General features: G+C 43.1%; 1 protein-coding gene across 5 annotated transcripts; it reads left to right on the forward strand.

Annotated features, from left to right (window-relative positions):
• Positions 1-6,285: 6,285 nt before the first annotated feature.
• ugt8 (UDP glycosyltransferase 8) lies at positions 6,286-50,448 on the forward strand. Of its 5 annotated transcripts, XM_079499701.1 has the most exons (7): positions 6,286-6,327; positions 6,478-6,547; positions 21,926-22,758; positions 30,873-31,015; positions 43,948-44,024; positions 47,438-47,657; positions 49,985-50,448. In XM_079499701.1, exons 3-7 carry the CDS (start codon positions 21,928-21,930, stop codon positions 50,421-50,423), a joined length of 1,710 nt encoding a protein of 569 aa, XP_079355827.1. In that variant the 5' UTR covers positions 6,286-6,327; positions 6,478-6,547; positions 21,926-21,927; the 3' UTR covers positions 50,424-50,448. The 5 variants fall into 5 exon arrangements, with proteins under 5 accessions (XP_079355827.1, XP_079355829.1, XP_079355826.1 ...); XM_079499703.1 differs by lacking the exon at positions 6,478-6,547 and having other exon boundaries at positions 6,297-6,327; XM_079499700.1 differs by lacking the exon at positions 6,286-6,327 and having other exon boundaries at positions 6,382-6,547.
• The last annotated feature ends 21,641 nt before the right edge of the window (positions 50,449-72,089 follow it).

The following is a 72,089-nucleotide window of genomic DNA, read 5'->3' on the forward strand; positions in this document are numbered from 1 at the left end:
TGCATTTGTGCCACTCACAACCTGTAAGGATGCATTTGGTTCCCAGTGGTGGAAAGTAACATTTACTTGAGTATACTGTACTGTACTTATTAAGTACAATTTTGCGATATTTGTACTTTACTTGAGTGTTTCCATTTTCCAATACTGTTACTTCTACTCCACTACATCTCAGAGGTAAATATTGTACTTTTACTCCACTACAATTACTTTAGTTACTTTAGTTACTTAAGTGTAAGGGTGCACTCACACCTTTAATGCAATTCTCGTGCTCGTTGGATCAATGCTGTGTAGTATCATGGCCGCCCAATGCATTTCCAATGGAGGTCACATGGTTTGACACAACATTGTGTTGTGTGAGGGGGAGGGGCGCAGTCGAATGCGCCCCTCCCCCTCACACAACATTGTGTTGTGTGAGGGGGAGGGGCGCATTCGACTGCGCCCCTCCCCATACAACACAATGTTGTGTCAAACCATGTGACCTCCATTGGAAATACATTGGGCGGCCATGACACAACACAGCATTGATCCAACGAGCACGAGAATTGCATTAAAGGTGTGAGCTCAGCCTAAGGCTGAGCTCACACGGTCGCTGCACTGCATTGCTTGTGAGTGTCATGGCCGCCCCAATGCATTTCCAATGGAGGTCACATGGTCTGTTGTATGGCTTTCAGCTGTGTTTCGACTGCCCCCCTCCCCCTCACACAACACAATGTTGTGTCAAACCATGTGACCTCCATTGGAAATGCATTGGGGCGGCCATGACACTACACAACATTCATCCAACAAGCGCAGTAAAGGTCTGAGCTCAGCCTAAGGCTGTTTGCAAAAAACAAACAAACATGTTTATATTACTCCTAAACATTTTGCCAAACATATCACACAGTCCTATCCTCCTGGTGGAGACCTGTGCCTAGTTGTTTAACTTGTTAATGGCGTTGAATGTTTGTGTTTGCACCGTTTGTTATACATCACCTTTACATCACCTAATCAACACAAGTTAGACTTTAAATTAATATATTAGTGCCCCTCACTTCACATGGGTGTGATTTTTTTACTAGTAAAAACTAATAGTTGGAATGGATTCAGGACCCCCAAAAACCCATGATTAGACACCCCACAAGTTCATATTGTTCAATTTTAATTTCTCCAGTTTTTTTACCCATGCAGGCCAGGTACCCCAGATTTGATTGGCTCCCGCAAATGTTCCCAGGTGTTAGAAGACACCTTTATGAACAGTTTTGTGAAGAAAGTTATTGGTAAGCATTTATTCTGCTGATTGGTCAAAAACTTTCCCTAACTATGAGCACTTTGACTGATCCAAAACACAGCCCATGAGGCTGTGTTCATACAGTCAAGGAGTTTCTCCTCACCTTTGAGAAAGGAAATCGCAGCGAGGCAGACCCATGGCCCTATCTTGGCCACGCCAAGCCCGGTCTCACCAAAACGCGGTGAATTTGCACAGTTTGGCAATTCCGTACGCCTACAAAACCCCCCAAACCATACATATCATACTACTACTGTTTTGACCGCGACGGAGGCGTGGCTTTCACTAGTTAGGCTTATTGTACGTACGGAATTGCCAATCTGTGCTATTTCTGGATGAGATTGGGTTTGACACTATTTACGATTCTGTGCTATTGGGTTAAAACTCGGACGGGGCAGAGTCGGTCGGCTCCACCGAACTTCGCAACGTTCGACACGGCAACGTGCGCGCTTTAGTGCGCTCGTGGTGTCTCTCAAGGTTCAAGTTCGGTATAGACGGTGCCCCTCTGTCACAGTCTATGGGGAGGAGTTCAGTGTCATAAATACGGATTTGGGGTTTTTCTAGGCGTCGTGTATGTATATGGAATTGCCAATCTGTGCTATTTCACCGTGTTTGGGTGAGACCGGGTTGCAGCAGCACGCACCTCACCCCTCTATCCCTAAACGTATTTACCATATTTTACTATCTTGAAAAAATATTTTAAAATAGTTCAACTAGCCAATCTACATCGAGACATTGTGAGCTTCTCAGCTTGTAGATCGGCTATTTGAACTATTTTAAAATGTTTTTCAAAAAGGTAAATAAGTTTAGGCATAATGCCAGGGCGGGGTAAGGGCTAAGGGGCAGCGGACACAAAATGAGGTGGAAACTGAGGTGCACTTTCTAATAACCTGCCCACTGTCCCAAGACATCAGATGCATAGCTACTTACCACAGATTACCCCAAAGGAGTTTGAAAACATGAGTAACTAAAGAATTCATAATTTTGGGAAATTGCAAGTGTGGTTATACCGAGCGACCACACTGAAGAAACAGTGTGGTCACTACAAGTACAGTATGATGATACAGTATGATGATGTATTAACCCACATGGCGTCACAGAGGGTGGAATAATACACAATTGATTGATTGAAGTTATTTATTAACAGTTTGCACAATAGGTACATTTCAAGCACAACTCAATACAAAAACTGTTAACTGTGGACGACACCATAAAGCATTACACTTGTTTACAATAGGGTCCCACCCTTTTCAATTCATCAGAACATTTAGAGACGTACAAACATACACTTTAAACAAAAAACACGAAATCATGAAAAGGGAAAAGAAAAATATACAGTGAGGGAAAAAAGGGGGTGAGACTCAGACTCTTTTACGGGGGCCAGTTTCGAATTGCAGTCGTCCGTATATAGGTGCCCTTTGAGAGTGGTTTTGAAGGAGTCAAGTGATTTGCATGTCTTAATGACTGTTGGTAGGGCGTACGTTCCACATTTTGCTGGCATAGGAGCGAAATTAATTTAATGTTTTAATTTAATTTAGTCCCCCTTGTCGGGCAATTACTATAGTGTGGTTGCCCTTAAAGGCGAATTTCTCCCTAAACCTTTTTTTTACAAAAGTAAGTTGATAATTATGTATATTGACCAAAACAATAAATAAATAAAGATATAGGGGAGCTGAAGCAGCAGAAGGAGCTGGAGCTGCTGCTGGAAGGGTCTAACGCTAGAACTCCTATTCAATCGCGCAATTGGTTTTTGTTTTAGATGTGTTGCTGTCACATCATTGTTCTAGATGATGTGACAGCAACACTCCATGCATTGTTGACACTGCACTCTTCCTGGTCTACGTGAGCTGACGTTAGACCCCCCGAGCAGCAGCCCCAGCTCCTTCTGCTGCTTCAGGAGATTGCATTGTCTGTGTATATGTCTACACGTGTGTGTGTACTGTGCGTGCGTGCGTGTGTGTGTGCGTGTGTTTACAAAATAGTTAATTTTCTAGCGTCAGCATGATCACATTGAACTCACGAGTGAACTCTCCCCCTCCTTAGTCTTACTACTACGTTTATCCAGATAACCATCTTTCCCGTATATATATATTGCCCCAACAAGGAGATCTAAGCCAACCCCCCTCTCTTTCCCACCCTGCCCTGCAGGTGCACTGCTCTCCAACAATAGGTGCTTCAAGACAAGTAATGTGATATGGGCCAGTATTCTTGGATCTCCTTTGTTTTTTTCTTTCTTCAAGAAATAAAACCCTCGAAGGCGATAACTTTAATCTTATAACAGTATGGATTTTGGATTTTGTTTTTGCGTCCGGATATACCCCAGTCCAGGAGAGGCTTCAGACGCCTCCTCAGGTGTGAACTATAGGGATGTGCCGATGAGACATTTTGGCCGATATCGAATTTCCGATATAATTAATTGCTGTTATGGCCGATTACTGATGTCGATATGATCTCATTCTTTTTTTTTTTTTATCACTTACACACAATTTTTTAACACACAATAGTAAAGAACAAACACAGCACGAACAAACATGAAAAACAAAAAATAAAAATACAATAAAATCGACAATGCGTATCAAACCTTGCTCATTACATCACATATTCCTAGACATATTCTGGTGTTCCTCATTCCCCCATGCCCTCATTGTTCATGATCAGGTCATTGAATATTGTCCATTTGGACCATTTGTCCTCCATTTGTTCCTCCTGTAGTCTCAGGCGATGTGCCAGTTTCTCCATGAGCTGTATCTCCTGAATCAACTCCTCCCATTGTCCCTGTGTTGGAGGCTCCTTCTGTCCCCATTTCCTTGTGATAGCCTTCTTTCCTGCTGCCAATAAAATGTTTACCAGATACCTATCCTCTCCTCGTATCTTTCCCCCCATCAAGTTTCCTAAATACAGAACATCACACTTCATAGGCACCTCATAACCCAACACCTTTTGTATCTGTATGATCTCATTCTGTATTGAAAAATTATAATCATTTTGTCCATTCTGACAAATACATGTAACAGGGTATCTGCACTGCAGGCTTAGGCAAGTCAGATTTAACTTTAATACCTTTTATATTTAATATTGTGAGCTTGTAGATCTGTTCAAGCTGTTACTTAGGGCTTGTTTATCTGTAAAGACAGACCGATTAATCGGAGAGATTGATTAATCGGACCGATTAATCTAAAAACAACTAAAATCAGCCGATAACGCTGTGTTTGCAGATTAATCTCCCATCACTAATCTGAACCGATTTGATATTAGGAACCCGTTGTGACCGCATGCCCTTGCTGACATCAACCCCAGGCAGGGTTTGAACTATATGTCCCGATACTGTATCGGTATCGGGAAAAGTATCGGATCGGCGCTTATTTGTCATATCGGGTCATATCGGTGAATATTCCAGTCTAACCACCGATCCGACACAGGGGTAAGGGGTTGACACTATGGCAGGTAAATAAAATGTTGGAGCATGTGGATTTTGCTTTGGAGTTGCCCAAACTGCAAGTGCACATTTGAGTGAGGAGTCTGCTATGAACACAACACGAGATATATAGCTAGATGGCTATAAACACAACATGAGATCACGACACTGGTATCGGTATTCGGTATCGGTATCGGCCAACACAGAAATTGAGGTATCGGGATCGGAAGTGAAAAAAGTGTATCGGGACATCCCTAGTTTGAACCCTAAGTAACACTAAGTTACTGAGCATATTATGTTAGCTTTGTCAGGAATGCAACGTGGCCAGTTATTTTGTCAAAATGACATATTTCACATGTATAGGCCTGATGCATGCATGTGTTCACAAACACACACGCACGCACACACACACACACACACACACACACACACACACACACACACACACTGCAGATGGCGTCGGTGATATGTGTTGCTCAGCACAATAGTGATGGGAAAGCAATTATCCGTCACATTCTAGAGAGATATTACCAAGCATTTTCTCCAATATGGTTTTAATTGCACTCTGAGGTGAATTCTAGCATCGACAGAGGAACTTTATCTTGCAGACCTGTTTCATCAATGTTTTATGAACACAGTACTCTACTCGCACCCAGAGAGAGAGAGGGAGAGAGACACACACGCACACACACACACGCACACGCACACGCACACACACACACACACACACACACACACACACACACACACACACACACACACACACACACACACACACACACACACACAGAGAGAGAGATATTCACACCACATAAGTTTACCGGGTACCTCAAGTTTATAGGGCTTTCAAACTCAGCTTGCACAATTATTTAGGCGGCAGGCCTACAGTATAGCTGCCTGCCTACTATTCATTCTGAAATGCAACAGGACATGCAACAGAGATATATTATATTTGGGCTATGTAGCAGTGGCTCAGAGCCTCTGCCTGATAGCCTCAAAAGTGTAATATCTCCCCCCAGTCCAGTCCTAGTGGTTAAGATAACTTTCACGTGGTGAGACCCGAGTTCAAATCCTGGGCGTTGCACACCTATATACGTCACCAAGTTCCATTAAGGGGTAATATAAGGCCCAATTAAACCACATCAAAGGGTCGGGTCACTTAGGTCAAAACGACCACTCTGTGAGTTGCATTGGTGTGGTTTAATTACCTTAATTAAAAACAGTTTAATGTCCCAACCCCGACCCTTTATTGGTGCTGTCTGGGCTTTACAGCACACCTGTGAGTCATTGAGTCAATATATCATTAATTATATTTATTAGGCCTATAGATTAGGTCGGACAGTATAAAGGTGAACGATAGATGCATGGCACCACCACCTGTCACAGCCAGGGCTTAACGATCCTCCCTTTCGTCACGTCCTATACGGCCAACCACTGTGTCCCATTTGCTGTGACACGCCTCCTCCTCTCCTCCCTGTGACAACACGCACGCACACGCACGCACGCACACACACACACACACACACACACACACACACACACACACACACACACACACACACACACGCACACACACACACCCACACACACAGTGCACTGGGTGCAGGTCCGTGCGGCCCAATAGTCCCACCCCCCTGACAAAGATACAGTGAGTCTCATGTCCTCTTTTTTTTACTCGTCTTCGACCACATTTATGCGTTGCTCCAAGCAGCCCCCCTTCCCTTTTTTTCCCCCTTTCTTTTATTTATTTTTATACTCTTCTCTCTCTCTGCACTTTTTTTTATTTATTTTTTTACAGTAATGTTCTAGGGCCCCGGACTACTACTTCTTCTTGTCTCACACAGGATCTAAAAATCCAAGTAAACGAGGTAAGATCTAAAAAAAAATCCTACAGGTGTTTTTCTTTTTTCGTGCTGGTTTTGCTGCGCTTGTCTCGTCTCGTCGCAACAGGTGCACGGTGCCATGCATATGGGCTTTTTATGTGGCAGAACTCGTTGTTGCGGTTGGTATAAGGTTGTTGTTGGGTTTTTTTGCGCAAAATAGAGCCGGATTCCATCGGGACGGAGTTGTCTTTTGTCTAAAAGTAGAGAAAGAAAAAAATGACCCGAGGGGTGATGATAGAGAGCCCCGCTGCAGTGCATGATGGGGGTGATCTCAGGTGAGGGAGGTATTCGAAACCTGTTGTGCAACAAGTGTGAGAAGTTTTTCCATACGAACTATATAATCCAGTCTGTCTGTCTGTCTGTCCGTCCGTCCGCGACACACAGCTATAGGGCGAGGCGATCGCCCACCTGATATTGATATCAAGGCTTTTCGGTATTTAATAAACAACCGAATAGTCAAACATTCATCTTTTTATCTCTTATCTTTTGTTGACTTGGAGAACATGATGATATACTGTATGATAGCCTATCATATATATGACTCACTCAGAACTAGCCCGGGCAGGTCGACTGTGCATGAATTAATTGGATAGTTAACTTATTATGAAACATCATGTTAACTTTCTGCTATAGCTATAATACTATAGACTCATTAGAATATCAAATATAGCAGTGGTGGACCCCTGCATGGTCCGGTCCGGGGACCACCAGTGGTCCTTGAGGGGGTTCCATGTGGTCCCCCAGCTAAATGATGGACAGGTTTTAACCAAATGGACCATTATAGGCTATAGATCTTTAACTCTTGAGAGTGTAACATGAAACCAAATGGACCCGTACGGGTCCATTTGGTTTCATGTTACACTCTCAAGAGTTAAATTACTGTTAAACATCTGCATTACTTAATAAAGAATAATAAAGAAGTCTACACACAATTAGAGAATGTAGAAGAATTGCTATTTTGATCAAAGTGTGCCTGTTATCTCCCCCAATGGTACCAACATCAACACAGCATGGAATTGTGGACAAAATCTTATCCAACGACAGCAATATAGAATTCTTTAGTCTTGGGTCTGAGAGGCTAGATCTAATTGAATGGTGGTCCGCGTGGCTCAAATGGCAATTGAATAGTGGTGGGCCTTGACATGAAAAAGGTTGGGAAAAAAAGCACTGATATATATAGACTCATTCGAATATCAAATATAGAATCATTGGGTAAATGTTCAGTTGAGAGGGCCTGGCCTGCATGCCTGCAGAAAACTTGACAGAAAGAACACGACTTGCTCCCTGTATAACACAATGAAGTAAAGACTTCTAATAGAAGTTTTTACTTTAGTTTGTACAGTGAGCGAGTCGTGTTGTGTCAAGTTTTCCTCTATGTTTTTGAGACCACCGCTCCTGTATACAGTAGTTAAGTTTGAAAAAAATCACACCCGTGTGAACTGAGTGGTGCAGCTACACATTTATTGTTATAGTTACTGTACATTAACTACGTCACATACTAACCATAGCAACCATGCTAGTTTTTTTGGTTGCTAACCATAGCAACCATGCTCGTTTTTTTGGTACGAACAAACACGGGTACACGGGTACAAAGCCAGTTGTTGGAGTGGTTTGCACCACTCAAAAAAGGACGAAGAAATAAGGCTCAACAGTTTTCTCAGTGATGCATGCCTGCATGCCAGGTGAGGGAGTGAGTGACCATTCAAAGCTGCTCAAACATTCTGAAAGCTTAATTCCCATGCAGGCTGCAGGCGTTTACTTGTTTATGCTGGCTGCCATCTCGTCTTACCTTACTTTATCTGCCTTATTTAGTGGCAAGTAGCAACACTTAGAGCCAGTCTGACTCGTTTCTGTGGACGGGATAACAAAACAAAACAAAACTCAGGAAAAATATATAGGCTACAGAGACAATAGCCCTGGAACATGACATATCATGATAATCATCATGAGTACGAGCGTCATGTGAACCACATGGCTACAGAGACAAGTGCTGTATGGTCCAGAAAAATAGCAAGGGAAGACAAATACAATTTGTGGAGTAGTGGATGAAGGGAAGGGAAACAAAGGAGTCGGACAGAGTATAAAGGGGATACTGGACGTACAATTAATTTATAGAGATTAACTTTTGGGAAGGGAACTGCAAAACAAAGTATCGAGGCCCTTTTCTTCCTAACGAGGAACCACCTGTATCAGCATGCAAGTGATGTGGTAAACCATAGAATGGTTGCGACATCAGATATGGTGGAGCTACAATTAAAAGTGGATGACCGCAGGCTTCTTCTCCGGATGAATTATAAGGCCTCACTCACACAATTCAATTCAATTAAATTCAAAAGGGCTTTATTGTCATGAGAAATCATACGTTGCCAAAGCAAATAGCACAATACAGCAATTACTCACACACTAGTGTGCATCTCTGTTGTACCTTGCCTGTGGTGACTCCTAATGTGTGGGATATTTATCCCATTTTGACCTGAGATCAGATTCTAAAAATGTCTTCTACATCCTGACAGTTTTCTGAAAAAGCTGTTTCTATGTCAGTCGTTCTTCGATTTTTCAAAAATAGCAGACCTACAAGCTCGTAGCGCGCCACTCGGTGGCGCGCTATGAGCTTGTAGATCTGCTATTTTTCAATAGCTAAAGCATAACATAATGCTAACACCAAAAGGGGTTCCCGCACAAAATGTGTTAAGAATGGGATATTATAACTTAATATCTTATTACATCTCTTAGGAACATAATTGACAGTTTTCACAGAGTTGTGTCATGGTGTAACTTCACCAGTCAGTGGCATATACACTATGCCAGTGGTTTTCAACCAGTGGTCCTTGAGAAGGTTCCTCCAGGTGGTCCTTGGCTAAATGATGGAGAGTTGGTAACCAAATGGACCCTTGTAGATCTTTAACTCTTGAGCGCGTAAAATGAAACCAAAAGGACCCGCATGGGTCCATTTTGGTTTCATTTTGAATGAAAACATTTGGTTTCATTTTGAATGAAACCAAATGGACCCGCATGGGTCCATTTTGGTTTCATTTTGAATGGTTTCATTTTGAATTAAACCATTTGGTTTCATTTTTAATTAAACCAAATGGACCTGCATGGGTCCATTTTGGTTTCATTTTGAATGAAACCAAATGGACCTGCATGGGTCCATTTTGGTTTCATTTTGAATGAAACCAAATGGACCTGCATGGGTCCATTTGGTTTCATTTTGAATGAAACCATTTGGTTTCATTTTGAATGAAACCAAATGGACCTGCATGGGTCCATTTTGGTTTCATTTTGAATGAAACCATTTGGTTTCATTTTGAATGAAACCAAATGGACCTGCATGGGTCCATTTTGGTTTCATTTTGAATGAAACCAAATGGACCCGCATGGGTCCATTTTGGTTTCATTTTACGCTCGCAAGAGTTAACATTATTGTTAAAACATCTGCATTACGTAGTCTCCACAATTATTATACAAAATATTCAAAGTTTTATGTTCTGAGAGGCTAAATGTCATCAAATGGTGGTTCCGTGGCCCCAATACCGAATAAATAATGGGCCTTGATGTGAAAACGGTTGAAAACCACTCCTATGCACTATGCTATAATGCTATAATGTCCTTATCACCATACATTGCCATGATCACAGTTGTGGTTGAGTTAGTGAGGTTGTACAGTCAATGTTGGCGGCGGTGGCTCAGGGGTAGAGTGGCTGGATGGTAACCGCGAGGTCGCCAGTTCAAACCCTGTGGGCTCCCCAGAGTTAGTGTCGAAGTGTCCTTGAGCAAGACTCTGAACCCCTAATTGCTCCTGGTGTGCTGATTGGTGCCTTGCATGGTTTCCGCCGCCATCGGTGTGTGAATGTGTGTGTGAATGGGTGAATATAATGCACCATTTTTATTTTATTTTATCATTCGTAATGGTTAAACCTATAATATAACTGTAAAAAGTGTGTGCAAGAGAGAGTGTTAGTGATGGATCTGTACATATTATTAGCTTATTATTAATAATAGTAATTGACTTTTTAAAGCACCGCTCGTATCAGAATTGCAAGGGGATTTAACTAACGGACCAAATAAGAGCAATAGCTAAAAGCAGCGCAAGGAATCAAAAATCACACCCGTGTGAAGTGAGGGGCGCTAATATATTAAAGTCTAACTCGTGTTGCTGTGATTGGGTGATGTAATGGTGATGCAAAACAAACACGGACAAAACAAAGATTAAACTCTCTTTATTGTTAATGGCATTTAATGTCTGTTTTGGGGACAAGATGACGTAATATTCCCTTCATTGTCAATGGCGTTTTTTTTATGTTTGTTTATCTGAAAACAAACATTAAACCTGTATATAGGAGGGGCTAGCGCCCCTCAAAAATAAACACACATAGAAATGTATGCTAGAGTGTACATGGACAAAAGTCACTGAAGGGCTAGAACAGAAGCCATATGTTGCCATTATAAACAGTTCAGTTTTGATATTTCCTCATTCTCTTGTCATGTCATTCAAAGCATGAAGAATGCCTTCGAGGAATACAGACAGTATGCATTTGGATGTTGTAAATATGTAAATGCAAGCATGTAAGGATGTTAAATATGTAAATGCAAGTATGTTGTGAATAGGCTATGTAAATGCCAGATTCAAGTAACTATCTAAAGATATCTGTAAAGCACAGAGAGACAAATGCGTACGCTTGTCTATAATGGCGGTCTAAAGCATGGTGTAGTACTATAGGCCACTCTGCTGTACAAAGGTGCCGCGCGATGCAAATAACCCAACTGCTATTTTCGGCACACGAGTCAACAACACACCGCTGTACGATGTGGTATAGTACTATAGTACACTGATGCTTAACCCCTCAAGGGAGGCAAATGTAGGTTACTAATCACAGAGAGAGCCGCAGAGATTGGCTTTATCTCGCAGACTTGCACCACCATGTGATTATGAAGTTGTAACTTGACTTGGACAAATGCCTAAACCGACTAACTTAATCAGTGCATGTATGGTCAGAAAGTCGCATCTCTCTCTCTCTCCGCTCTCAGCAGCAGGACAGATTAGGCTAATTAACTGGCATTGTTGAATGCAGCCTTGTGGCTTAATTCTCACTCAACTAAACGGATGGAGAGAATGTCGATCGAGAGAGAGAGAGAGAGAGAGAGAGAGAGAGAGAGAGAGAGAGACTGCCAATAAATCCGCCTAAGTGGATGATTTACAATATTAGGCCTATGGCTGTTTAATTGTAGATGTGTGTGTTATGTTTAATCAATTCCGAGATGTCTAATCTGACGCATACGCGTATTTATTTAAATATCTGTGTGGTAGATCTCCTCTTCTGGTGTTAAGACATGACAGACCATCAATGTTGATACTTTCAGCACTCATGGTGTACTGGTTGAACTTAATGTAAATGTAGGTTATTTTGTCCTGTAAGTAAGAGTTGAGCCGTGTTCAGTGTAGGCCTGTAGGGCCAACTTCAAAGATGGAGACTTCCACTATAGTTCGTTCCACACTCACTCCAGAGGGCCACATTGCATATAGTGTCATATAAAAAATAGCAGATCTACAAAGTGTGTCGCAGTGCGGCGTGAGCTTGTAGGTCTGCTATTTTTGCTATACCTATTTGAATTGAAATCTTTTTTTTTTTCTTCTTTTTTTTTGTTGCTATTTTTGAAATGGAATCCTGAAAAGTAACATTTTTTATTTAATGTCAATGCCTTTCAGATACCTTTTTAATTATAGTTAGGCCTATGTTAACTTTGTGAACTAAATACAAATACATTGGACATAAAAAAGACAACAATTTTAATACTACTCATTAAGCTACTAATTTAGACTGAAGTAATTATTGGGAATTGTAACAAATTGAAGCAATCATCTCACAGTATTCTGATATTAACCTGAGGGCCCAATTCCAATTACAGGTCCACAGGCGACCGTGCTTTTTCAGTGGCCGGCCCCAAACTCTGGAACTGTCTGCTCCTTAGAGGCCTTTAAATCTTTACTTAAAACCCATCTCTTCTCCCTGGCTTTCAATGTTGTTTGACCTACGGTAATTCCCCTCTTGAGCTCAATAAATCAATAGAGACCTAATCAATCTGCAATTTCAATGTTGATTCTGCGGATTTTCCCCCTGGACCCACCTGGGGCTTAACAGGTTTTAACCTGTGTGTAAGAGCCACTTTATGAGGTCATGTCATGATGACCTTAATTAACTGTTGCTTTGATGTTGTTTTACTATGCTATTTGTGTTGATTGTAGGCTTGTTTTATGATCGTGTACAGCGATCATTTGGTTGACCTTCTGGTCTTTTGTAAATGTGCTCTAGAAATAAAGTTTGATTTGATTTGATTTGAAGTAATGGTGGGGGCCGCCGGTTGCCCATGTATGACGTCTAGGGCGTAGGTTATTGAAGAAAGGAATTTATCTCATAGCTCTCAGACTATATGGCAGTTTATCACATGGCGGTCATCATGTTATATTATCCATTGACTTTTTACAGACTCTGGTCACACTTTGGATTTGGCGTGAACACACTGGTGCAGAGGTCAGATAGCGGTGTTTCTCAAGCCTTTTCACGTCCAGGACCCCCAGATAGTATGTATTTGGCCGCGGACCCCCAAATGTCTTCTAAATTCTGACAGTTTTCTGAAATACCTCATGTTTCTGTATCAGTGGTGCTCAATATTTCATGTCAAGGACCCCAAAAATTATATGTAATTGGCCACCGAGCCCCATCTGAAAATATGTCGTTCCAGGGACCCCTCAGAAGCAAAGAAAACGTTCACTCTGAAAGAATATATATTCAAAGGTTTGTGCCACATTTTCACGATTTTTCAAAAATAGCAGACCTACAAGCTCGTAGCGCGCCACTCGGTGGCGCGCTATGAGCTTGTAGATCTGCTATTTTTCAATAGCTAAATTATGACATAATGTTTAAAACACCAAATGGGGTTCCCGCCCAAAATGGGTTAAAAAAAGAAAGAAAATCCAAATTATTCAAAATTTGCATCGATTATTTTTCCGATATATTTTCAGAAATAAGTAAATAACAGATGTACAAGGCATGAGCTTGCCTTGTAGATCTGCTATTTTTCTGAATAGCCAACATATAAATGTCTAAAGAGGTACATTTAGGATGCTATGCTATACCTTTGCTGGGGACCCCCCCTGGAAAACCAATGACCTACAGAGCCCAGGGCCCAGGAAATGATTCCACGTTCATTTTCCTCATAGACATTTCAAAAAGTATTTATTTAAAGACGTTTACGCCGCGGACAAAGCCAACTCGAGTCGTGACAAATCATGACAACAAACACAATTTTTTGGGCCGAACAAATAATTAGAAAGAAGAAAAAAACGGCAGGTTACAACACTTTTTTTGTTGTTTTTCTTCTTTGTAATTATTTGTTCGGCCCAAAATATTGTGTTTGTTGTCATGAGTTGTCACGACTCGAGTTGGCTTTGTCCGCGGCGTAACGGTCTTTAAATAAATACTTTTTGAAATGTCTATGGGAAAAATGCATTGGGAATCATTTCCTGGGCCTGGCGTCGTCATGAAAGAGGGCGGGACTGCGACGCTCTATAGGCTATTATTAAAAAAGATCAAGCTAGCCCAAAGGCACTGCATGTTCAGTGTTGTGTACCGTAGACGTTTGTAAAAGAACAGAGTCCCATTCAATCGGCATTCGATGTAGACGTCGGCTTTCTGCAAAATGTCATTTTGGTTTTGTCAGTTATTTTCCACCTCTGCTTTTGTCTTCTAATTAATAGATCATTGTTTTGTCCTTTTTAACCTGTTCCTGACCGGGAACCCTGTTCTGTGTTTTGTGTTATGTTATACTTTAGCTGTTGAAAAATAGCAGATCTACAAGCTCATAGCGCGCGCTATGAGCTTGTAGATCTTCTATTTTTTAAAATGTGGCGCAAATCTTTGAATATTATATTCTTTCAGAGCAAAAACGGAACTTCAGATGGGGGGTCCGCACGGCCAAATAATTCTGGGGGAGTGGGGGTCCTTGACATGAAAAAGGTTGAGCACCACTGTCACAGAAACAGCTAGTTTTTCAGAAAACTGCCCAATTTCTTTTAGAATCAGCCTCGGGTCTGAATGACTTTAATTCTCGTTAGCAATATGATTTCCTCAGCCCTCCGTGTGTGGTGCATGGTGGGGGTAACCAGACTCTTGTCATTAGTAACTTAAGTCATGACGCATCACACTAGTCCTCAGTATAGATGGTGGCTGGTCTCCGTGGTTACCGTCAACAGTCTGGACAGAGAAGTGTTTGTAATGCTATCCTCAGAACAATGCTAAAAAAACAAAATGGCCGACAACAGTAAAGTCCCCCGCCCCACCGACTTAAGCCCCAGCAGCTGTTTGTGGAGAGAAACCCCATATAGTGGCTAAACAGATGGTTGATACACTACTGTATAATCTAGTTCAGATGAGAAAGGTGTCAGTCAGGCGGAAGTCATATGGACTATATGACTGCCACTTGATATGTGTCGTAATGCTAACAGGACGTTTCACTCTTTTCTGAAGTTAATCCTTTGACTTATTTGCAGCAGAATAAAAAAAGTGGTTTAATTCAAATGTAATGAAACCGAGATACAGTTTTAAACTGAAAAGGTATGTTTTGTTTTCACTCAAAAAAAGGGGTGAATGTTAGGGATGCTCCGATCAGGTCCTTTGGGACCGATACCGATCACCGATTGTTTTTCTCATGATCGTCCGATACCGATAGGCCCGATACTGATGTTGTGAAATGTTGCAAATTTTAATATTTCCAAAATGATATTATGTCAAAACCCACGTCAAAACGGTTCCTGTGTGTGGGGAGGAAGGGGAGCATGTTTAGACCTGTTATACTATATATCTGATTGACATTTATACCACTTAATCCATTGAGACCTGGAACGCATCCATGTCACGTTAGCGTTTAACCACATTAACCATTAACCCATTTTGGGGCGGGAACCCCTTTTGGTGTTTTAAACATTGTTATAATTTAGCTATTGAAAAATAGCAGATCTACAAGCTCATAGCGCGCCACCGAGTGGCGCGCTATGAACTTGTAGGTCTGCTATTTTTGAAAAATCGTTAAAATGTGCCTCAAATCTTTCCGAAAATTGTCATGATTTAGAAAACTTTTTTTTTTAAATTTCGACGTCAGGCCTGAATGGGTTAAATGGTGTAAAAGATCAGTTTCTCCAGATAGGGTAAATTGCCGATCACAGATAGGGTAAATGCCGCTTACCGATCAGAGTGAATATTGGCAGATATGGCCGATCACCGGCCGATTATCGGAGTATCTCTGGCGAATATCTTGCAGTAGCATATATCATCTCATCAATCCTGCATTCTAGGCATTACAACAACAGTGTAGGGAATGAAAGAGTAGTACTATAAGTGGCACAGCTCACATTTGTCCCCAAGGCATGTCTGACTGTGACGCACCGCTTTGAGCAGAAGCCAAACACAGGCCTATACAGCCAGGTGTCACACCCCATGAGATAATAGATCCCTATACAGTTAGTTATTATCATAAACTCGACAAAAGATGTTTGATTTCTGGGTCTCTTCACAAATCATCTTTCAAGTGTAGACGGTGGAACAGACTAGGGGCAGAGTGAGTGAGTGAGTGAGCGAGCGTGGGCATGTAGAAAGAACATGGTGAAACGACTATAATGGCTCTTTTGTATTTTGTCGAGAGTGTGTCCGTCCGGAGGTTTAGAATGACGCTGGTGCTACCCACGCCATGTCAGCGGTGACCGTGTGCACACAGTCAGGGTAAGAGGAGGGACGGAGGTGGGGCGAGACGAAGCGACGAGGACGAGGGCAAAAGGTCAAGAAGTGAGACGCGCGCATTTCATGAAAGTCACCCTCACAACAGTGTTTTGTTCGTCGACTACCTTTTTTCACTGAGGAAAACTAAATGAAAACGAAGCTATGATGACAAAAACTAAGGCTAAATGTATTGACAATTTCGTCAACAGATTAAAAACTAGACTAAAATGTTTAGGAAGTGACTAGTGGACAAGAGATCCAGTATAAGTCATTTAACACTTGGTTGCATGCTGAAAATAGGCGATCTACAAGCTCACAACGTGTCACAGCGCGACGCGTTGTGAGCTTGTAGATCGGCTATCTTCAGCAAGTGTAAAACCAGTCATTACAACGGCATCAAGGCCCGCCAAAATACATTTTATTCGACTAAATCAACTGTAGATTTAGTGGACTAAAATCTTATGACATTTAGTCGACTGAAACTAGACTAACACTAAAACATTCCAGGTGACTAAAATGTGACAACTATTCAAGAGATGACATTGAGATTTTGAGTTTTGACAGAAAGAGTATTCCACGGACGGTTTAAATGATATAATATTTCGTACGAAAAAGCACAAAAGCAGTGGTTTTGAAACATTTTCATATCAACGATCTCCAGATTTATTTGTCCGCGGACCCCCTGTTGAAAAGGTTTTGCGCCAGGGAGCCCCAAAAGAGAAGATTTGTCAAGATTATTTTCAAAAATAGCCAATCTCCACGCTCACAACTCATCGCGATGTGACGTGTTGTAAGCTTTTAGGGTTTAAGTGGTTTAACTAGGGGTTTTTTTTGTTGCTCCTGATCCGATTCCGATCATTCGATTTTGATCGATTTTTCCTAATCCGATATTTATATTTTTATAAGACACGTATGCCATATCACAATAGTACAATATCCAAATTCACAGACAACAATATCCTGTCTAATATGCTGGAAGCCCTACTACCCCCAGACGAGACACCATGAGGTGTTAGTCACCCAGACCACGCTGCTCTCCTATTCTCTACATCTGCATATCCTCTTATTTATTGCCTCCACCAGGCCGAAGGCATGGGGAGAGAGTATGTTTTACACTCCGTCCTTCCGTCCGTCCTTCCGTCCGTCCGTTATCAGCTAATCTCCGGCACCGTTGGCCCGATCCATGCCAAATTGTGCACACACACTCCCTGGATGCCAACGACGAACCTCTGCCCCAAATATTCCTCAACGGTCTGTTATAGCGCCACCATGAGGCCGTTTTAGGCAAAACACATTTCTGTAGATAACTCGTACACATTTTATCCATACATCACACAATTCGGTATACACTATCTCCATAGTCATGTGATCAACACGGATCTGCACAATTTCCCATCTTCCATCCTGATTGCCTAAGATTGGCTTCCAAAGCTCACATGATGGGTCCGTTTCGAACAAAATGCCACAAATCACAAACACAGTGTCCAATTTCCATGAAATTATACACACATATTTCCACTAGGCCGAGGACGACATACCACTATTTTTTCCCCAAATCAGCCTCACGGTGGCGCTATAACAGGCCAATTCCTGTTTTTACCTATAACTGCATCAATCTGTATACAACTTATGTATGCACACTCCCTAGAGGCCATGGAAAAACATTTTCCCTGCATCCCTCCACATCTGCCGGTTATAGCGCCACCATGAGGCCGATTTCTGTAAAACTGTTGCAAAACATTCTTTATGTTAGTCACACAGATTTCATCCAAATCTCACGCAAATCGGTACACATGATCTCTGTAGTCATGTGATCAAGACGAGCCTGTTGGATTTCTCTGATTCTACACTGATTAGCTAAGATTGCCTTCCAAAGTTTTCAGGAGTAGCTCGTTTTGTACAAAATGCTGCACATGTCCTGCTCATTCAGAATTCTATCCTCAGAGATGCTATGAGTGATCTGGCTCTGCATTTCCTCAACAAAATGAAGAAAATTGTTGCAAGAAACAAACAAACAAAAGAACATGTTTATATATTACTCCTAAACATTTTGCAAAACATCACACACACTCCTATCCTCCTGGTGGAGACCTGTGCCCAGAAGGGCACTTTTTCTAGTTCCTTTCTCTTCCCCCCCCCCCCCCCCCCTTTCTCTAACACTCACTGCTTAGTGTTCACCCACTGACTGCAGGTTGAGGTGAAAATATCATGCATATAGGCCTGTGCTCGGAGGCAGTTTTGGTCATGCGCATGCAGTGTAGGCGGGTGGAGGCTGTAGGTAGGGTGTACTGGAAGGAGTGCCGATGAAGAACAGAGCTAACTCTATTCTCATATTTGTACTTATTTTTTGTAAATTATTTTCATTTTTTGTATGTTTTTGTTCCAATAAGTGTCACTGTCGGGCGGAGGGGGGTGGGGGGGTGGTAGGAGGTTGTAGGGAAAAAACAAAACATTTTTGTACCCCCTCATTTTTCTTTTCTCCCTGTATATACGGTAGGTGATCTGTATGTTGTGACCAACTGCTGCTGGTATGAACATTAAAAAACTATAAATAAATTAAAAAAATATGCTGGAAGCCCCTTGAACCTCCACCCCAGGGACTCCGTGGGGGTCCCCAGATCCCACTTTGCCAAACAGTGTGGTAAAGATTATGAAGCATAATAATCCCTTCTGATGAGCCTATTTAATATGATTTATGAGAGGTAGACCAGGAGGGTCAAATAAGGTAAATGCTTCAAAGTTAATGATCCGGCTCGCCCCTTAACCCATTTAGACCTGAGGACGATTCTACAAAATGTCTTCTAAATCCTGACAGTTTTCAGAAAAATCCATGTTTCCATGTCAGTCGTTCTCATACATTTTCATGTCAAGGACCCCCAACAATATATGTAATCGGCCACCGACCACCCATCTGTAATATGTTGTTCCAGGGACCCCCCCCCAGAAGCAAAGATTTGAGATAAAAACGTTCACTCTGAAAGAATATATATACATTTTTCAAATATTGCTCGGTAGCTTGTAGATCTGCTAAAGCTAAAGCATAACATAATGCTTAAAACACCAAAGCAAAGCAAAGTTACTATATTTACCCAGGGTATCTGGGCTAAGCTCAAGAACTTGTTTCCAGCCAGGCCCTGCTCATAGAACATTTCATGGTAGTGGTTCAATGCCTTGCTCAAGGGCACTTCAGCGGTGGTAATTTTAACGTGTCGGACCGCTGATTCGAACTGGCGACCTTCCGGTATCAAGACCGCTCCGCAATCCGTTCGGCCACCGCTGCCACAAAAAGGGGTTCCTGTTCATAATGGGTTGATAAGTTCAGCTATTCCTTTACATGTTATGGTTTATGCTCATGGTCTGTTTGCATATAGATTATAGTAAGTTAGTAACCCTTGAAGATTTGATGGGTGGGGACGAACTCATTCACCAAAGGCGAGCAGAGTTTTCACAGTAAAGTCTCTTGTCATGAGAGGCAGTAAATATAAAAGATTATAAATCACAGTTTCTTAATAATTTACTCTTGCCACACAAGATAATGATATTTAGCCTCTACATAATGTATAAATAAAACCTAACCACTTAAGCTCTATATACTTTGTGTGACAAATATGCTATTTAGATACTAGATATTATTATCTTTTTTTTAATAGACATTTGATGGTAAATGTGCTTAGTGTTGGTGACATGTTTTCATTTTGTCATTGGCTTTGACAGAATTATTAGCCTGGTTGTTTTTAGGATTGATTTTAAAATAATTTTACTTGTTTATAAATCTTTAAAATGGTCTTGCACCCACCTACCTCCATGACTGCCTGTCCAGGTACAGCATGTCCCAAACCGCCCCCCTTAGGTCCGCCACTGCTGGCGTACTTGCAAAGCCTAAAAAAAAAAAGTCTTCTAAGAAATATGGTGAAGCAGCTTTCTGCTTCTATGGGCCGACGGCCTGGAATAAACTCCAAATGCACCTTAGACTGGCACCCTCTCTAGACATTTTAAATACACAGCTTTGACCTACTTTTTCACGCTTGCATTTGATGAGTTTCTTTTTACCTTTTATGTTTCTGTTAAACTCACTGTTCTGCCTATTTCAATGCCTTTTTATGCCTTTTTAATTTTGTATGCCTCTGTCTTGTGCTTTTCACTGACCTTGCTCTGATTTTGATGTTGTGTGCTGTTTTTAGCATTTCTTTTGTACTTTGACTGTGCTTCCATTTTTATGTTGTTTGATATGTTTTAGTTTTTTGTAATTTATTTGTTTTGTAAAGCCCTTTGCGCTGCACTCGTGTCATGAAAGGTGCTCTATAAATAAAGCTTATTATTATTATATAATTTTATTATTATTATTATTAGTGTGGTTGCCCAAAGGACACGTTACAGGGGTAACGTGACATTGTAATTGGCTGACAATATTAGTGGGAGGGGCCTATGTAAGCGACTGCAGCAACCACACTTTGCAATTTTTTTAAATTGCGACTTTTCCAGTTATTATTATCATTATTATGTTATTATGAGTGTTCTTCAGTACTGTAGTACCACCTGGTATGGATGTTTGTCTGCAGCCCTAAAGTCACAAATGAACAACAACAACTGAACATTTGTTCAAAGATTGTTGGACAACAACTTCAGAAACTTTATACATCCACGTATGATAACAGCATCCTAAGGTTAGCAAGGAATATCACCTCTAATACTAAGCATGTGTTGTATGGAGAATATAGGTTGCTACCTTCAGGAAGGAGATATGGTGTACCAGCATACAATAAAGTCAGACTAAAGAGGTCCTTTGTCCACCAGTCGACCTTGAGGCTTAATCAGGAGTCGTAGTAGCCACAGGATAATCTAAGCGGTGGATATTGCTCTTGTCTTCATGTCTTTATGTATGTAAATTGTCTTGTTCTTTGTGTTATGTCAAATGTGTGTACGTATATGTGTTCTGCATACTTGGCTGCTGTGTCGCAAGAACATTTTCAGTGTGAACTGACAATAAAGTACTATATCATATCATATCATATCATATCATTATGGGAAGTTGTATTTATACAACGCAGTTTCGGGAAAAGAGACCTCCTTCCGCTTGACCTTAACCACTCCTCCCTCATTATCAACCACTCCTCCCTCCTTATCAAACTCACCTGCCTTTCATTATCACCCGGCCAATCCCTGGTGCAATCACCACAGTATTAATACACCTGCGATCTCTCAACCAAGTTGTTTGGTCTACTTCACGACAGACCAAACATGGGTTGTGAGTACTGCACTTGTAGATCGGCTATTTTCACTATTCTTCAAATTCGCCAACCTCCTCCTTCCGCCTCGATTCTCTAGGAATCCAGGGGGGGGCAGTGGCGACCAACCGCTCATTCCGAGTAGCGCAAAGTTGACCAGTCAGCTCCAGAGACTACGCCCCCACCCTGAGTCTCGCCCTACCTTGGGTTCCTCACTCCATTCCGCATTGATCTCATTCTGTTTCAATAAACTGTTAATCTTGAGTGAAGGTGTGGTCTCTTACTAGTGAATACCCTTATTATTATTATCTTCATTTGTCATTCACACACACAGTTTTAACATTGCTCCCGTCTCTCTGTCCTTGCAGCCATGCACCTACCTCCTTTACTCCTCCTCCCCCTCGGCCTACTCTGCTGGAGCCCCGGGGCCTCGTGGGCCGCCAAGGTGATCGTGGTGCCGCCCATCATGTTCGAGTCCCACCTGTACATCTTCAAGACGCTGGCCACGGCGCTGCACCAGGAGGGCCACGAGACGCACTTCCTGGTGTCGGAGGGGCGCGAGGTGCCGCCGTCCCCCCACTACCACTTCCAGCGCTACCCGGGCATCTTCAACAGCACCACGGCGGACAACTTCCTCCAGTCCAAGGTCAGCAACATCTTCTCGGGCCGGCTGACGTTCCTGGAGCTGTTCGACATCCTCGACCACTACTCGCAGAACTGCGACGCGGTGGTGGGCAGCGCCGAGACCATGGCCCGGCTCAAGGAGGCCCAGTTCGACCTGCTGCTGGTGGACCCCAACGAGATGTGCGGCTTCGTGCTCGCCCACATCCTGGGCGTCCAGTACGCCGTGTTCAGCACGGGGCTGTGGTACCCCGCCGAGGTGGGCGCCCCGGCGCCGCTCTCCTACGTCCCCGAGTTCAACTCGCTGCTGACGGACCGCATGTCGCTGTTTGAGCGCGTAGCCAACACGGCCGTCTACCTGGTGTCGCGCTTCGGGGTCCACTATATCGCGCTGCCCAAGTACGACCGGATCATGAGGAAGTACGGGGTGAAGCCCCAGGTGGCCATGGCCGACCTGGTGCAAGGCAGCCGGCTGTGGATGCTGTGCACCGACTTGGCCCTGGAGTTCCCCCGGCCCACCCTGCCTCACGTCGTCTACATAGGGGGCATCCTGACCAAGCCCCCCAACCCTCTTCCACAGGTCAGTACCGTATACTCGGGACAGAGAACGCAATGCATTGAAAAATATAAACGGATGGAGACACGGGGTTCATGTTGATTTGACTTTTCTTCATTATTATCCGTCATTTGTGTTTCTTTGCCATTGCCGAGTGCCGACATCACAAGTGTTGTCTAATAAGAAGTATAATGCCATTTTAGGAGACTAATATGTCATAACTGGGTACTTGGCAGGTTTGACTTTCACATTATTCAAATCTGTAGTTGTGTGTGTGGGATTCAAAGCTTCATTTATGTTCCATGGGGAGTTTTCGGAGAAACCTACCCTCTTTTCTTCTTAAAAGCAAATTGCAGTCAAATGTCCCTCTCATTGACAAATGGCAATTCATTATTCAGAACTTGTCATGAATGAATCCATTGCAGGCAAAGCTGGTGGTAGCCCTGCTAGAGCTAGAGCTCAGGAGAATGGTGCTTTTTCATGGATGGAATCAATCCGCCGCTTGTCTCATTCACAATGCCTTGGCTACCACATGTCTGTCGGACCTCATTGTCCGCACGAACGCACGCACGCACGCATTTATCCATTGACGTATCCCTCCTATGTTCTTGCTTCCTCAACATCTACCCCCTCCTCCACAAACCTATACCTCATTTAAATATTTTTTTTTCCCAAAGTGTTGATTTTTTTGCATGCGATTCTTTGCTCTCCCTTTCTTTATCCAATGTGTTCTTGCTTGTCTTCTCTGTCTAGCTCTCTCTATGGCTGTGTTCAAAGTCATCCACTCGTTCACTACTAGTTATAGTTGGTTATAAAAGTGTGTTATAAAACACATTTTTGCATGCCATAATAAATGTCTGCATTTGTCTTTCAGCGTAATCAATGCATGATGGCAGGCTTTGTGATGTTGAATTGTATTTTGAGATAAGACGAGTCCACTAGTGCAGGGGTTCTCAACGTTTTTGGCCGGGGACCCCCGGAAATGCTTTGGCAATGTCTCGGGACCCCCGCCCCGCCCCCTCCCGACCCCCAATATAAATTGACTGCTACAATAACCTTAAACCATTTTGGGCGGGAACCCCTTTTGGTGTTTTAAGCATTGTTATAATTTAGCTATTGAAAAATAGCAGATCTACAAGCTCATAGCGCGCCACCGAGTGGCGCGCTATGAGCTTGTAGGTCTGCTATTTTAGAAAAATCGTGAAAAAATATATATATATATATACATTTTTTTTTGTAATAATTTGGGGACCCCCTAAAATAATTTGGCGACCCCCCGAGGGGTCGCGACCCACGGGTTGAGAACCCCTGCACTAGTGCATAAGCAGGGTATATTAATAATAATCCCTATATATTCGGACACAACTACAAAATGGCATAATCACTAATGCCCTATATAGAGCGTCACAGTCCCGCCCCCTGCGAGGGCACCGGAAGATAATTTATAGGCCTTCGCTAAATCCCACCCCAAAAAGTTGTTGTCCAATGCCAATGCAAATAGTTTAGCAACTGTTGCTATGCAGGTCAAGCTTTCGCCACCTCATGGCTGTAGGTGTTATTTTTGCATGGCTGTGTTGTTGAACACATAGTATCACATACGCAGCTTAACGTCGGGAAAGTTAACACGAATGACCCACCCAGGTGATGGCAATAACACTAATGACCGTAGTCTTTACCGTGCAACATGAAAACTCCTGTCGTTAAAAGTTGATTTCTCCCACTGTAATTTCCTCGTATTTCTATTTAAATGTCATGCAAATGTGTCCAGTGCACAGCCTACTGCAGGCCTGGGTTGACTGGATTTAGAAGACATACTGAACTGATTGATTGTTTATATGGAGAAATCCCGTCATTTAACATGCATCTCTATGGGGGAGAAGGACAGCTTGCCCTGTCTTCTCGATGCTAACGTGCCTATTGGACGGGTTGGGGAGGGACTTAGCGAAGAAGGGCTAATTCCCCATACATTTTCCCCATAGACTTTTCAAAACATATTTATTTAAAGACCTGTAAGCCTCGGACAAAGCCAACAGCCGAGTTGACAAATCGTGACAATAAACAAACATTTGTTTGGGCCGAGCAAATAATTAGAAGAAAAAACCTTTTTTGTACCGTTTTTTCTTCTTTCTAATTATTTGTTCGGCCCCCAATTCTTTTTGTGTTTATTGTCATGATTTGTCAACTCGGCTGTTGGCTTTGTACGAGGCTTAGACACTCTATAGCAGCGGTTCTCAACCAGTGGTCCTTGAGGGGGATCCAGGTGGTCCCCATGCAGCTAAATGATTCAACCAGTGGTCCTTGAGGGGGTTCCAGGTGGTCCCCATGCAGCTAAATGATTCAACCAGTGGTCCTTGAGGGGGTTCCAGGTGGTCCCCATGCAGCTAAATGATTCAACCAGTGGTCCTTGAGGGGGTTCAGGTGGTCCCCATGCAGCTAAATGATTCAACCGGTGGTCCTTGAGGGGGTTCCAGGTGGTCCCCATGCAGCTAAATGATGGAGAGTTGAGAACCAAATGGACCCTTATTAGATCTTAAATGAAAATGAAACCAAATGGACCCGTACGGGTCCATTTTGTTTCATTTTTAAGCTCTCAACAGTTAAATTATTGTTAACCCATTTTGACCTGAGATCAGATTCTAAAAATGTCGTCTACATCCTGACAGTTTTCTGAAAAAGCTATGTTTCCATGTCGTTCTTTGATTTTCCGAAAAATAGCAGGCCTACAAGCTCATAGCGCGCCACTCGGTGGCGCGCTATGAGCTTGTAGATCTGCTATTTTTCAATAGCTAAAGCATAACATAATGCTAACACCAAAAGGGGTTCCCGCCCAAAATGTGTTAAACATCCGCATTACTAAATTTACAAGACGTCGATAGACTACACAATTAGAGAATGTAGAATAGTTGTTACTTTCATCAACCTTTGTTATCTCTCCTAACGGTACCAACATCAATACATACAGCATGGAATTGTGGACAAAATCCTATCCAAAAACAACAAAATAATCGTAGTCTTTGGTCTGAGAGTCTAAGGGCAGTATTATGCGTGTCTTAAGTACCAGGTCTTATGTCTTAACTTAAGACCTGGAGGCGTGGTCAATGCCATTTGGCTATTCTGAGTGGCCAAATGGCATTGATCACGCCTCCAGGTCTTAAGTTAAGTAATAAGACCTGGTACTTAAGACACGCATAATACTATGTCATACAACGGTGGCTCCGTGGCTTCAAATGCCGAATAAATGATGGTCCTTGACATGAAAAGGGTTGAAAACCACTGCTCTGTAGTGTGTAGGGGAGTGATTTCAGGACACTCGGTCTCTCTCTTTCTCTACTGTGTGTTCTCGAGTCGCATCAACAGGAAGCACTGTAATTATGGATGATGCGCTGGGCTTTTGACTCGTCCTGTCTGGGGGTCAGTCAGGCTGGCTGGCCTGGGTCTCGGGGTTGAATGGAGGCAAAGCATATAGGGGGGGAGGAGGAGGGAGGTCGAGTCACGAACAAGAAGAAGAAGGGACAGAGGCGTGTGGCGAGAAGAGGGGGGGGGGGTTAAGTCCGTTTGTTTGGACGGTCGGAGACGAGGGCCCGCGGTATCTACTGCGGGGGGGCTTTGGAATGCCACTCCGGCCAATGGGCAGCATTGTGTCGCATGGGGGGGGGGGGGCGGAGGGGGTCATAATGGAAGTGGAAGGAGAACGAGGCCATTGTTTCCCCCCCCGTCGGGCTCCGGGGACACTGAGACTCCTTTATGGGGACACTGAGGCTGCGTTGTGGGGACAGTATAGGGCCGCGCTGCATGCGGCCTCAGGGACACAGGGGAGCCAGTGTGTCCACTGAGGCCGCTCTGTGCCAGGGCTCAGGGCCTGATTTGCCGCAGCTGGACCATTCTCCCCCCCCCCCCCCCCCCCCCCCGCTCCTCCTCCTCCTTGTCCTCAGTCTATCCATCACTCAAATATGGCGGCTCCCCCTCCCGTCGCCCTTCATCAAATGCTGCATTCACATGGGATCAGGCAAGCGGTATTATAGACGGCAAACGGCAAAAAACCTGCTGGACGGCACGGAACTGCAAAAAAAAGATTAAATATTTTAACATTGATATGCCGTCTGCCGTTACCGTCGCCGGTTCTGGCTGCTGTTCCGTTTACGCGTCCTGCTCCCCGACCACTAAAATGACTTCCGGTTTGCCGTCTATACCAGGGGTATAGACGTTTTTGGCCGGGGACCCCCGGAAATGCTTTGGCAATGTCTCGCAAAAATAACCTTAATATTAGAGAAAATATATCATAAATGAATACTGAAACCAGATATAACCATTAAGGAAAGTTTATGCATTGACTGTGTACTCTTAATTTCCATTCAGCCATTCAGTTTCGTTTTTTTTTTTACTGACAAAATAATTTGGCGACCCCCCCCCCCCCCCCCCCCTAGGGGTCGCGACCCACGGGTTGAGAACCCCTGGTCTATACCGCTTGCCTGATCCCATAAGAATGCAGCATTAGTGAGTGTTCCTTCTCCCACTGTTCTAAAATGAGACTTTTTTTTTTTACGTTTAATAACAATATTCCTTGCACACAAGACATGTATGTATCATGTACAGTACGCCCGCACATGTACACAGTCTAGTACGTATGCATTGCATGCATCGCACACCCAGAAATGGTTTGTGTCAGAAACATGAACGTATACTCTGTAGCGCATTCCGCACGTACGCGCACGCACGCACGCACGCTCGCACGCACACCAACAGTGAGTCCTCTGTTTCTCAGGATGTTTGGAATCATGCCCCCCCATCAGCTAAGTGAGCAAGGCTTTTTGCTGACCGACATCGACATGCTGGGTTAACATGCTCAACATTCCTTCAGGAGGAGGAGACTATTAGGAGAGGAGACTCGAATAGTTCACTATTGTCATACCTTTCCAAGGCTTGAAATATTCCCTGGCATTCCTTAATTTTCCACTGCCTCAGTGTTGGGCAGTGAAGCCGACGTGACACTCGGCAAAAACAACGTCTAAATTTGGCTCAAGGAGTTTTCTTTGTGCTGATACACTAGATTCTGTTGTGCTACGATGGAGTGCTACCGTATTTGACTCCAAATCAAATTGGCATATTTTCTATTGTATGCCATAAGGTATAGATTAAGATATTGCAAAGGATAAAACACCTTCAAATTACACACAATACAAATTAATCTATAGTAATCAGTGATCACAATAAACAATATAATAAGACTGATAATGATAATAATACTAATAATAATAACGATAATAATGATAATAAATATAGCTGCAAAACACGAAAGTTGTTCGGCATGTGTGGCAGCGGTGGCCGAACGGATTGCGGAGCGGTCTTGATACCGGAAGGTCGCCAGTTCGAATCAGCGGTCTGACACGTTAAAATTACCACCGCTGAAGTGCCCTTGAGCAAGGCATTGAACCACTACCATGAAATGTTCTATGAGCAGGGCCTGGCTGGAAACAAGTTCTTGAGCTTAGCCCAGATACCCTGGGTAAATATAGTAACTTTGCTTTGCATATGCGTATCGACGTTTTATTGCGGGCGGTTCGTGAGCTAAGCCTGTTCAAAGTTTGCATTTTCAATGTGTTATTTATTTGTATTTATACTTTGTCATCTCTGCTGGATAGGCCTATAATTATAACACAATTGGCATTTGGCTATATTTAGAAGTAAGAATAAGTAGAATTAGACACACATCAAACATTCATTAAAATGTGGTATTTCTTATCACACTGATATAGACATTATGTTGTCCATGGTGCAGTTATGCAGTATATATGCGTCTACGTCTTCAACACAATTTATTTTGATATAAAGTCAGTCTGTTGACGAAGATGTTACCAGTGAGTCATTTTTTACAAAAAGCACTCACTGAAGTTTACAGTTTAATTAAAGTTTACAGCTGATTGGATTTCAACAGAGCAACGGAGAAGGTGCACAATCTGCACACGTCGCATCATTTGGAGCAATAAGACTTTCAGAACATTTCAGTGTTAAAACCTTTTTGGCTCAAGCTCAAGTTAACTTTTTTATTGTTGTCATGAGCAAATCTTTTCTATTGAAAGAGTTTCGCTTGAGTTTTCCCCTCTTGTTCAAAGTCATTGGGGTGTTTGTTCAAGGAGTTTTATGGAGCAGTCAAGGTTCATTTTTGAAACCAAACGCAGCGCAGCAGTCCAAAGGTTGAGCACAACAACAGCTGAGGGCAATATTATGCTGATTGTGAATGTATATGAGGAGCAGTTGCTTTGAATTGGAAATGACCTCTGGTCACCTCGCAGCGTGGTTGCATTGAAAGCTGGTAGACTTCATTTTAATTTGCTTTTTGTTTTTTGTTAGTCAACACGATACATTCGCTTACTTTTTTTTATTTGCTCATTTGTTTACTTCTATCACTCTACAGACGGAACATGCATTTTCCATCTGTAGAGTGATCGGTAGAGTTGATGCAATGATTGATTCATTTGCTCTAATAATTAATAAAAGACCAAATTATGAGATGAGATGATGAGATATACTTTATTGTCCCACGAGGGGAAATTTGTCTTGGGCAAAAGTGCAGTAGTACAGACAGACAATACACATTAGACAATACACAGTAGCAGCAATGTACAAGTACAGTATCACAAGAAAGGTGCAAAATTGCAGTCAGAGGAGGTATATAAATGTAAAGTACTATAGTATTCACAGTTTATAGTATCACAGGTATAAGTGCATTAACTAACTGATGAAGGTCAAAGTCCCTTCCCCACTAAGAACTATGAACTATGTGGCGGTTGTTTAGTAGGACAATTGAAGTGGGAAGAAAAGAAAGTTTAAAGCGGTTGCTCTTGCAATGACACGCTCCGTAGCGTCTACCAGAGGGTAACAGCTCATACTCTGAAGATAATACATTACATGTGAAGGGTCAGACAACACTCTCTTTGACAGACTGAGCACCGTTTTCTCTCAGTCTGTCAAAGAGAGTGTTGTCTGACCCTTCACATGTATTATCTTCAGAGTATTATAATGTACATTGTGTCCCTGAGTACATTGTGTAATTTGCTCTGTGCACGATTTTTGCCGCCCGGTTACTGTTAGTGTACCATTGTTGGAGATTTGTTGTATACGTACATTCTTGAGGTATTGTCATGGAGGATGTATTATTTGGCTGTAATTTGACATGTACGATGTAAGCATTGAAGTGTAGTTTTGCTTCTGCCGCTTGGCCAGTTCCCGCTCGCAAAAGAGACTCGGTCTCAATGTGTTTTTTTTTTTTTACTGGATAAAGGTTAAATAAAGTCAATTAAAGTAAAACAGTTATACAAAATGAATCATATAAGTGCTTTATACCGTTGTGCAACATGTCAGCCGCCCATTTGTTTTGTAAAGACACTGGTTGGTTATGAGCTGGATGGATGTTCTCATGTTTATCCAACCTATATTTATTTATGGCGTGTGATGAATCATCGCAGAGAGACGGAGATAAGCCTATGCCGTTGTCTTTAATACTGGCTGTAAACCTTTATGATGCATTGGCTATGAGGGCAGATAACAAACCATGACAACCCCACCGTAGGTTCACATGAACCTGTGATAGACAGAGCCTTAGATATAGACAAGAGTTACGCAAACTGCGTTCACTTCATGGGGCTTCAGTCCAATGGAGGCTCTCCTACATAGACTATATACGCATTGAGCGTGGGGACAACCAACTGGGCCAATTAAGCCCTGGACCGGAAGTAGGCAGAAATGCATTGGGACTCAGGCAACAGCCCAGCTTTAATGATCTTAAATACCTTTTTTTTTTTTAATTGTTTTGTAGTAATGGTACAACATAAACATTAAAGAGACTTTAGTTGTTACTGTACAATACTTTAAAACAGTTGTCATGTTGCACACATGCTTAAAATAGCTCTTATTTGTGTCGCCAATACTTATTGACTTTATGCAGAACGCTGCCATCGGGGCTCCGGGTTGGTCACACATGGTCGCTCCGATTTGCTTGCTCATGAAGCAACCGGAAAGTTGGTGACGACACTGAGGCAAATTTCGGTCGGATATGCATTCAGAGAGGGTCAAAGTTTGCTGTGTTTTTGTTTGAAAAGCTTGAAACATATCTCTCTTTTTTTCCCCTCCGTTCCCGACAGGAATTTGACACGTGGGTCAACGACACGGCGGAGCACGGCTTCGTGGTGGTGTCATTCGGAGCCGGGGTCAAGTACCTGTCGCACGACATCGCTCACAAGCTGGCCGGGGCCTTGGCCAGACTCCCCCAGCACGTGGTCTGGAGGTACGGTATTCACACTGGCACTGTCTGTCACTCATTCATAGTCACTTAGCCCCTTTTTGACCTGAGATCAGATGCTGAAAATGTCTTTTACATCCTGACAGTTTTCTGAAAAAGCTATGTTTCTATGTCAGTCGTTCTTCGATTTTTCAAAAATAGCAGCTTGTAGATCTGCTATTTTTCAATAGCTAAAGCATAACATAATGCTAACACCAAAAGGCGTTCCCGCCCAAAATGGGTTAGTCACAGACAACGTTCCCTGTAATGTGCGGACACGCACGTGCCCGGAATGTGCATTATTATGTGCCACGCACGCACGCACGCACGCACGCACGCACACACACTGTTGCTGAAGCACCGCTCGGGGGGTTTTGGGTGCTCGCTCAGCCCCGATGAAATATTAGAGAGAACGTTGGTCACATGGTTTGCTTCCATAATGATCATGCAAATGTGCAGATTTTCATAATGATTCTTTTGTACATATCACTACCCGTAAGTCAAGGTTGAACTTCAATGACTTTTCCAACAATGGCATTTGTTTTTTTATCAGTTAATAGCCCTTTCACTAGTACAGACCACGCATTCAATCAAACATCGTTTATCATGCTAGAAGGCTTTCTTAGTTTCTTACCTTTATTTGTAGTTGTTACAGTACGTCCCCACCAAAGAGGTCCAGGTGTTATTTTGTGGAAAAAGTGCATTATTGGCTATATTTCCCCTAATATAAGCCCTCAATGAATTGAATTGAATTGAATTGAATTGAATGGGGCATTGGGGTGTTGTGCTAATTTGCTTATTTCCATCGCTCAAAACTCTTTTTTTTTTGTATATATCCTCTCTTCATAATTACCCCAAGCGGAACACTTTACTACTTATTTCGCTGGAAATAAGCGAATTAGCACAAAAACCCAACCGCCATTGAGGGCTTATATTAGGGGGAAATAGCCAATAATGCACTTTTGCACAAAATAACACCTGGACCTCTTTTGGTGGGGACGTAACAACTACAAATAAAGGTAAGAAAGCCTTCTAGCATGGAATTCTCCTTTAACCCATTCTGGGCGGGAACCCCTTTTGGTGTTTTAACTAAGCATTATGTTATACTTTAGCTATTGAAAAATAGCAGATCTACAAGATCTACGAGCTTGTAGGTCTGCTATTCATGAAAAATCGTGAAAATGCGGCACAAATCTTATATATATATTCTTTCAGAAGACTTTTTTTTTTATTTCGACGTCGGGCCTAAATGGGTTTAACATTTTATTTAGAAAAGAACAAAGGAACATGAAAAGGGAGTGATAGAGATTAGATGCGTATGAATGATAGGTAGAAGGCCGAGGCTCCAGGGGGGTTAGGATACCGTGAGTGTTTGGCCTGGGGTCTGAGTAGTGAGGCGTCCTTCTGGTCGTATGAGGACACGCCTCCAATCCGAGACCCCCCCCCCCCCCCCCCCCTCTGGAACCTGAAACTAGAAAACAAATGTGAGTACAAGAAATTGGAGGGAGGAGTATGAGATACAATGCACGAGTGACGGGTGAAACAAACGGGCATATATACTGTACATACTCTCCCCTTATTGGAGCGAGGGCAGAGATAGGGCGGAAAGCTTGACAGTTGCCATGGCAGCGAGGCCTTCGGTGAGTGGCGAGGGTGGAGCCGAGATCAGTTACCATGACAGGTTAAATGGTGGAGTTAACTTGTGACTATGGTGGAGTTGCTTTGTGCTTGATAGCTGAGGAAGGCCTAGGAATGGAATTAGCATGACATAGGTGGTGGAAGTATAACCAACGATCTTATCTTGAAACTATAAGCGTATTTCTTTCTCCTAAACATATGTTGTACCAACTCCATAAAATGTCTGTGACCTTACATACATTTCGGGTATTCCAAATAGACATCAGTCCCATCCATAATAATGTCAGACAATATTGTTGCATTGTGTATACATACTCTGTATACATGATGTCATTGCCTAGTCATCTCACTTATACTTGAAAAATACTTAATAGTTAAAACGTCGTATGTCGTGCGCTGCAGTGTCGCTGAATACACGTTTTCTGGAGCATCAAAGTGAGTTGCGAGCCCTTGCTTTCTTCTACGTTATCTGTCTTTACAGTTTGGCAGACCTACAAGCTCATAGCGCGCCACTCGGTGGCGCACTATGAGCTTTTGTAGATCTGCTATTTTTCAATAGCTAAAGCATAACATAATACTAACACCAAAAGGGGTTCCCGCCCAAAATGGGTTAATGTCAAGCTCTGTAGGGTATGTGATATGACGTGTTTAATAGCTCCATATTCTGATGTTACTCATTGACATATAACGTTTGTTCAGTGTCAAATAGCTCGGTGTAACCACCGACGCGGAGCGGCACAGAGCTTGTAGATCTGCTATTTTTTCAATAGCTAAAGTATAACATAATGACGGGAACACCAAAAGGGTGTTCCCGTCCTGAATGGGTTAATTAATGCAATCAGATAGGACTGTTCTGTTTGGATGTACAGTATTGCTATGGGCTATCAAGGCCAGGAAGTAATGTAGGTTTTTTTTGCCACTCAGTAGGCGTTCCCGGACTTCCCGCCTAACTTCGAGGTATGATGATGATGTCACATGCATATACCCTCTATAGAGCGTCGCAGTCCCGCCCCCTTTCATGACGACGCCAGGCCCAGGAAATTAATCCCAATGCATTTTTCCCATAGACATTTCAAAACGTATTTATTTAAAGACCTTATAAGCGTCGTACAAAGCCAACTCTTGTCGTGACAAATCATGACAACAAACACAATATTTTGGACCAAACAAATAATTACAAAGAAGAAAAGCAACAAAAAAAAGTGTTGTAACCTGCCGTTTTCTTCTTCTTTCTAATTATTTGTTCAGCCCGAAAAATTGTGTTTGTTGTCATGATTTGTCACGACAAGAGTTGGCTTTGTCCGCGGCCTAAACGTCTTTAAATAAATACTTTCTGAAAAGTCTATGAGGAAAATGAACGGGGATTTCTTTTCCGGGTCTCTCGAGGGGGCGGGACTAGCCTGGCTAATAAGCCAGACTCAAATCACACTGTCGTGTGGTATTTGAGTCTGGAGATGCTGTGTATGGATCTTGTTTCCCGGGCGAGTTCAAACATTTTCTCTTTGACGCAATTGGTCAGAGCTACTGTCAGTCAAAGGTCTCAAGCATTGAACGTCACTGTACCAAAGCCCGCCCATATTGCATACCGTGTCCCGATTGGCCACACCAGTTCTCTGGTGTAGGAAATGGGCGTACAATTGAGCCTCTCCAGACCGTAATCCGCCGGCAGGCAATTTTTTTTTTGCCAACGGCTGATTCGGTCTGGCTTATTAGCCAGGCTAGGGCGGGACTGCGACGCTCTATAACCGGACGATTTAAAAAGGGCGGCATTTCTTCCTCGGCCTAGTACTAAGGCCACGACTTTGGCCTGGCGGAGACAATAATTAACTCCGATAGCATGTGGTTAACCTTTCACTATACAACCCCACCTGACCACGGCAATAAACAATGCAGAGGTTAAAAAAAACCAATAATAAAAAGAGGGAGAGAGAGAGAGAGAGAGAGAGAGAGAGAGAGAGAGAGAGAGAGAGAGACCAGTGTCTCGTTGGGAATGTTGGGAATCCCTCGCACTGTTTCCACTGATCTGTTATTCATTAACCCTTATCGTGTGTGTGTGTGTGTGTGTGTGTGTGTGTGTGTGTGTGTGTGTGTGTGTGTGTGTGTGTGTGTGTGTGTGTGTGTGTGTGTGTGTGTGTGTGTGTGTGTGTGTGTGTGTGTGTGTGTGTGTGTGTGTGTGTGTGTGTGTGTGCGTGTGTGTGCGCGTGTGCGCGCGCGAGATCCATTTGACAACATTTGCAAGGATGTCATCACTATGTGTGTGTGCGTGCGTGCGTGCGTGCGCGCGCGCACGACTACCAATGACATCATCGTTGGGGGGGGATTCTAAGCCAATAGAAACTACAGCCTTTCTCTCACAGTAGAGGGTGACAGGAAACGGGGAGAGACAGAGAGTGACACGCAGCAACGGGCGTCGGGCTCGGGAATCGAACCTGCGACTCGCTGTCAGGTTCAATTAGGCCATAATCTTGTTTTGAAATGACCAAACCTGACCATCGATGATGTCACTGGTAGGCAGGTTTCCTCTAATCTGTGACAGAAATGGATCCATAAGGATCATTAGTGAGGTGAAGAGACTGTACTTTATGTTGAAAATGGGTGGAGGGTTCCTTAAATTGTCATGTTTGACCTTTGAAGACGAGCTGAGATGAAGGGTGTGCTTTTCACACTTTGGGGACATACAGGTATCTATGGTCATATTGGAGACATTCAGGTATCTATGGTCATATTGGGGACATACAGGTATCTATGGTCATATTGGGGACATACAGGTATCTATGGTCATATTGGGGACATACAGGTATCTATGGTCATATTGGCGACATACAGGTATCTATGGTCATATTGGGGACATACAGGTATCTATGGTCATATTGGGGACATACAGGTATCTATGGTCATATTGGGGACATTCAGGTATCTATGGTCATATTGGGGACATACGGGTATCTATGGTCATATTGGGGACATACGGGTATCTATGGTCATATTGGGGACATACGGGTATCTATGGTCATATTGGGGACATACGGGTATCTATGGTCATATTGGGGACATACGGGTATCTATGGTCATATTGGGGACATACGGGTATCTATGGTCATATTGGGGACATACGGGTACCTATGGTCATATTGGGGACATACGGGTATCTATGGTCATATTGGAGACATACAGGTATCTATGGTCATATTGGGGACATACAGGTACCTATGGTCATATTGGGGACATACAGGTACCTATGGTCATATTGGGGACATACAGGTATCTATGGTCATATTGGGGACATACAGGTATCTATGGTCATATTGGGGACATACAGGTATCTATGGTCATATTGGGGACATACAGGTACCTATGGTCATATTGGGGACATACAGGTACCTATGGTCATATTGGGGACATTCAGGTATCTATGGTCATATTGGGGACATTCGGGTATCTATGGTCATATTGGGGACATACGGGTATCTATGGTCATATTGGGGACATACGGGTATCTATGGTCATATTGGGGACATACGGGTATCTATGGTCATATTGGGGACATACGGGTATCTATGGTCATATTGGGGACATACGGGTATCTATGGTCATATTGGGGACATACGGGTACCTATGGTCATATTGGGGACATACGGGTACCTATGGTCATATTGGGGACATACGGGTACCTATGGTCATATTGGGGACATACGGGTACCTATGGTCATATTGGGGACATACGGGTACCTATGGTCATATTGGGGACATACAGGTACCTATGGTCATATTGGGGACATACAGGTATCTATGGTCATATTGGGGACATACAGGTATCTATGGTCATATTGGGGACATACAGGTACCTATGGTCATATTGGGGACATACAGGTACCTATGGTCATATTGGGGACATTCAGGTATCTATGGTCATATTGGGGACATTCAGGTATCTATGGTCATATTGGGGACATTCAGGTATCTATGGTCATATTGGGGACATACAGGTATCTATGGTCATATTGGGGACATACAGGTATCTATGGTCATATTGGGGACATACAGGTATCTATGGTCATATTGGGGACATACAGGTACCTATGGTCATATTGGGGACATACAGGTATCTATGGTCATATTGGGGACATACAGGTACCTATGGTCATATTGGGGACATACAGGTACCTATGGTCATATTGGGGACATACAGGTATCTATGGTCATATTGGGGACATACAGGTACCTATGGTCATATTGGGGACATACAGGTATCTATGGTCATATTGGGGACATACAGGTATCTATGGTCATATTGGGGACATACGGGTATCTATGGTCATATTGGGGACATACAGGTATCTATGGTCATATTGGGGACATACAGGTATCTATGGTCATATTGGGGACATACAGGTATCTATGGTCATATTGGGGACATAGAAATATACCAAAACAAGAAGAAATTCCAATCGTCCTGTCAGCAATGCATCTTGGAATGTAAACAAGCATGTTTGTTTACATTACAAAATATCTCTTTTCGAAGCTATATAAACGGCACACTAAAATGTTTCCGAAGATATTTGAGGAATGGAACGAGCAATGCAGTGACATTCATCCATTTTGAGCGGGACCCCCCCCTTTGGTGTTTCAAGCATTATGTTATGCTTTAGCTATTGGAAAATAGCAGATCTACAAGCTCATAGCGCGCCACCGAGTGGCGCGCTACGAGCTTGTAGGTCTGCTATTTTTGAAGAATCGTAAAAAACGCGGCACAAATCTTTGAATATATATTCTTTCAGAGCGAACGTTTTTTTTTATTTCGACGTCGGGCCTAAATGGGTTAAGTTGATTCAGCACTTTTTACTTGATATTCATCTTGTCGTCTGGCTGCTGCAAGACTATCCTTGCACTAACGCAGTGGTTACACCTAATCTGGCTACAGTATATCATCATTGACAACATAAGGCCAAGGTATGTGGCCCATGAATGGAAGGACGAAGACAAGGTAAACAACATGGTAACAAAAGCATTCCTTTTGCTTTGTCCTTAAATTACACCTAGTATAGGCTGTCAGCAGAAATGCTCAATGTGGGGATCCTACAGATACAAGATGCAGGCAGAGGGTTTATAGTGAGAGCATAAGGTGAGAATTTTATCCAGTCAGGAGGACGGGAACCCCTTTTCGTGTTTTAAGCATTACTTTAGCCATTGAAAAATAGCAGATCTATAAGCTCATAGAGCGGCACCGAGTGCCACGCTACGAGCTTGTATTTCTGCTAATTTTTTTTTATCTTGAAAAAGTGGGGCAAATCTTATGAATATATATATATATTCTTTCAGAGCGAACATTTTTAACTCAAATCTTTGCTTCTGGGGGGATCCCTGGAACAACATATTATGTTTTATAACATAATCATAAGTCTGTGGGTCCTTGACATGGAAAAAGGTTGAGAACCACTGATATAGAAACATAGAAAACACAGAAAACCTATGAAGACTTTTTTTTTTGAGTGGTGCAACCACTCCAAGGAACAGCAATGTCCGTGTTCACTCACCTATGTGACTCGTGTTCACCTATGTGACTCGTGTTCACCTATGTGACTCGTGTTAATGTGTGTGACTCATGTGTGACTCATGAGTACCAGTAGGGGCGCTGTCGTGCCAGAAACAGAGAGAGAGAGATAGTGTTGCACTGTTGCCTGCTAATGAGAGAGAGAGGGAGAGAGGGGGGGGGTGTGTAAGGGGGGGAGTTGCACCACTCAGTTCACACGGGTGTGATTTTTTTTAAATCGACCTCAGTCCTAAACGGGTTAAAACATGCAATCACAGTCCTGCAGCCCATCACCCTAAAAAGGAAGGTCTGCTCAAATTGCCCGCGTGTTCAGTCGGGTTGGTTGGCTCTCGCAGGTCTCGGAGCCCGGCTAAAGAGAGCGAGAGAGACTGAAAGCGAAGAGAATCGTGTCATTGATTATCAGTGAGTCAATGTTGGCTTTGACTGGACACACAGTGAATAGTTGCTTTGTTGAAGAGAACGGGAGATAAGAGATTTTTGGTCAAAAGGAGGAGAAACGGTCAGAGGGATGGATGGGGGAAGTAATGTATGCATACAGATGTATTGTGTGGTGCCGCCTGCACTGGAAAAAAGCTTTGAGTCTCTCTCTCTCTCTCTCTTGCCTGTGTGCACTTTTGCACGTGCTAAAAAGGGTAAGGTCGCGTGCACGCATCCGCCTGGGTGACGGCAGACTGCTGGGCGAGCGCTGGCGCTTTGGCATGGGCATCAACATATGGAATGAATTCTGTACTGGCCACATATGGAGCGTGTCTTGAGTGTACAGGGTTTGATGAGGTCAGATCAACATAACAGGTCAGCTCCATATATGCAGATCTAAGGGTTTGAGGTCAGATGTAGAGTTGATTGGCCGGCTCCATATATGCAGATCTATAGGTGATGATCCAGTCTTCTCCATGTGTGGTTATCCAGGGTTTAGATGAGGCGTGACCATATATGGAGGCGTGGGGTGACTAACTAACTGACTGGCGGACGGACGGACGGGAGATCCAGTTTTTCATAGTAAATTGCGACATACGGTCGCAAACAAAATGCATTGTATAAATGTAACTATTGAGGGTATAGAAATGAATCAATCCTCTGACCACAGGTCCGTTTTTACATTTTCAGAGTTCAAATAACACTGGATTTGAAAACGGCTTTGAAACCGGATTGTCCTTGTTGGGATCAGTACACGACTACAGTGTACATGTACCTTAGAGTATATATGAATAGAGACGGCACCGGATATCTCCTCCCATCCACTTGCATTAAGTTGCTCAAAAGCGCATGAGGCGATTTCACTCAGGAACAGAGTGCATTCTGGGATGGATTTGCCCCAAACTCATGAACGCGCTGGCCGTTGACTATCATTGCACACGTTCACGTATGAAACAGCGGCGTTCACGTATGAAACAGCGTTCACGTGTCATCGTGAACGTGCACAATGATAGTCAACGGACCAGCGTGTTCATGAGTTTGGCCCAGCGCTGCAATACCAAATTCGGCCACTATGTCCATTTCGCCTCAGGGTTTCCTCCGGGTGCCGTCTCTATTCATATATACTCTAAGACATGTACTGACACTATTTAGGCTTTGAGATTTATCTTCTTGTGTGCGTGGTCTGTTTTATCCACCACAACATACCGGAGAAACTACAAGGGGATCATCCTGTGGAGAAATTAAAAGGGCTACTTGTTGGATTTTCGTACCGGATCTGGAGCACACAGTGACACGTGTGTGTGTGTGTGTTGTTGTTGGGGCAGCAGACCAGTGATCTGCTTGGTGCGTTCATGTTGAACAGTGTGTTAATTCAGGCCTGACGTCGGAAAAAATAAATAAAAAAAGAAAAGTTTTCTAAATCATGACAATTTTCTGAAAGATTTGAGGCACATTTTAACGATTTTTCAAAAATAGCAGACCTACAAGCTCATAGCGCGCCACCGAGTGGCGCGCTATGAGCTTGTAGATCTGCTATTTTTCAATAGCTAAAGTTTAACATAACGCTTAAAACACCAAAAGGGGTTCCCGCCCAAAATGGGTTAACAACGGCTAGTTCTACCCCGAGTGGAATAGTAAGCTTTGATCTCTAGCCCATTTAGGCCTGACGTCGGAATTTAAAAAATGTCTTCTAAATCCTGACAGTTTTCTGAAATACCTATGTTTCTGTATCAGTGGTGCTCAATATTTCATGTCAAGGACCCCAAAAGTGATATGTAATCCACCGACCCCCCCCATCTGAAAATATGTTGTTCCATGGACCCCCCCCCCATATATGGGAATAAAAGGGACACAGACAGATTTGTGGAACGGGTACTCTGACACGGGTTCAACGGGTATTGCATAGCCTGGTGAGGCATAGATCTCCAACTTCCATCGTTACCGACTCGGTGCGCTACAGCCGGAACCCGGTCTAGTATAAGAAAGGCTGGCCAATGGGAGACTGGCTTTGTACCCGTGTACCCGTGTTCGTACCAAAAAAATGAGCATGGTTACTATGGTCACTCAGTTCACACGGGTGTGATTTAAAAAAAAATGAGCATGGTTACTATGGTCACTGACATTACGTCAGACCACAGCTGATCAGGCTATATAAGACCTTGCACCACTCAGTTCACACGGGTGTGATTTTTAAATAACCATAACTTGCTCACTTTTCAACCGATTTTCAGACGGTTTGGATTGTTATAAACGTCAGAGGTGTCCATGGATGGCTCAACTGTCGAATAAATAGTGGACCTTGATTGAAAACCACCGATGTATGACATTGTGGGCAGTATTATGCGTGTCTTAAGTACCAGGTCTTATTACTTAACTTAAGACATGGAGGCGTGGTCAATGCTGTTTGGCCACTCGGAATAGCCAAATGGCATTGATCACGCCTCCAGGTCTTAAGTTAAGTAATAAGACCTGGTACTTAAGACACGCATAATACTGCCCTGTATGTCATACAAATTGTACCCATTGCCTCCTCCCTGCTTGGCATTCAGCAACAAGGGTTGAAATTGCGGGGGGGTATAAGTACCTAATGACATACTAACGTCATTCATGTGCAGGGGGTGTACTTGTACATCAATCCGCCTCACGCCAAGGAAATAGGAGATCGTCTCCTGACCTATTGGCCTCATGCCTCGGGAACAGGTTGTTCTCAAGGCCACTTCTACAACCACATATCCTACTGGTGCTAATATTACACCTACAGGCTTTAGTTTAGACATTGGTGCGACTGTCATTAGACCGACAACCTACCTCAAACCCTAACCTAACCCTAACCGCAAGCCTCTAAATTGCTCTTAATTAGAGCAGAGCCAGGACAATAGAGCGTCGCAGTCCCGCCCCTTACCAGGGCCCAGGAAATGATTCTCCGTTCATTTTCCTCATAGACATTTCAAAAAGTATTTTAAAGACGTTAAAGACGTTTACGCCGCGGACAAAGCCAACTCTTGTCGTGACAAATCATGACAACAAACAAATAATTAGAAAGAAGAAAAAAACGGCAGGCAATATTATGTTTGTTGTCATGAGTTGTCAAGACTCGAGTTGGCTTTGTCCGCGGCGTAACCGTCTTTAAATAAATACTTTTTGAAATGTCTATGGGAAAAATGCATTGGGAATCATTTCCTGGGCCTGGCGTCGTCATGAAAGGGGGCGGGACTGCGACGCTGTATAGCAGAAATACAAAGCCATTTAGATTCAAAATCAGACCATGATCTGATGGTCTGAGGTTGACACTAATGGGCTTGATGGGTGGACTTGATCCCCTCAAAGGTAATCACACTTTAATCATTGACCTCCAGAAACCTACCTCAGAGGTGACTAGATTAAACCAGACTAAATCTAAATATAAGATTGAGAAACTTTTAGTACTTCTAGTAAGACTAGTAAACCTTAATTGCCCAGACTCTTCTTCAACAAAGATGGCGAAAGCAAACATTCTTTGTTCGGTACTCATACAATAGTATGGTACAAAACACTGAAGTCCTTAAACCAGAAACCTAACCGCAATCATGGGAGCAGCGTATGTTCCACCGTTGTTTCCGCATGTCGGTCTCTTGGTGTGTCTAATCTGCGTGTGCATCCCAATATTACGGCTTTATAGTCTTAACCCATTTTGACCTGAGATCAGATTCTAAAAATGTCTTCTACATCCTGACAGTTTTCAGTCGTTCTTTGATTTTTCAAAAATAGCAGACCTACAAGCTCGTAGATCTGCTCGTAGATCTGCTATTTTTCAATAGCTAAAGCACAACATAATGCTAACACCAAAAGGGGTTCCCGCCCAAAATGGGTTAATACGGTGGTTTTCAACCAGCGGTCCGGAGACCACCACCACCACCAAGGGGTCCTTGGGGTGGTTCCGGGTGGTCCTGATCCTGAATGATGGAGAGTTGATAACAAAATGGACCTTTATAGATCTTTAACTCTTGAGAGTGTCAAATGAAACTAAATGAACCCCAACAGATCAATTTGGTTTCATTTTATGCTCCCCAGGAGTTACATTATTGTTGAACTATTGTTAATTACTTCTTGTTAACTACATCTGCATAACTTAATTCTAGAAGTCTACACAATTAGAGAATGTGGGAGAATTGTTGTTTTGTTTCTCATACGGTACAGCATCAATACAGCGTGGAATTGTGGGCAAAATATTATCCAACGACAACACAATATTACAAGTTTTGGGTCTGCGAGGCTAAATCTCATCAAATGGTGGTTCCGTGGCTCAAATGGGTCTGAGAGGCTAAATGTCATCAAATGGTGGTCCGTGGCTCAAATGGGTCTGAGAGGCTAAATGTCATCAAATGGTGGTCCGTGGCTCAAATGGGTCTGAGAGGCTAAATGTCATCAAATGGTGGTCCGTGGCTCAAATGGGTCTGAGAGGCTAAATGTCATCAAACGGTGGTCCGTGGCTCAAATGGGTCTGAGAGGCTAAATGTCATCAAATGGTGGTCCGTGGCTCAAATGGGTCTGAGAGGCTAAACGTCATCAGATGGTGGTCCGTGGCTCAAATGGGTCTGAGAGGCTAAATGTCATCAAATGGTGGTCCGTGGCTCAAATGCCGAATAAATAATGGACCTTGACCTTGACATGAAAAGGGTTGAAAACCACTGCTCTAATACAGGGGTTCTCAACCTTTTTGGTTGCGGACCCCCGGAAATGCTTTGGCCATGTCTCGCGGAAATATTTGGGGACCCCCTAAAATAATTTGGCAACCCCCCCTAGGGGTCGCGACCCACGGGTTGAGAACCCCTGCTCTAATATGTAATAAAATGAAACTGAAAAACCCTAGGATGTGGTGATGATGATGATGATGATGATGCTTAAAGGCACTATATACATGTGCTTTTTACCATTTGTGATGATGATCATTGTGGTTGGTGATACTCATAAGAGCATACAGCAATGTATGTGACAAATAGCATAACTTTAACTATGACATCAACTACCACGTGTACAAACTTCAGCTGTCCGTGCTGTTGGCCAGGACCAGTAGGAGAGAATACAATACACCTGGATTAATGGTTACTGATCCACATGAAGCCAGGCCATTGGTAGACCACGTATTGTTGCGTTCAACACTTGGAGCTGCATCTGATGTCTTGTTCTATAGAAATAGTTGGATTGATTCAGAAATAAACGATTTTTAACCTTGGTCTTTCCATCTGTCTTTGTCTGTCTGTACCCTCTTTCCCTCTCTCTCTCTCTCTCTCTCTCTCTCTCTCTCTCTCTCTCTCTCTCTCTCTCTCTCTCTCCCTCCATCTCTGTGTTGTAGGTTCTCTGGAGTTCGTCCTAGTAACCTGGGCAATAACACCAAGCTTGTTGAATGGATGCCTCAGAATGACCTGTTGGGTAAGTCCTGACAGAAACACAATGGCCGTCTTGCAAACTGTCATACCGGCTTATATTACTGGTTACTGAAATAGCTAAAAGCATAATTGACCCGTTGCACGGCTTCGTTGCGTTAAAGTCACGTTGGTGGTGGTGGTGGGGGTAAAATCGTTTTTACCGAAAGCCGCTGAGGTCCTTGACATGTCTGTCTGTCGGTCTCTCCTGCTACACACGACATCACTGACCACTTTCTTAAAAGGATCCCTGGCTAATAAGACAAATATGCCTTAAGACATTATACTTGCCCTCTACAACTAAAATGAAAACACCTTCAATATTGTATTTTTTTCATAAATGGAGAACTCAGTAGGAGCTGCTCCTGTCGCAAGTTGATGATGTCATATGTCATATGTGGTCCAGCCCTATGGAAACCCAACGCTATGCTTCCTAAGGATAATATGAGCATCAAAGCAATATTCTAAATACTTTTTATTAGCATGTGCATTCCAAATATTCCATAGGGATGGACCACACATAGACATATGACATCATCAACTTGTTCACCCCCAAAATAATGCTCATTTTCTATCAAGTACATGTGCCACGAAGCCTTGGATTCATGTTGTTTTTGTCACATTCCAAAAGCCCATAGTTGTGATGACCAGCGACGATGACCTGATCATAGTCTCCTACCGTATAGTTTCAAAGGAGACTCATCAGATTAGTGGCTAGGAATGTGACAATAAAAAATTAAAGAATCTCCATGAATTAAAGGCTTCATGGCGTGTGTAATAAGTGGACATATTGTTTTTTTTTGGGGGAGGAATTACTTCTAAATAAAACAACAACAACACCAGCAACCTGCTGTGGTTTGAGCTAATGAACTAACCGTTCTATTTGACACTCGCAGCAGCTGTAGTAGTAAATGCGTTGGGCATTTTGTGTAGATGAAGGGATTCTCTGTGACCAAGAAGAACATGTAATACATCACTTATTGAACGAGTCAATGATTCACAGACACCTACACACACTGAGGACACACACCGAGGCAGTCCCCGGGTTTTCACCACAGTCTGAAAAGTGAAAACTCACCTTTCTTTCAGACTCTTCCTGAATCCTCACCCCGTAACACTCCTCGTATTGTTCTTTCCATTCACTTCTTGTCGCCCGTTTTTGATAGATTCGGTACATGTGGGTTAATACTTGGTCACAAACTTCACATGTTGTTATTTAGATCGTCTAGTATGTTATTCCTAGCTACTTTGTAGATCTTGTTTTATGTGTCATTTTGTTCACTAAGGAAAGGGTCATGCCATTTACTCTGATCTTGCACTTTGTAAGTTGCTCATAAAATGCCTACAGGTAGGCTATATAATTGTAAATTGTACACACATAGATTTTGTTTGCCTAGCTAGCAGGTGTAAAGACATTTTTGAGAGGTGCTAGCCCCTCCTATGTCCAGCTTTAAGGGTCTGTGTAAACACAAACATCGAAGACAAAAGTGAGGACACACATTGTCCTCCACATTGGCCAGAGACTTATGACGATAAGAGCGCCCCTCACTTCAAACGGGTGTGATTTTTGAGGGGCGCTAGCCCATTGACAATGAATGGAGAATTTACGCCATATGTGTCTGAGCAAATCAGTATTTTTGTCCTACACAAAGAATTCGCTGTCAATTCCCATTGACAGCGAATTTTATGTCATAGTGTCTGAGAAAATTGGCATAATGCCTATTTTACGCCCTGATGATGTACGATGATAAGAGCACCCCTCACTTCACACGGGTGTGATTTAAGGGTTTGGCTTTTCGGCATATCCACGTGAGGTTTGTTAATGGCTAGTAGGAAGTATGCTAAGTACAGAGTCAGGAGATATACTGTGGGGCATTGTCGTTGTTATTAGCTGGTTCATAGCCGGCAAAACCTTTCTGATCCGTTGCCCTGTAATTCTTAACGAAAACCATTAGGAGTTCGAATTATGGTATAACATTGTATGAACTGTGGGTGAATTGATTTCACTCATGGGACCCAGCTGTGATCTGTCGCCTTCGCTATAGCCTATATATATCTCACCTTTTGTCAGACATACTCTAGTTTGAAACGCTGAGGAAGGCCGACGTGCCGAAACGCGTCCGACCGTTTCCCTAGGTACACCTGCTGTGTGCTCATTAAAAACATAAATAGGATCATAAGAGACTATACTCAAGAGTGCGGATATTCCTTTTTTGAGTGAACAGCAATGTCCGTGTCTGTGTGACACCTATGTGACTCGTGTTAACCTATGTTTGTGTGTGACTCATGTGTGACTCATGAGTACCAGTAGGGGCGCTGTCGTGCCAGAAGAAGAGAGAGAGAAATAGTGCTGCACTGTTGCCTGCTAAGAGCGAGAGAGAGAGGGGGGGGGGGGGGGGGGGAGTTGCACCACTCAGTTCACACGGGTGTGATTTTTTTTTCATTACCCTGTGTTGTTTTTTAGTTTTAGTCATAGTCTCTTCGATAGTTTTCATTTAGTTTCAGTCACATTTTAGTCACCTGGAATGTTTTAGTGTTTAGTCTAGTTTTAGTCGACTAAATGTCATAAGACTTTAGTCGACTAAATCTACAGTTGATTTAGTCGACTAAAATGTATTTTGCTGGGCCTTGATGCCGTCATAAATGACTGTTTTTACACTTGCTGAAAATAGCCGATCTACAAGCTCACAATGTGACGCGTTGTGAGCTTGTAGATCAGCATGCAACCAAGTGTAAAATGACTTATACTGGACCTCTTGTCCACTATAGTCCCTTCCTAACATTTTAGTCTAGTTTTTATTTGTCGTCGAAATTGTCAGTACATTTAGTCTTAGTTTTGGTCATAATAGCTTAGCTTTCATTTAGTTTCCATTTAGTTTTCGTCAGTGAAAAAAGGTAGTCAGTGAAAAAAGGTAGTACCTGGCTTAGTTCCACCTATTTATGCATACTGCAGGAACTTGGCTGTTCCTGCAGGCTTAGTTTTAGTCGACGAAAACAACACTTCCCTGTAATAATAATGTAATAATAATTGTTTGCAGGAACTTGGCTGTTCCTGCAGGCTTAGTTTTAGTCGACGAAAACAACACTTCCCTGTAATAATAATTGTCAGTGGCGTGCACAGATATACACTAGAAGGTGCTAGAGCACCCCCTGCCCTTTTGGCAATGTACCCTTTTTTTAAAAAAATGAAAAAAAGTTTTTCTTTCTTTTTTTCCTTTTTTTTGTACAGTGTACACTGTACAGTATGTGGACCATGGTGACATGCTTCTAATATATTATTTAGGCCCCACAATCTATAAATCTCACACTATTAAGGCAACCGGACGGTTCCACGCGCTGCACAAGGTGCCCTTTTTTTCACTTGAGCACCTGCCCCTCTAAATGTCTGTGCACGCCACTGATAATTGTTCTCCCATACAGGCCACGCCAACACCCGGGCCTTCCTGAGCCACGGTGGCCTGAACAGCATCTACGAGGCCATGTACCACGGCGTGCCGGTGGTGGGCGTGCCCCTCTTCGGAGACCACTACGACACCATGACCCGCGTGGCCGCCAAGGGCATGGGCATCATGCTGCACTGGAAGACCATGACGGAGGAAGACCTCTACACTGCCTTGACCAGCGTCATCCAGGAGAGCAGGTTGGACTTCTTATTTTTTTTATCCCACGATTTTGTAACCCACTTTTCACCCCTGTGTCAATTATCTACGACAGGGGTTCTCAACCCGTGGGTCGCGACCCCTCGGGGGGTCGCCAAATTATTTTAGGGGGTCCCCAAATTATTTTCAAAAAAATAAATTAAAAAAAAGATTTTTTTTTAATTTTATTTTCACGATTTTTCAAAAATAGCAGACCTACAAGCTCGTAGCGCGCCACTCGGTGGCGCGCTATGAGCTTGTAGATCTGCTATTTTTCAATAGCTAAATTATAACAATGCTTAAAACACCAAAAGGGGTTCCCGCCCAAAATGGTTTAAGGTTATTGTAGCAGTCAATTTATATTGGGGGTCGGGAGGGGGCGGGGCGGGGGTCCCGAGACATTGCCAAAGCATTTCCGGGGGTCCCCGGCCAAAAACGTTGAGAACCCCTGATCTACGATACGATACGATACGATACAACTTTATTGTCAGCTTTCACTGCAATTTGCTTTGTGTCCATGACGTCACCGTTCAAGATACAGACAGGACATACACAATACATTACACAAGGTACATTACAGGACACACATCACAGAAGCAGACAGGAACAAGAACAATAGAACATAATCCTCTAATGTTATCCTGGGCCCTCCGCCAACCTGGGGATGAGCAACGGACTTGACCTCATGCTTCCTTCATGCGTGAGTGTCCAAGTCGCTCCTTTACACCTGACAGGGGGGGAGTTTCCCTGGTTGGACGTAGCGTGTGGAAGGAACACGTTATTCCAACCAGTTCCTTTCCCCTCCATCAGGCGCCCCGGCTGGCCAGGGGGAGGCAGTTTAGAGACCAGGATTACATTATTTATTGGGCATTTGAGCCCATGGACCACCATTTGATGACATTTTGCCTCTCAGACCTTGAACTTTGAATATTTCGTTGGCAAACGATCAAAATAACAATTCTTCTGCATTCCCTAATTGTGTAGACTTCTTGTAAATTAAGGAATGCAGATGTTTAACAATAATGTAAGTCTTGAGAGCGTAACATGAAACATCTCATTTTACACTCTCAAGAGTTCAGGATCTCTAGGGGTCCATTTGGTTACCAACTCTCCATAATTTGGCCAGGGACCACCTGAAACCCCCTCAAGGACCACAGGTGGTCCCCGGACCACTGATTAAAAAAGAAAACCACTGATTTACAACACACACACACACACACACACACACACACAGTGCACATGCACACGCGTGCACATGCATAGAATTGGACAGGTTCACACTTCCAACTGTTCCGAGTTTGTTCTGTTTTGGATATCAGTGCCATCTAGTGACGACTTGTGGCATCACATGCTGGAGTTTCCCCAAAACAGGGACACCAGGGTTAAAGTGGTTAAAGTTTCCATCAAATCCATAAATGATGTCAAATTAATTACTATGGATGTGTGTAATGTTTGATGTTAAAAAACAGCAAGCCACACGCACACACACACACACACACACACACACACACACACACACACACACACACACACACACACACACACACACACACACACACTACTACTACTTTTTCACTTGAGAGCTACTTTCAAAATGACGGGCTCAACAAGATCTACTCACCCAAAAAAATAATATTATCCCATTGCTGAAAATAGTTATTTAATTTGACCTGAAGGGGCATTGGAATTACATATAAGAGCTGGCATTACATAATAGAGGGGGGGAGAAATGGAATTAGTACCGTTTTGTATAACTTTGTAATGCTACTGACTTTTGTGTGCAACACTCTTGAAAACAAAGTATTGCATTGTGGGTTCACCTATTATAATTGAAGTGGCAGATGTTTATTTTTATTTTTAATTATAATTATATTATTTTTAGGGCCATGTCATGTGGTCTATATACCTGTACATCCTTTGTGATCTACCTGTAGATCACAATCTACCTTTTGGGGCATCCCTGGCCCCGGAGACCACCATGTGGTCCTTGAGTGGGTTCCAGGTGGTCCCCCAGCTAAATGATGGTAACCCTTTTTAGATCCTTAACTCTTGAGAGCGTATAAAATGAAACCAAATGGACCCGTACGGGTCCATTTGGTTTAATTTGACGCTCTCAAGAGTTACATTATTGTTAAACGTCTGGCCTTACTTAATTTACAAGAAGTCTACTAGTGTAGTTCTGGGGGCCTGCAAGGCTAAATCTCATCAGACAGTTGCTCCGTGGCTCAAACGGCGAATAAAATATTGAGCCTTGATAATGGAAAAAGGTTGAAAACCACTGGATTGACCTCTTTCTTAAAACCTCTCATCGGTGTGTTCCTTCCCCTAGGTACCGCCAGCGGGCCCGCGTCCTGTCCACCATCCACAAGGACCAGCCGGGCCACCCGGTGACCAGGGCCGTCTACTGGATCAGCTACCTCCTGCGTCACCACGGAGCCGGCCACCTGCGCTCCGCCGTCTACGAGGTGTCCACGCACCAGTACTTCCTGCTGGACGTGGTGGCCGTCGTGGCCGCCGCCACGGCCCTGACGCTCTTCACCCTCCACCGGATAGGACGGTTGTTGTTGAGGTCGAAGGTCGCCCCCGGGGGGGGCCCGAGGAGAGCGGCGGCGGCGGCTGCGGCGGGGGGCGAGGTGGCCGCCGCGGCCTCTAGGGATGACGATAGCATGGCCAATGGACACTGCCATAGTGACAACAGCAGCAGCAGCCTGGCCAATGGGAAGCATAACCGCAACGGCTCCCTGGTAAAAGAGAAGAAAACGAATTAAGTGTAAAAAAAAAGAAGAAAAAAATGGCCGGGGGAGGGAGAAGGATCGAGGAGGAGGAGGAGGAGGAGGAGGAGGATGTTGTCCTTATAGACTCTGATCTAGGTTCAGTTTAGTGTTTTTTTTTTTGATAAAATGATGAAACTCGTCAACGACAGAAGGAGATCTGATCCTAGGTTACGTCTACAGGCAACTGCTATTAGCAACAGCAAAACCCAGAGGCTGGAGATGGAGGAGGAAACGCAATGCATCATGGGGGTCCGGAAATTGAAGCCTAATTCATGCGTTGTTGCACTGACTGACGGCGTTGCGTTTCATCGCTTGGAAAAGCAGTTTATTTGTGACTCCGGCGTAACGTTTGCCGCAACAACAAGGCGTCGTCGTGCGACAAAAATAATGAATTAGGCTTTTTTTTACGGGATTGGGTGCTCAGTCGGTCAGAACCTGTGTGTGTGTATTTGCAAGTGTGTGTATGTGTGTGTGCCGAGGGGAGTTTTAATGAAATGCAACAACGTCTAACAGAAGCAGTTACAACAACAAGGACACCAAAACCATTTAAAAAGACACAGAAAAAGAAAAAAACAAAAAAAAACAAATGCAAGCAGGAAAAACGCATTAGAGAACATTGATTTCACATGTGCTTCTTCTCTCTCTCTCTCTCTCTCTCTCTCTCTCTCTCTCTCTCTCTCTCTCTCTCTCTCTCTCTCTCTCTCTCTGAATGCCAATCCGTTTTCCTTGAACAAAATAAGCACATCATGTTAAAGAATGTTTTAATTTAGAAGCTGATGCTTTCGATGGCAAGCAACGGCACTGTGTCACCCAACTGCCTATATAGTAAACTGTAAATAGAGGACAAGTCTATTTATTACTGTACAAAAGGTATTTTAATGGTGGACAATTTAGCATGGCTTATTCTTAATTTATTATTTCATTTATCTCGGTTATTGTGATTTAATTATTACACATGCACACTCCCTACTTTTTTTAAAACAAATGTATGATGTTCTGTCCATAATGTACGTAATAAATGCACAAAATATGCATCCAGTTGACTGATAAACATACATTTCATACCAAGGCTTCAATAGGAGTCTAGGACAGATTCATCTATTTCATCTAATATAGTATACTGAACGTCTATCGCTTTTCGCTGACTGTAGAATCAATAATCTGCTGCTTCCGACACCGCCTAATTTGTTGATGAAGAAGATGTCGATAAAGATGTGTCCAAGATTTGTTTTAAATTGTTTTGTTTGTTTCTGTTTTTAACTTGAGTAAAAGCTTTTCAGTGGTAAAGGAGTGGTTTCAAACCTGTTCTGCTCCAACCATTACATGTTTTTCCCCCAAAATGCTCACTGTGTAGACTAGGGATACCGGTTGTCCGATCTAGATCAGTAATATTGACTCAAGTAGTGTTGTAAAGACTGACTTTATTCCATCTCTATACATCGGTACATATGTAGCTTATCAGCTATGTATTGCCAATGATATATTGGCCAATATCGGCTCGTCGGCCTTCCTGTTCTCTAAAGATATCGGTATCGGTCAATTATTTTCTACGTCAAAACCTCTCCCATTTCACATTGCCAAACATTGCCTACACTAACGGTCAATCGGGGAACTTCCTTCCTACTTTTAACAGCGAGCTGAGGTCACTGTGGGACCAGCTCGGTTGGGGGTTTAACAGCGAGCTGAGGTCAATGTGGGACCAGCTCGGTTGGGGGTTTAGCGGTTGGCAGTGTGAAAAGGGTGATGGTGTTGATATTCAAGCAGATGCCTTGTGAATCCCCCCCCATGTGGGCCGTGCCTCCCTTATATACTTATCCCTCATATGAGTATCGATTGAAAGATTTATTTTGCCACATCTCTTGCTTCCCACTGCATCCCTCCCTCCCAGTATGATTCATGTTCTCGTTCGTATTTGAGAGGAATAGTTGTTCATTAATGACAGTCGAAGATGAGGAGCACACCAGTCACAATATACAGTACGTGGCCAGACAGTGGCCTTGTGGTTAGAGTGTCCGCCCTGAAACTGGGAGGTCGGGGGTTCGATCCCCGGCCGGGTCTTATACCACCCAATGCCTCCCTGCTTGGCACTCAGCATCAATGGGTTGGATTGGGGGTCAAATCAACTAATGATTCCCGAGCGCGGCGCACGCTGTGGCCCACCGTTCCAAGAGATGGGTCAAATGCAGAGAACAAATTTCACTGCGGTAACGTCTGTGACTAATCGTACGACTTTGACTTTACGTACCTTCATTTAGAAACCCTTTTGGCTTCTCAGCCACCGGGTATTAAACTTGTCGAGGAAGCAACCAACCGTAGCGGTTTTCTTTACGCTATACACACTAAGCAGGCCTATAGTGTATACTTAATTTTGAATGTGAATGGTGCAGTTTCCGCATAATTATCACCCAGGAAATATTTCCGTATACTGAAAGCGTGATTACTGGCGTGCATGTGTGTGGACTGTCTTGCGTGTGCTTAAGATCATTGAGCAGATTTAGGCCGGAATACCAGGGTATATCGACAATGCTTTGGCCCTGCCAGGTTGTCATTATCATGAGTGTGTGCTAATAATTATTAAAAAGCATTCCAAGGAGTCATGCAATGGCAAGTTTCACCTTGTTATGTTCAGACGAAGGTTATTTCAGCAAGACTGAGGTTTCCTTTATTAGTTTTCTCAGCTTTCCTCCACCTTTCCTCAACTCCATAATTCATACATTATGTGAATCAGCCTATCGGACTGTTCCTATGTCCGGAGTTGATTTTACAAAACAAAAAGATTTCTAATTATTTTTTTTGCGGATGTTATCTTCCATTGTTCTTTGTCATAATGATTACGCTTGAAATTGGCAGCCGCAAATTGCAGATGTCCGAGCAAAGAAAATGTTGCACTGTTACTAAAAAAATCCACACGAGAGAGAAACACAATTGTAAAGTAAACAAAGCAAATGCTTTGTTTTAACCAATCAGCAGTAGAGAGGCGAACTTCAAAAACCAACCAACCCACAAACTTAACGATGAAACGTTGAAGCTTCTTTTACGAAACACGACGACAAGATCGACAAAATAATCTTTGCTTTTTCTCTGTGAGCTAACTGTGAGTCTTCCGATCCTAGCCCTGCCATGAACTGAGACTATATACTTGAATCTTAATCATCATCATCATCATCAACATCATTTCCATCTTCTTCGTCATTATCACCAAACAACTTCAACACTTCTTTATGGTAACGGGCTACAGGCGACACACAAGCTATGACCAGGGAACGGCGACAAAGTAAAAAAAGTAAAACGAACTTTGTCAATAAAGGACTTTGTTTTTTTGTATGATTTCAGTATTAACATTAGTGTAGTTATCATGGTAGCCTAGCCCCATCTTCTTTATGTATTGCGGTTGTCCTTGTCTCATATATGTCTCATCTCATCATGTATGTGTGTTTGAGCATCAATCCGAAAGGCCTTCTTCTAAATTATAAACGTTATAATTAGTCATTTGTATTTAAGAAGCGCTTTTCTCGATACTCAGACACTTTACAGAAAAGATAGAGGGGAAAATGCAGTATAAAAGGACAAAAGGCTGACTCGTGCATTGTCCCTGTACTCTATTCTGTTGTCTTCACTCTCTTTCCATGACTGTCTCTTTGTCGCCTTTCTGTCTTTCTTGCAGAAGTGCTCCTTTTTTCATATACTTTTATTTAAAAAGTAAAAAAAAAAATGTCCTCAATTGTCCCCGTCATGTGTGTCCATGTTGTAAATACAATAATGTAAAACAAACAAAACTACTAATGCTAAATAAACATTACATATTTTGTTTGCATATTTGCATTGGACATTTGTTTGACCGTATATTTGTCATGTGTGGATGTATTGTTTTGTTTTCACTTGCACAAGAATATTTAAAAATGATACACAAAGTCAATAAAACATGTGAAGGAGAATGTCCTTCAGGGGCTTGAGGACTGGCATTCTCCAGGAATATTTGTACATTAATAGGATAAAAAAACATTGTATATGCAGACAGATAATACAACATTAGACATGACATATATAGAGCGTCGCAGTCCCTCCCCCTACCATGGACCAGGAAATGAATCCCAATGCATTTTTCCCATAGACATTTCTATTAGTATATATTTAAAGACTGTTACGCCGCGGACAAAGCCAACTCGAGTCGTGACAACTCATGACAACAAACACAATATTTTGGACCAAACAAATAATTACAAAGAAGAAAAACAACAAAAAAAGTGTTGTAACCTGCCGTTTTTTTCTTCTTTCTAATTATTTGTTCGGCCCAAAAAATTGTGTTTGTTGTCATGAGTTGTCACGACTCGAGTTGGCTTTGTCCGCGGCGTAAACGTCTTTAAATAAATACTTTTTGAAATGTCTATGAGGAAAATGAACGGAGAATCATTTCCTGGGCCCTGCTAGGGGGCGGGACTGCGACGCTCTATAGGCTAGAGAAATAAACAAAATGGACAAAATAACAGAAGAAAACAGCAGAACAAATCACAACAGTAAAAGTCACAAAACGGTAAACCTCTAGGGAAAACATTGAATGGACACCAGGTTAATTTGGCAGACCATAATGGGAAATAAGACAACTCCCATAGATGTAACGTCAGAGAATCCCATATATTTAGACCCTCTGAAGCCTATATATTAAACCGAGTTTGAGACGTATACGGTCCTTTTGGAGGACCTGCTCATTCACTTGTGTTTGTGGAATTGAACGCGATTCACATGAATTGCAATACAACACAGTTACGTCATTGAACAGTGGAAAGTATGTGTTTCGCCAAATAGTTGATTGAGAACATGTTCACACTTTGCATAGATACATAATAGTCACATTGAAAAGTCCAACTACATTGAACAAAAGTTGAACAATAGGATGGGTTTGCAAACATCCGCTGTACATAAAAAGTGAGTATATTGTTGTTGTTGGGTGTGTTATTTATAATAACAGCACTCTTGTCTGTTCCTGGTATTCCTGGAGGCGAGGTGGGGTTCTATATAGTGGCCTAGCTGATCTGTTGGCTTCAGAAAAAGTGGCATCATCACCATGGACCGTGCACTTAAACAGTAGAGAGAAAGTGTGAAGCACCCACTGGAAAAAAACACAAAAATAATGAGATTAAATGCCTCACACAGCCTGTAGTGCTTCATCTCACTCTGCCTCTGCAGTGACTGAAAGATCAGTATGTGGATCATTCAATCCACATACTGTACAGATATAGTAGTGTCAATTTAATTTCTATTCTGAGTTTCTTGTTTGTTCTTATTTTGTGTAGCCTCGGAAACCCAGACGTTTTTATTTCCAGGGAGAAACTTTGTTTGTTTCTTTGTGAGTACAGAAAGAGCTACAGGTATACTTGGCTGGCTGTTGGGGCGTTTTTTAATACTAGCCTATGTATCTCTCTCTGTCTCATGGCATGCTAAAGAAATCTTAGGTACAGGGTCATGGTGGTTGTGTTAATTTTTGTTGATTTTTGTCAATCATGTTACAAATTGCTGCCTTATACCGAGATAACTTCAGCGATGTTATAGTGGTCAGAATACACCATGCCCAAGGCTCATTGGGAACACATTGGCCCCTTCTCAATTCTATTCTTAACCCTACTCGGGTCCTGAAAAGCCATCTCTCTCTGTCTCATGGCATGCTAAAGAAATCTTAGGGTCATGGTGGTTGTGTTAATTTTTGTTGATTTTTTAAATATTGGACATGAATAATATAAAAGACAGATCTAGCTAGCTGTTAGCTAGGCTGCGTTTGGTAGGGGATGCATCAAGCTGATCTGAGTGGAATTGTTACTGAGCTGCTGAGAGGCTTGGCAGGTATCAAATGGTGGAATAATCTAAAGTGGCTAACGCACGCACGCACGCACACACACACACACACGCACATACACATGCACGCACGGCACACAAGCACGCACGCACGCACGCACACACACGCACACACAGTCAGGAACTTGGCCTGTTGGATAGGGTTCTCTGATGTTGTATGCTCGCGGTGAGTGAAGACTCTGTAATAAAACACCCAACCTGCACCCCCGCCTCGCTGCGGCCCTGTTAATTATTCATACTGCTCACCTGCCGGCCTGCTGACAGCACACACACACACACACACACACACACACACACACACACACACACACACGCACGCGTGCAGACACAGTCAAATGTACCTTCAGGTATGTCTGACTAACGTACGTTAATATTTCAGTTGTATTCTTTTGTTGTCACTGGTTGTGGCCAGGCCAAGCAGTTGACTCACTGAGGCAGCAGTATTCTTGGTTTGGGGAGCTGAGGCCTGAGGGTCAGAGAAGGAGGAGAAGAGGAAGGAAAGAAGGCAGTCCAGTTTGCTCATGGGGAATCTGATATGGCATAAAGTGGGCACCGCATTCACATGAGCCATTCATTCCCAAGTACCCCACCTTCCTCAAACGTTGTAAGTGCCCGTGCATTATCTAACCTGGCTGACCCCTTTAGAGTATAGGCTGAGCCCTATACCTCAAAGGATCACGATGATGAGGGGGTATTAAGCACTTAAGTGTTTTGGACTAAGTGGGTTTATTGTGTGGGATCAGGAGAGACCCCCGCCCGGCCCTTATGCTCACATAAGCGAGACAAGTTCATTTTATTTCATACACCAAGAGGCAATAAATATCAGAGGTGTTTACATGAGGCATATACACATTCTTTTAAAAATGAAAATACCTTTAGAAACAATAATAGTACAGAAAATAAATTATTAATATACGTATACTGTAATATAATAATGAAATTGCCCCCAGGTACAATACTCACAGAAGATAAACCGAATAGAATGTTTTTAACCTCCTATTACCCGCCTTGTTAACCTAGTATCCCCATCCTTAACTTGTTTGCTCACCATTTTGACCACTTTACAGTACATACTGTATGTAACATACAGTAATGGAGGGTCTCTGAAGGGGTACATCTGCTGTCCTTGGAATGTTGTCAACGTCTTGGTTGCCACGTTATGCCGTATATCGCCTCAATAGCTTGGCCATGATCCTTCAGCACAGGGGCGGATCTACAGTATGGTACAGTAGGCCTTATACCGGACTGAACCAGGCGGATCTATGGTACAGTAGGCTTTATACCGGACTGAACCAGGCGGATCTACAGTATGGTACAGTAGGCCTTATACCGGACTGAACCAGGCGGATCTACAGTATGTTACAGTAGGCCTTATACCGGACTGAACCAGGCGGATCTACAGTATGGTACAGTAGGCCTTATACCGGACTGAACCAGGCGGATCTACAGTATGGTACAGTAGGCCTTATACCGGACTGAACCAGGCGGATCTACAGTATGTTACAGTAGGCCTTATACCGGAATGTTGTCAACGTCTTGGTTGCCACGTTATGCCGTATATCTCCTCAATAGCTTGGCCATGATCCTTCAGCACAGGGGCGGATCTATGGTACAGTAGGCCTTATACCGGACTGAACCAGGCGGATCTACAGTATGGTACAGTAGGCCTTATACCGGACTGAACCAGGCGGATCTACAGTATGGTACAGTAGGCCTTATACCGGACTGAACCAGGCGGATCTACAGTATGGTACAGTAGGCCTTATACCGGACTGAACCAGGCGGATCTACAGTATGGTACAGTAGGCCTTATACCGGACTGAACCAGGCGGATCTACGGTATGGTACAGTAGGCCTTATACCTGACTGAACCAGGCGGATCTATGGTACAGTAGGCTTTATACCGGACTGAACCAGGCGGATCTATGGTACAGTAGGCCTTATACCGGACTGAACCAGGCGGATCTATGGTACAGTAGGCCTTATACCGGACTGAACCAGGCGGATCTACAGTATGGTACAGTAGGCCTTATACCGGACTGAACCAGGCGGATCTACAGTATGGTACAGTAGGCCTTATACCGGACTGAACCAGGCGGATCTACAGTATGGTACAGTAGGCCTTATACCGGACTGAACCAGGCGGATCTACAGTATGTTACAGTAGGCCTTATACCGGAATGTTGTCAACGTCTTGGTTGCCACGTTATGCCGTATATCTCCTCAATAGCTTGGCCATGATCCTTCAGCACAGGGGCGGATCTATGGTACAGTAGGCCTTATACCGGACTGAACCAGGCGGATCTACAGTATGGTACAGTAGGCCTTATACCGGACTGAACCAGGCGGATCTACAGTATGGTGCAGTAGGCCTTATACCGGACTGAACCAGGCGGATCTACAGTATGGTACAGTAGGCCTTATACCGGACTGAACCAGGCGGATCTACAGTATGGTACAGTAGGCCTTATACCGGACTGAACCAGGCGGATCTATGGTACAGTAGGCCTTATACCGGACTGAACCAGGCGGATCTACAGTATGGTACAGTAGGCCTTATACCGGACTGAACCAGGCGGATCTACAGTATGGTACAGTAGGCCTTATACCGGACTGAACCAGGCGGATCTATGGTACAGTAGTAGGCCTTATACCTGACTGAACCAGGCGGATCTACAGTATGGTACAGTAGGCCTTATACCGGACTGAACCAGGCGGATCTACAGTATGGTACAGTAGGCCTTATACCTGACTGAACCAGGCGGATCTATGGTACAGTAGGCCTTACTGGACTGAACCAGGCGGATCTATGGTACAGTAGGCCTTACTGGACTGAACCAGGAGGATCTACAGTATGGTACAGTAGGCCTTATACCGGACTGAACCAGGCGGATCTATGGTACAGTAGGCCTTATACCGGACTGAACCAGGCGGATCTATGGTACAGTAGGCCTTATACCGGACTGAACCAGGCGGATCTATGGTACAGTAGGCCTTACTGGACTGAACCAGGAGGATCTACAGTATGGTACAGTAGGCCTTACTGGACTGAACCAGGCGGATCTATGGTACAGTAGGCCTTATACCGGACTGAACCAGGCGGATCTATGGTACAGTAGGCCTTCCCGGACTGAACCAGGGCCTTCCCACTTTGACAGCTTTCCCCGACCTTAACATTCAGATCCAGTTTTCAGCCTTGCAGCTGTGTGTGTATTTGTTGCCACCCCCTGACTCTCTCTCAGGCCGACAGACAGATGGAATACACAAGCAAGCACATAGCTATTTACTCACTACAGCCTGCATTGTGTGTATAATAATTTGTTGCCTGAGGCTGTCAACCACAGAGATTTCTCCTTTTTGTGATTATACTGTAGGTGTCTGTCTGTTTGTCTGTTTCCGACTCTAACCTATTATGACGCAATGCCATGCAGGTTTGGGTCGACCATGACTTTTCCAGGCCTAGCCAATAAAGATGTTCTTGTTAACTACCGGGCGTCTTCAGATTGCTCCGTGGGCTCTGTCAATGACCAGATTCCTTTCATCTATTTCTAGTACTTCCTTCAAAGACTTTGCAACAAAATCCCTCGTTTTCTGCCCGTGCTCATTCCCTTCGTTCACTGCAGCGGTTCTTCAGATTGTGTCTCTTGACTTTGCATCTCCCTACCAGGTCTAAACACACGGCTGAAAGTTGTTCCACTTACGCCGTAAAAGTGGTTTCAAAGAATCCGGGGTCTTTGAATTGTGGTCTTTGTTGTTTCTTCCAGGCTCTTTATCTTGGCTTTTCTTTTTACCATTATATAGTTCAGGCACTCAACTAGCTATAGCAGAGTCATCTTCCACTGTCAGTGTCTCTATAGATGGCCTTACACTAGCCGATAATCGGGCATTTTTTACGCTCTGGGGGTGCCCGACCGCTCAAAGCGCGATCGGGATCGGCCCGATCAACATCAAGAATGTTTGATATTTGCTCTGCCCCGCTCCGATTATCCTGTAGTGTGTGGTGCTATCAGATTGAAAAAAAATCGGCTAGTGCAAGGCCACCTTAACTCTCTTCTCAGCGTGCGGGTCAGTTACACCAGCAATATTTTTTGTCAATCATGTTACAAATTGCTGCCTAACCGAGATAACTTCAGTGGGAACACATTGGCCCTTCCTCAATTCTATTCTTAAAGGACCACTTCACCACTTTTCAACTTCTCTTCCTATAACTGGTCCTAACTAATGATCATGATAAAATACCACCATTGTTTCCTACTCAGTCTGTGTCTCATAGGAAGGCTGTGGGCAGTTCAGAAACCCGTCCACCAGTGACATCATCGATGGTGAATCCAAGCTAATAGAAACGGCAGGCTTTCTTTTCCTGAAAAGTTGCAATGCAAAAGTTGAAGCCATCGTTCTCACGATAATACAAATCTAAATATATTTTAAAACAAATCTTGTTTTAAAAAAAATCTGCCTAATGATGATGTCACTGGTGGACGGGTGTCTGAACTGCCCAAAGCCCTCCTATGAGACACAGAGAGTAGGGAAAAAATGGTGGTGTTTTATCATGAACATTAGTGAGGACCAATTATATGAAGAGATGTTGAAAAGTGGTGAAGTGGTCCTTTAACCCTACTGAAGGGGGTTCTAGGCTAGCCCTTGCACTTAGCCCTAACCCTAGCTGCAAAGATAATTGAGAAACCCCTCTCTCTTCACGACTGCAGCATGGATTTTGAGGACTTTAGCAATGACTTTATCAATGTTCTCGTGGTCAAAACCTTAATCCACACTCCAGAGTCTCTCCTGGAGTGTGGACCATACCCGGAACTTCCGGAAGGTTTCGACCACCACAGCATTGCTAAAGTCATTGCCATGCACCCCAACACGCTTCTGGGCCTTCTCCCTCGCTTGTCTTGGGGATTAATCCTGGTCTTGATTTTCGGTTCCACCGAATGTATTACACAAAGCTGGTTTCATTAATTTTATTTAACTATAGTTTTTATTTATGTATAAAAACTGCATGAGCTATCATGTCCTAACTGTAATACTCAACAGCGCCCTCTCACTGACAGTTGTAGGTGTTGATGTAGTTGTAGGGTTGATCAGTAAAAGTCATTGAAAGTCATGGGGATGGGTGGCGGTGGATCAGGGAAAGAGTGGCATAATCTATGTAAAGCGTCTATATAATTTTTATAAATGCACCATTTACCATTTATTGAAGTATATCTGCTGTAAGGATAACCCATGGTGAACCTTAACTCGTAATGGGCATTCATTAAAATAATCGATTTATCGACGCATCGATTTCAAGTCGATTAAAATTAGGAGAAGTCGAAACTAAATATAAATAGAAAAATAAACATTTTTTCCCCCCCATATCATTATTTTTGCTCTATGTGTGCCTGTGACGTGTATACAGATTACAGAATCCAAACTGTATAGGAGTGGTTATTGTCACGGACAGAAAAAAAGTGATTATTTTTCCCTTTCTATTAAACTGCATCGGAGTTCAGCCATTAATGAATTGACAACCTTGTGCCTTTGAAGTTCCCGCTCTGTATTCACACTCACAGCTGCTCGGTGTCCCACTGATTAACTGGGTGCGCTGCACTCATAGGTGTCCCCTTTCCGGTTTAGTTTTACGCGCGGGGCGCATGAATCTCTCCTGTCAGTGTGGTTGTTTAGTTTATTTACTGGAAATAAAAACGTCTGGGTTTCCCGAGGCTATTTTATCGAGGACGTTGGCGAGTTGTCGTCGAGGAACTAAGGAAAACAACATGTCCTGAACGTCGAAGGTAATGGCAATTAGCCTATATTATTGTGTTCTGATGATGTGCCTGCTGCTGGCTGCTAATGTTAAAGACCTTTTGTGTCTTTATTGTGTTCTGACGGTCGGGCTGCTGTGCCACGTTAGGTACTGTAGCCTACTGACTGTCACTGTACTGTTAATGTTATATATTTTGTATATGGCTGCGCCAATTATGCCTACAGACTCTGGCCTCCTCTGTTGTGTCAACTTGTGTGCTCTTTTCTGGTCTCTGTGCCAGTGTGCGTAGGCCTACAACGTGTGCCTGGCTGCACGGTTTAGTGCTTACTATTATACTTTTTTAGCTTGATAATCAGCGCCTTGCCATAGTATGCCTACACTGTGTAGTGTAGTGTGTATAGCTATTGAAGAATATTTAATAACGGTTCTGTGTAGTTTGCAGTGGTGTGGTGTGTCAAGGAAATCCAAACGGAGAGTTTCTCTTTGTCTTAAAAGTCGTATCCAAGTTTTATTGAAAGAGGTACGAAATGCAGTTTTACAAGGCAGTTTTCGGGAACAAAGGCCCTTGGAGTCACACGCACACGCCTATTCGAATCAGCTAGGTACGAGTGAGCACACCATCGGAACGAAAACAGGTAGTCTATATACTAATGCAAGTTTAAAACTCCCCCCCTCTCTCATGAGGGTGGGACTCAGAATTGTCCTTACTTACTGGCCAATCAGTGAGCCAGGACTATCATGCAAGGTTTTCCTATGAGAACTTAGCAACAGATGAAACTATACCAATAAAAATGAATGTACCATATAAAATATACAGAACATTATTTAACACCTGCAATGAAATAGTTAGACTGTATTCTTGACTCTAGATGCATATTTGACAAAGATACGTTGCATTCATGACAGACAGGACAGATAGATAGAGCAGAGCAGAGCTTGACCTAAAATATGCCATGCAGCTGTTATCCCATGGATGCATCTAGGGTAAGGAGTTCACGCAGACCCCTGTGGGGTTTAATTACCCCCTCTGTTTCTTCAAGCCTAGTTGTAAATAACTAAGCATAATCTCAGAGGATCTTACCGTGAGCCAGTTGCCACAGATTGCATTGTATACTCATGTCGATTCTGGAGCAGAGAGCAGGAGCCCTCTGCAACACACACATACCCACAGCTGTTGGTTAGCAGTTAGAGATGTTACTCAGATTAGAAACAGCACCCAGACCCCTGGGGTGCCTGGCAGCTGATTGTAAATAACTCTAGCAGTTTAGCAGTCTTAACTTACAGTTCGTCCTGTGCACCTCCTGTGTGTCAACTGTCTATAAAATATCCATCATATTCCTCCCTCAACAGGCTTTTACGCCTGTTGCAATACAATTACAGGATCAGAATTCATAACCTGCCAAATTAATTTTTCCAAAAATAAATCATTTTTTTTTTCTTTTTTCCAAAATGCAAAATTAATTATTAAACCATAGTTTGACGTGACACGTCCCAATGTAGGCCCCCCTAGATACAGGAGCATTTTGTTAACTACCTGAATTGTATCAAATTAGAACAGAACAAACATGGGGCTTGTTCTGTTGTATCTCTTGTACAGACCTGAAACTGAACCATATTTAAAACAGAAATTAAACTCCTTATTTAACTGAAATCCTATTTAGACTAAATCAAATTCCTATATTGATTACATTCAAATGCCTGTAAATGAAAAGTTAACACTCATAGCATGACAAAATGGTTAATCATAAAAACAAACTTTAACAGTACTATTTCAGTACCTTGTTATATCTACTTGAGCTGTATCAGCACAGAAAACAACAAACACAAACATGAAAACATAACATCTTTCAACATTAATCAAAAACAACGATTCTTTTTTTTCCCATGTCACAAACTGTTCAATCGGACGTCCAACGCGCGGTAGGAAATATCCCACAATTATTTTTTCGCCTATAGAATAACAACGCTTGGAAAATCCTCCTTGATTCTCAGAACTCGGCATAGTTTGCATTGACTGATGAGGGGACGTAGATCTCTTAGGTTTGGGGCGGGGGCAAAAGTGGACTGTAGTAGGCAGAAGACAACAGAATCTCCTTTGAGCATCACAAGGCTCTGATTCTGAATGACAGCTTATTGCTTTAGCCATGTCAATCATGACAGCAGAAGCATCAAAACGCTCCCTTCTCCATAGCAGCAGGAGGACAACACTCCTTTCTCCAGTGTGAACATAGGAGATCCTTGTAGTCTCGGCTGCAGAATAGTGGTCGGGTTGACACCTCTCCGGCTATCTCAGTGGCCATGAAGGTCACCTGCTGTGTTGATCTGATGATAGAGGCTAGGCGAGAAGCATTCTGTTGTGATGGCAGCTGCCGGTTGACACACCCCCCTGGATGCTGTCGGGTTGCCACTCCCCCTTTTCGGTGCTGTCAGATGTCAGTTGTTGACACGCCCCTGGAGCGGGAAATCACTCCGGTGTAGATGACCAGAATGGAACCCTCTCCCATGTCCACCTATTACCACCTATTAAAGGGTGACATGCAGCCTTCCTCCAAAGAAAGTTAGAAGTCCCTCTCAACTCATGCGGTTAGAATATTAGCCCTCCATGCAAAAATCAAGAAAGGGTGTTATAACATATTAGTCCTCGTTTTGACTTTCATTTATATACCTCCAATGTAATTTAATTCCCCTCAAAGCACCAACAACTCAATTGCAAATCATGGCATGTTCCCTTTGTTATTTTGACAACCCTAAAACAATTTAGTGTGACTTTCTCTGACATTAATCCCACTGTTTTGTATTAATCTCTCTTGTTCTGGCATGGCAAAGTGTGTATTAACCATGGTTTTTGAGAGAGAGATTACATTTAGACTATGTTAAATGCAAGAGACTTGACCTCTATAATATAAAGTGTATATAGTATAAAATAATACAACTCCCCCCTTTTTCCTGGGAATTCAACATCCCCAGGAAAATACAGAGAAAACAACCAACACGCACATGCTACCCCTCATGACCGAACAAACCACCCATTTTGAACCACAGACCGTCATCATCGCCCACTAAAAATCACAACTACTTAGCACCTATAACAAAGTAAAATTTAAGAACACAAAAGGATGTAATCTCCAACCACAAAGATAATAGAAAGTGAGCTCTTTTTTTTTTTTTTTTTTTAGTCACCAGTTTATCACCTCACCATGAAAGGGAAGGGGACGGGTTCCCCTTTCTTGTACAAGCGGTAAAAATAACACTTGCCCTAATGTTAATGTCCAAAAGAAAAAATCAGCAGCTTTCCCAGAAATGTCAAACAAAAATAGACGATCAATGACCGACACACGTTACCTCAGCCGTCATAGTTGTAGTCCACAGATCTCCGCCCGGTAAACTTGAGCCGCAGGAACTCTTACTGAGGGTCAGGTGGTGGCACAGGCCAACCACGACAGGTGCGCAACGGCTGGACGGGCGCCCTCATCCCACGCCATCCAAATGACGCTCCCCACGACGGCTGTCCCTGCCAGGAGCCGGGCGGCAACTGTACACAATACCGCTCCACATGTGACAAACCACCACATCTGAAGCAACCTTGGTATCGCGGCTTGGGACCACGGCGAAAACGCTGACGAGGCTGGACGTCTCTAGGAAGAACAGAATGGTTGTCGAGCAATGGAACGTCATGTGGCCCCGCCACCCTGAGAGGTGCCTGAACGACTGGTGGACCGTTCTGAGGCAGCGGGGCTGAGTCCACTGCACGGGCCGCAGTCTTCAAGGCGGTCTGCACACCCTCAGGCAGGCCTTGTTCAATTTTCTCTCTCAGAAGAAACTCGGCTAACTCCTGTTGAAAACATTGTAACTGTCTCTTATGCAACTGCCTTATCGTCTCCTCATCCTCACGCTGCTGGGAGACAAACGTCAGCGGAGGTTCTGTAGCATCCAAAGGAGAGAAAACAACATCAGAAGGAGAGAAAACATCAGAAGGGCGAACATCCTTACGATTCCGTCGCTTTACCATCCACACATCCGTGGCCTCAGGACCCCCTCCCAGAATCAGTCCACCACTTCCGCCGTCCGGTCGTTGTGGCACCGCGATCGTTGATGCGTCATCCGGATCGGGGCTAGAAAAATCTAAGTCACGTGCATCAAAAACGCAGGCTCCTTCATCAGGAGAGCGAACGGATGTGGACAGAGTGTCCTGTACTGGGGACCCATCAACGGATGTGGACAGGGTGTTCTGTACTGGTGACCCATCAACATGACATTGGGCATAAGCCTCACACATTTCCTGTCCTCTTTGGAGAAAGAGATCCATCAACCTTCGTTCTGCCCTAACCCTATGCTCCAGGACCAGTCTATAGTCCTGTATTCGTACGTTCAAGGCATTGATGACAACTGGAGAAAATACGCTATCCTGTGGCCATGGGCCAGAAGGGCCCCATAAGTCCCATTTAGAGTCCCATTCAACCAAAATTGAAGTTAATTCAGCCATCAGTCCATTTGGTTGGGAGGAGCATGCGTGTGTATGTGACCCACTCATACTGGAGCGGTACATGGGCATACCTTAAGGTCAGAGAATATTGAATTACAATTATAGTCACTTCTATCGCTACTATAAGCACCCACAATTGTCCAAAAATAATCCCCCTGTGATGCAAAATTACCCCATATATTAGTTGTCAAAACCCTAAAGGAAACACACTGATTCACAATGGTCAACCTGAAAACCAGTTATTAATGCGGTTATCACAGGAAGCATGTACACCGTGAACTGTATAGCTATATACAATTCACACGAATAGATACAAAAATATGTATCCACAGGCGGAAACAAAAGCAACGAAATTTAGGTGGTCAGAGACAGAAACCAAATTAACCTATTATAAAACTCAAATATCCTCCTATAACATAGTGTAGTGAAAAGGGTGTCATTAACCGGAAAATCACAAATGCAGTGACTTCCCAAAAATCCTACTGTGTATTAGTACCCACAATAGCCCCCCTTTAAACTTAAACTAAGTCTACAATAAACAATACAAACCAAACAAATTGTTAGAACATGTCACACACTGAACGTTTCAAGACAAGGTTACCCTGTGAGTTGAAACTGGCAGAACAACGTCTAGTTATGTAACAGTCATGCACCATCACCCATGCAGGTTAATAGAACTCGAAAACAAAAGATGGGGCTAACTCCCTACACTAAAACTCACGTATATCCAAATGGACTACCAAATGGTTTTACTTTTAAAAAGAAAATCGTGAGAAGGGGTTTTTAAAAACTAACTATAATTACGGGCCAAAAATGTGTTACAAAAAACGTGGTAGGCTATATCATGAATAGAGTATTGACCGGCCTCCTAAAAAATGTACACTATAAATTCAAGTATACACACCAAACACCTGGGAATATTCCTACCAGTTGTTCAAAATTAAGACAAAAACTTTGTCAAAGAGAAGGCCGTTCCAATACTCACCCATGTATTGTCCACCACGCATGCAACTGAAAGAAATAAAAACTGAAAATGTTACTACTTAATCACCTGAAAAAGGAAACAATTAACCTACGATCAATCCATCCTAGCGACAGATTAACTTTATAAAAATGTAAACTGTCGAGTACAGCCACAGAAATGGTATTTATAATTAATAACAGATTTAATAGACATGTGTATCTGTATCCTGCAAACATTTGAGCTAAAGGGAGTTGTAGTCATATCCCCTGATTCCGAAATCATCCGTAACAGAAGAGAACAACTACAAGGCCCAAAGATAATATAACCTGACTCACTCCGTTGTTACTATTGTATATTTGCACAAGACGTGCCCACGAACGGATTACAGATTGACGTTTGTCAACATAAGGACAAAGAACCCACTATGTTGTGGAAATGACTGGTACATCCTACACATGAAATACATTGCCCCTCAACCCCCTCACAGTAACCCTCAAACGAAATTTCAACCACATGTCACAGTAAGGTGACATGAAAGATCTCTCAGAAAGAGATGAAGGAAACATTGTAACAATATGCCATTTAGTGGTCAAGACATATACAAAATATTTGTCAGCTGGTATGCTGAATGTCATCTTACTACAGAAAGGATGTAATAAACCTAACTATAGTAAAGATCTTTGAACAGGGGTAGCCATCTGTTCACTGTAAATAGCCCCCCAATAAATTTGCTCACAGCTCACAGTGGGTCTTTTTAAAACAAAGGAGAGGAGATAGCCCTAAAGCTCTCTTCACCTGAAACATAGTGTTGATTCAGGGCGATAGCGATCCCCCCTCCTTCTGAAACTAAACAAGTTATTTATTGAGGGTGGAAGGGATTTTAGCTCTCTCCCCCTCTTTCCCTAAAAGCACATTCCGTCAGAGCATGCTAAAATTGTCATTGCAATTCCTCACACGTAGCTCTGTATGTATTCGCTCATTTAACTATCACTCTTCACTCACACATACATTATTCCCAATCAATTATCGTGATATCACACACACACACACACACACACACACATGCAGGGGAATAGTTACCCCATCACCCACACTCATCTGCATACAACCAACCCCATACCGAGTAAATGGAGATTTATCTCACCCTACGCAACTGTTTTTGTCCCAGAATCAAATTACTCATGCAGAACTATATATAAATTTTACTAATAAGAACTGTATTTTTAACAATCCCTAATTAACTTATACCTAACTTTTACCTAAATGTAACCATTTCCAATTTGAGATGCATTTGTCATTTACCCTCTAAATTTTATTTGGACCCCCAAATTAAACCCACATTTTTAAACCTTAATTGTCCCCAATCTCTGAGTTTTTGAGCACAAGACAACAAAAATAGACTGAGCTGTTGTCTCCGTCAAAATTTAAATGAACCTCCCTACTGTAATATCTATATTATTCATTTAAGAAAAAAAAAGTCAATCCACCTTTAAACAGTCACTGATCTTTAAATAATTTCTCAAATATAATTTCACTCTTATACATTTATACACTCTAACGTACATGAATAGCCATATTATAGTTCCCTTATCTAATCTAGTTCATGCATCCAGTTTACTTGTTAACCTCCTATTAATTTCGTTTATTTATCTAGTTTGTTCATAAATGTATTAACCTATCACTTCCCCCTGAGCCATGACCAACATGGCTCATGACAAAAATCTGATCATCACAGAAAACAGTGCTACGCCATCCATAACATCACGCTCAGTACAACCATAGTCAGCAGAACAAACCAACTGACACACGCATCCATCACGCACCCACGCACAGGCACGCACTACACACATTGAGTACAGTCATACATACTCATCACACAGGACTCTCACAGAGTTGATTTAAATCACTACCACGGTTCAGTAGTACTATTTTCCAACTCTTCAAACATAACCACTTCACACACACGTATAACTTCACCCATGGGACAAGGTAGAAGGACACGGAATCAGTCCACTGTACTCTGTCCCATCTTGTGTGTGTATGTGTGTTGACCCTCCGTTGCCTCAGTCAACACGTCACCACAGGTGGTCTATTCCGAGAGCATTCCTAAGTAATAAAAGGTCCCTGTCTGTTATATGACAGGATGAACTCACAGTTATTATAAGCTTTAACAGATTGTTATCTTAGGCCATCTTTAGTGACTCCACAGCTAGCCTCTTGTCAATTAATGCAACCAGCCGTTCGAGTCTTAAAGATAATTGATTGATTGAAATATTTATCAACAGTTCGCAGAATTACAGTACCCTTCAAGCACAAACTCAACCCAAAGGCCGCTAACTGTGAGTGGACAGCTTACAAGAGGGTCCACCATTGTTCAATTCATCAAAAAATAGACTATACTGCCTGGCCTAACTGAACCAAACTTTTGTTTGTCGGTGAAGCCATCCTTACTGTGCAGAGCTATGCATGTCTCCTGGCTGGCGAAAATTGTTGCACAGCCCAACACCCATTCAGTACACATTCAAGACCGCACCACTCAACTCAAAAATGGTCTGATCATAAGAGTCATTCTAGCAATTATTTTCACCCGGGTTGAATAAAAATAATATGTAGAAAAGAATGACACAAAAATGTAGCCTACTCATCTTTTCGTATTCAAAATACAATTTTCAAACAAACAGATCCAGACCACGTCTAAATATGTGCCCATACACATGCCGTCCAAGTGAATAAATAACATTATCAAAACCCAACAGAATTCATTCTCTGGTCCAGCCAGAAAATGAACATCCTAGAGGCCTTCTAGACTGTTTTGTTCCTTCAATGAATACTCAACACAGACAGACAACATCCACAAAAGCACACATAAAGAGTAATCTAAAACCATCTTTAACCCTCGTATTTCGTATACAGACATATTGCAATGCCTTAAATCAATACAAATTCTAACGACACCTCCCCCCATTTGAGACATGAAACTTCTCCATGTATCAATAACATGCAGCCTCAGCCATAGGAAAGATAGACAGGATTCTGGAAAGATAGACAGGATTCTGTCCATCATAAGAACAGTGCCAAAGCACCGGGCATCACCACAGGTATAAGCCACCCATAAAACATTCAATCACCCATACGGACAGACATACACAGACACCCACAGCCCCAGGCACACACATACACGCATCAAAAGGCTAGTTTGTCAAGCCAAAGACAGAGGAAAACGAGTCAAACGACCCATGGCAGCACCAGAACACATGCGGTCACGTAACCCCAATAACGTCGATTAAATCAGAAATAAAACTGATCCACCCCAAAGGAAACGTCATAATTTCCCCAGGAAAACGGGAGCGAAAGAGAGGAGTGCACGCACACGCACGCGCACGGAACGGCACAAGGGAGCAGTAGTTGCTGACTGAAAGAACAAAAACCACGCCCCTAGCCAACCCAGAACAAACCCGCTCACACACCGGAAGTATGAGGAGACTGTAAAAAATAAAGAAACGCTCCCGAACGGGAACAAAGACAGTACGGCCACCAGATAGCCAGTACTCAAAGAGCCGCAATGCCACTGGGAAAACCAAAATGGCCACGAAGAGATATTAACAACAAGATGAGCACATCCAAATGAGCGTCACCCAAATGATACAAACAGCAAAAATAAATCAGCACGCTGCACGTCCCACTCAGGCCTCACAGGAAGAGCAACCATAAACACAACGAAAAGCAAAGCGTAACCTAATCGAATGTAAGACGCACGTTTAGTAATGCAGAAACATTTAAAAAGCGAAAAAAGATCCGATTCCTGGAAACACTTGCTCCTCATATAGGTTACCCACTCCCCCAAAACAATACGCCCAAACGTGGAAAGCAGTACGCTGACGACAAATCATTGGCAAAAGTGTAGCAACAACATAACATCGCCATACTTTACCTGTCCAGACCCTTGTCCACAGGACAAAGGAATACGACTCTGCCCTCACATCCCACGCATCTGTGTGTAGCGCTGCTCAAAACAGACTAGCCCTTATACAAGAGAAATACTCATCTAATCCCAGAATAAAGCCGCACTTCCACACAGACCCACGCGATGTTTCAGCAAAAGCCCCTGTACTCTTCTTAAACAAAGGACCCCATACCCCGTCGAGCAGAGACCCCCCACCCCCACTTATACGAAGGTGTAAAACTTTCAAACGTACACCCGTGTTCTTCCACAAATCACCGCCAGGAGGAAATAGTGCCAGCACAAAGTGATCATAACCAAACAATCACCAGAAATGCAGGCACATTCCCCCAGCAGCAATGCAAGCAAAAAAACACAAGTACACAGCAGTGCGCGCACCTTATGTATCGTATATATATATACGTCACAAAATCCCTGTTTTGCAATACGCTCGCCGGCTCGTCTTACTGGGCCGTGCGTAATCCAGACAATCTCAGAAAAATAATATCAATAAATATTAATATTAGTATCCAAAATTTCAGATTCCTATTCCATACGCCCAATAAAGTGGGGCCCAGTTATCCCACTAAACACTTTCGGCTAGCCCTCAGGAATGCACAAAACCGTCCAAATATTGTGCACCCCATGTAATATGAGGACGGCCACGCAAATAGAAC

Source organism: Electrona antarctica (genome assembly GCF_951216825.1).
Source record: "Electrona antarctica genome assembly, chromosome: 4".
In the NCBI taxonomy this organism is placed as follows: Eukaryota; Metazoa; Chordata; class Actinopteri; order Myctophiformes; family Myctophidae; genus Electrona; species Electrona antarctica.

What these genes read in the sequence shown, in the direction of transcription:
- ugt8 (XM_079499699.1), top strand. An exon ending in CCCCCAACCCTCTTCCACAG is followed by an intron (nt 22,759 to 30,872) that starts GTCAGTACCGTA and finishes CGTTCCCGACAG; the next exon opens with GAATTTGACACGTGGGTCAA. An exon ending in AGCGTCATCCAGGAGAGCAG is followed by an intron (nt 47,658 to 49,984) that starts GTTGGACTTCTT and finishes TCCTTCCCCTAG; the next exon opens with GTACCGCCAGCGGGCCCGCG.